General features: G+C 37.7%; 6 protein-coding genes, 1 long non-coding RNA gene and 1 other non-coding gene across 11 annotated transcripts in view; 4 read left to right on the top strand and 4 right to left on the bottom strand.

Annotated features, from left to right (window-relative positions):
- The window catches only part of LOC141586373 (uncharacterized), a 4,244-nt gene extending 4,147 nt beyond the window's left edge, over positions 1-97 (top strand). The window contains exon 5 of the mRNA XM_074407579.1: positions 1-97. This exon is cut by the window's left edge and continues 455 nt beyond it. The gene's annotated coding sequence lies outside the window, so the exon portion shown is untranslated.
- A 443-nt stretch (positions 98-540) lies between these two features.
- On the bottom strand, positions 541-2,354 carry LOC141586372 (uncharacterized). Its single transcript, XM_074407578.1, has 3 exons — positions 2,036-2,354; positions 1,110-1,387; positions 541-1,016 (listed from the first exon to the last, which is right to left on the bottom strand). Exons 1-3 carry the CDS (start codon positions 2,292-2,294, stop codon positions 708-710), a joined length of 846 nt encoding a protein of 281 aa, XP_074263679.1. The 5' UTR covers positions 2,295-2,354; the 3' UTR covers positions 541-707.
- Positions 2,355-6,129: 3,775 nt separating this feature from the next.
- Positions 6,130-10,340, top strand: LOC141586371 (chlorophyllide a oxygenase, chloroplastic). Its single transcript, XM_074407577.1, has 9 exons — positions 6,130-6,511; positions 7,325-7,558; positions 7,885-7,989; positions 8,087-8,359; positions 8,453-8,600; positions 8,806-8,990; positions 9,094-9,206; positions 9,440-9,734; positions 9,819-10,340. Exons 1-9 carry the CDS (start codon positions 6,428-6,430, stop codon positions 9,981-9,983), a joined length of 1,602 nt encoding a protein of 533 aa, XP_074263678.1. The 5' UTR covers positions 6,130-6,427; the 3' UTR covers positions 9,984-10,340.
- A 9,477-nt stretch (positions 10,341-19,817) lies between these two features.
- Positions 19,818-22,073, bottom strand: LOC141587520 (uncharacterized). Its single transcript, XM_074409001.1, has one exon. It carries the CDS (start codon positions 22,071-22,073, stop codon positions 19,818-19,820), a length of 2,256 nt encoding a protein of 751 aa, XP_074265102.1.
- Positions 22,074-35,376: 13,303 nt separating this feature from the next.
- LOC141586370 (kinesin-like protein KIN-4C) lies at positions 35,377-43,524 on the top strand. 4 transcript variants are annotated; one of them, XM_074407575.1, is made up of 27 exons: positions 35,377-35,750; positions 35,851-35,997; positions 36,089-36,241; positions 36,341-36,594; positions 36,944-37,119; positions 37,240-37,364; positions 37,477-37,513; positions 37,619-37,710; positions 37,866-37,982; positions 38,073-38,186; positions 38,271-38,354; positions 38,445-38,637; positions 38,752-38,855; positions 38,956-39,054; positions 39,163-39,276; positions 39,347-39,463; positions 39,542-39,622; positions 40,180-40,251; positions 40,323-40,413; positions 40,520-40,539; positions 40,621-40,709; positions 41,273-41,344; positions 41,433-41,660; positions 41,900-42,041; positions 42,136-42,174; positions 42,273-42,824; positions 42,906-43,524. In XM_074407575.1, exons 1-27 carry the CDS (start codon positions 35,610-35,612, stop codon positions 43,221-43,223), a joined length of 3,771 nt encoding a protein of 1,256 aa, XP_074263676.1. In that variant the 5' UTR covers positions 35,377-35,609; the 3' UTR covers positions 43,224-43,524. The 4 variants fall into 4 exon arrangements, with proteins under 4 accessions (XP_074263676.1, XP_074263677.1, XP_074263675.1 ...); XM_074407576.1 differs by having other exon boundaries at positions 35,401-35,750; positions 40,523-40,539; XM_074407574.1 differs by having other exon boundaries at positions 35,401-35,750; positions 38,746-38,855; positions 40,523-40,539.
- Positions 43,525-53,323: 9,799 nt separating this feature from the next.
- On the bottom strand, positions 53,324-55,659 carry LOC141587519 (bidirectional sugar transporter SWEET1-like). Its single transcript, XM_074409000.1, has 5 exons — positions 55,463-55,659; positions 54,865-54,960; positions 54,317-54,605; positions 53,919-54,038; positions 53,324-53,588 (listed from the first exon to the last, which is right to left on the bottom strand). The coding sequence occupies exons 1-5, from the start codon at positions 55,657-55,659 to the stop codon at positions 53,451-53,453; spliced, it is 840 nt and encodes a 279-aa protein (XP_074265101.1). The 3' UTR covers positions 53,324-53,450.
- An 8,045-nt stretch (positions 55,660-63,704) lies between these two features.
- On the top strand, positions 63,705-65,802 carry LOC141658591 (uncharacterized). Its single transcript, XR_012549307.1, has 4 exons — positions 63,705-63,855; positions 64,005-64,098; positions 65,242-65,361; positions 65,565-65,802. It is a non-coding gene; the product is annotated as an uncharacterized LOC141658591 (long non-coding RNA).
- Positions 65,803-68,273: 2,471 nt separating this feature from the next.
- LOC141589416 (small nucleolar RNA R71) lies at positions 68,274-68,380 on the bottom strand. The gene has a single exon (XR_012520355.1). It is a non-coding gene; the product is annotated as a small nucleolar RNA R71 (small nucleolar RNA).
- Between the last annotated feature and the right edge of the window lie 2,979 nt (positions 68,381-71,359).

Raw genomic sequence — 71,359 nt, 5'->3', positions numbered from 1 at the left:
TGTAGATTTTGAGTTGCATTATCCCGTTCGTTTGAGCTATGATTCAGGACAGACTGGCTTTGGGTTGCATGATTCTATTAATTTTGTTAGCTGTGAAGATCATGTTGTATATGCAGTGCAGGTACTTGAGGGAATCATTCGTTTGCTTACAAATCTCGACTAAATGCATCTATAAACAAATGGCTTAGTTGCAGTACTTCAATCTCGACTAAATGCATCTATAAACAAATTGCTTAGTTTGAGCTATGATTTAGAGAAGACCGTGGTTGAGTTGCATGATCCTGTTAATTTTGTTAGCTGTGAAGATTTTGTTGTGTATGCAGTTACTCGAGTATTTTATTCATTTGCTTACAAATCTCGATTCAATGCATCTGTAAACAAATGCCTTAGCTGCAGTGCTTCAATGCGAAGTACCAATTTCGCAACTTCTTATAAAAAACTGTTAGGGCCAGAGAACAAAAAAGGTTCTACAGTGTAGCAGTTGCTGGTTTCCACTCTGGACTATGTTACCAGCAACTGGTTTCGACTTCGGGTAGGACCTTTTTATAAGAGAAAAACAACCTTCCATATCTTAGCTCTGGTTCTATGAAGACTCGAAGTTTCACAGGCTGACATGATGTTACAAATGTTACATGCCACATCTGCTCTTAAAATCAAGCTGGCAACAATCTACGAAATAATACAGATGACAAACTTGTACTGAATGGTCAGTCACTTCGATGATTATGTGGAGGACTGCTCTCCTTCTTGTAAGCACTTAAGAGGTCGATTCCTAGCCCGATGTTGAGAGCATTCATGCCAATCATCCCAAATAAGGCAAGAGGAAGTTCTATACCCTTGTCGAACTTGGAGGCGTCTCTTACAAGTTTGATCAGTATCAGTGCATGAGGTATTAGTCGAGCAAAAATGAAGGTGAACCAGTTCAGAACCCATTCTACCTTCACTATTCCACTCTCAGCATTTCGAATCCCAGCCATCCGTCTTAATTTTCTCACGTGCAGAAACACGGAATGCAACTGTTTTGAACATGTAAGAAAACAACAAATGTTATATTAGGTTTTCAGATGAAATGCAGACACAAATTGGTGCTGGATGAACAAAAACGATACCTCACAGATGAGCGTAAGAATGAGATAATTGATAGTGACATTACGATAGAGAGCGAGTGAGAAGCAAAGTAGAAGAATGAAATGATGAGCAAGGATCGAAGGGAAGGGACCGGTGTAGAGGCGATAGTACAGCATATCCCACTGATCATATGCAAAATAACCAGAAGATACACAGAGGGCAGTGTATGCCCATGGCCAAGTATTTCGAACAAGTTGGTCATGCTCAAATAACTCTGAAGCCGGGTTTGCACGCCACCGGCTTAACAAAATGAACAGAACTACAGCACAACAAAAAAAATGAACAAACAATTGGAACGAGAAATTACGATACAGTAAAGGTATAAACCGTCTATCCCATTTATATTGTCCTAATTTCTATTTTTTTTTTTAATGTTTATGACTAGTTATTTAACTAAGGCAATACTGAATATCCGCTTTTTTTAACAAATAAATAAATGGAAATTTTTCATGGTACCCTTAATTTTGTCAGATTTTCCATGGTAATCCTGTTTTTAAGAATCTACCTATAATACTTTTGAGGTTCCATTTCTGTGCTGATGGTACCCTAATTTAACGACTGTTAAATGGCCATTAAATTTTGATGATGTGGCAATGAATTAGTAATTAAAAATTATTAATAAATATGAAATAAAAATGAAAAGCAGAGGTATCATGGGAAATCTGACAAAATTAAGGGGTATCACAGAAAATTTTCGTAATTTTTAATTACTAATTTATTGCCACATCATCAAAACCTAACCTCCATTTAACGACCGTTATATTAGGGGTAGGGCACAAAAATGGAACCTCAAAGATATCATAGGCAGATTCTTAAAGACAGGGTACTATTAAAAATCTGACAAAATTATGGAGTACCACCGGAAATTTCCGATAAATAAATAAACGGGACGAAGGGAGTAGTATACCAAAAGAAGAGGAAAGAGCGGAGTGGAGAAGGGAGACAGCGGTATTGACAACGACAGAGTCACGGGAGACGGACAAGCGGATTAGCAGGTTTGCGAGTTGAAAGAATAGGAAAGCGGAGAGTATTGTGATAAAATGGCTTCTTTTATTGACGATTATCTCGAACAATAGCCACATTATCCAGAGCAGCAGCGTGACCATATAAACCGCACCTATCGCTCCATTGTCTTTTTTACTCTCTGCTTTTCCTCCTTTTGCCATCCTTTCCTTTCAAGTTTCAACCAGCTCGTTGTTTCAAGTATAATCAAGTGTAACTTAAATTTACCGGCGGAAAACACGACACGACAACCCTCTCTACCGAACCCCTTAACTGTCTTTCTTCCATCAACTTTTCAAGCATTTAATATTCGAATATTCAATTACTCATCATTCAATTTTATTTCTAGTCGTATAAAATTGTCCTTTTTGACCTTTTTTTCAAAATAGTGAACATTCAATGTCAAATTAGACCCGGCACACGGGTTATATGGGCCCGGGTTAAAAGGGTCTATTTGGGTCAAGGTTAATTCCGATGGCTGGTTGGAGTTATGTTGGGTCGGGTCATTTCTATAGTTTTGGAACGGGTTATTACTTATCGGACATTTTTTTTGTTTGGAATTAAGGGTGAAGGTACTTTTTTTTTATGCGGAGTAATTACATATTTAAAAATTAGGTTTGATAATTAATTTTTTATATTAATATAATGGTAAGTGTTATTTCAATTAGTCGATTTGAGTTATCAGTGATCGGATTAATTTTATACTGAGTGGTTTTGGATTGGATTATTTGGGCTGTACAATTACGAATCAACAAAACTTGAGTCATGCATGTTCCGCTTTGATCGGGTCAATTAAGATTTCGGGTCACATTGGGGGTTAAATAATTCACTTCAATTTGGAATCTTAGGTTGGCCTTTTCGGATTGGGCTAACTGGACCAGGTTGATTTTATTAGGTCTATACATAGATACGTATCATTCTTTGCTTAGAGTAACACACTCTTTTTTTAAATGAAAAATATAAGTGATATCCCTGGATTTGCCACTTTGCACAATCTATATATTTTATTCACATAACTTTTAGTGACCATTACCGTGTTCGACTGTGAATGGAGTTGCTCATCCTCTATTAACTAAGAGAATAAGCGAGGCTAAGAATTTTCCCGCTCAAATCATTTAACATACAAATTGAGTCTAACATATTTTATTATTATGAGGACTTGGTATTTTTATGTTGGTCCTAATATATACGGTGTAATTCTTATGTGTTAATCTTTGTATATAAACATAATTGTCCAAAATATTTTAGACAACCATATATATTATTTGATAAATACAAACTTCTCCTATACATTAATATCTAAAAAACCGTGCATTTGTACGGGATCTACACTAATTGATTTATAAATTATATTGCATTTTTCTCTATTTCTACAATGATGTTACATGTGACAAACCATTAGGTTAGACTTAGGGTATGATTATTGGTCAGACTCATCTATGTTTTAAGAGTAGGTCTTGCTTAAGACGGGTCGAATCTTAAAACGGGTAGTTACACTCACAAAATGAATATGGGGGACAAGGTGGGGACACCCCCATGTGCCTTCCACTATCCTCTATTTGGGCATTTTGTCTCACAAAATGGTATCCGTCTACAACTTAAGACGGATAGTGCCCGTCTTAAGTAAGAATTTGTGATGTTTTAAGACTCTGACACGCTAGCTTTCCACTAACTTTTATTATTTCTCTATTGTTCAGACTTGCCTCAAATTCACCTCAAACTCTATATATTATCTGTCAGATTTGCCTCAAACTCTACTTTTTCCACTTCACTTGGAAAATGCGAGGTTTTTTAAAAAATAACAAAAATAAATAACATATGAGATCCATTTATTGGATGATTCCCCTTCAAAATTCTGTAATGACCCTACAAGAGTCATCAAGACTCAATTTAAGACTTTGTCAAAACTATGGTAAATTATTGGGAGTCTTGAATCTTAAAGGGGTGTTGGTTCACACAAAAAAGGTATGAGGTATGAGTTTGGAATGAGTCAAACCCTTACCAAGTGTTTGTTTCACAAATTCAAGGGTTTCATACTCATACCTCAAAGAGTCAAACCAATGAGGTATGGGTTTCTCATACCCAAGGAGAGGGGTGAGTATGAGATTGATACTCATGGTATCAAACTAAAATGAACAAAAATAAGAGAAAATAAACTATAGCATATTGTAAATCCAATTTTTTATATACTTATTTGATTAAATAATCATTTTCATGATTTTATAATACTAAAAATTATTATTTACAATATTTTAATTTACGCATTTTAACTTTAATTGAATTTAAAACCCATACCACTTAAAATTGAAACAAACGCAAGGTATGAGGAATCAAGTTCCAAACCAATACCACATAGGTATGATTCCTGAATCTAAACCCATACCCTTACATGAAACAAACGCGCCCTAAGTGAGTCTTGTCTACTCATGTGATCTTGTCTCAAACTCACCAATAATCTAACCCTATTTTCAGGTGTTTAGTTCACCTAATTTATTTTTTGGGTTATCGTTTGGTCCAATATTGGATAGTTGGCTCGACGCCCTATGCACAAAACGTGATTCGACGATTAATGGAGCCTAAATCAGGTAAATAAGAAGAACAACACAAGTAAACATGAAAAAAACTGTCAGACGCGTTTATAATTTGCAAACCAAATCCAATCTGATCTAAATTTTGACACTTATTCCTAAATAAATGGTTACAGGGGCGGATTTAGGGCTAGGCTACTCGGGCTGAGTAGTTTTTGGGGGAAAACATATGTACTATATCTTGTATTAGAATATCAGTGTTATTTAGGTGGTGTGGTGGTTAGATTTTCACTTTTTGCACAGACAATCCGTGCTCGAATCCCATGAGCGAACAAAATATTTGCCTTTTTTAATCTGTTTATTCCTACTTGTTATAAGAAGTAAAGATTTTTTTGTGGAATTTCTTTCTTTTATTAGCCGAAGCTATTTATCTTTTTATTTTCATTACTTTTTTTTTTCTTCCCCATCCATCATCAATCATCAATATATGAAATTTTTTTTATGGAGTACTGTACTTCCAAGTTCCAACGTCTTCCATCATTACAATAATTTATATATGTTTTTTAAAATTTTCCTCGTATGATTTTGATAAATGTGTACATTATTTTCAAATTGGAGTATGAGTGTGCATCAATTTAAATTAATTTTTTTAGAACAATTATAAATTAGTTCCATTCAACATAAATAGTACAATATCACTATAAATTAATGAAGTGTGCTTAAGAGCTTTTTTTGCTCAAAGATTATGAAAGTGACCGTGAATATCTGTTAAAAACATTTAGAAATTATCAGTTTACCATGCCTCATATTTTACTTTGGCGCTGTTTGGTAAACAGCATATTGGCCAAATTTTAGCACATTCAAGGCTTTTAGCATGTTTGACCAATCAATATGCTAATTTTAGTGTTTGGTAAACAGCATATTGAAACAACATATTTGGGGTCAATATGTTGTTTTACAATATCTTTAACCCCAAAGATATTGGTTAGATATTGTAAAATAGGAAACTTTTCTCCATTTTACAAAGAAAACTAACAATCTACTAATCGTGAATCCGCCAATTACCAATCACTCAAATCAATTCGCTAATTATAATATCGCTACCAAACCTTCGATAAAATCGCCATTTATAATCTGCTAATCGCTTATCTTTGAAATTAATCCGTTGTTTACCAAACAGGGCCAAATTATATTGCAAATCTGAATTTTTTTTCTATTATCCCATAAAAAATTTAAAATCTAGCCTCAAGTAGTTTGAATTCCTGGATCCGCCCCTGAATGGTTAACAACTGATTTAAACTCTAAATGACTTGCTCTAATCATTCTAATCCGAATTTAAACAAATCGAAATAATTATATGAGAGTTGCCCATATCCAAGCCGATTGACCTAGACGGTTTTTGTACTTTGTAATAGAGATTGGGGGGTTGGGGAAAATGAAAGAAATATACTTTTGGTTGGAAGATAGATGAGGAGGAAATCTGAAAAAATCAAACAAGGGTAAGATAACAAGATAGAAAGAGGGGCCAAGAAGAGTAGTAGGACAGCGTGGAAGGAAGTATGAATCAAGTCTCATGTGGTTCAAGTTTAATTTCAAAAATCCAGGTGGCATTCAACATTAGGCCTACTCAGATCGCGCCCATTTTCCACCACTTGATCATTTCTTCCTTCTCTAAACCACTACACTAGACTCCTTGTCTCAATTCTCATCCTTACACAGTTCCACCATTTCTCCTTTCCTCCGTCTTCTTCTCTTCTGTCTAACCGGTCATGACCGCCTTTGCCGCCGCTTCCGCCTCCGCTTTGTTTCTCCCTTTCTCTCTTTCCCGCCCTTCTAAACTTTTTCCCAAAAAGGTACGCCCTTTTCTTTTCTTTGCCTTGTCTAGTTAGTTAGTCTGGGGCGAACTAGTAATGCAATAACCTACTGTTTGAATTCCATCACTTCTTACGTGACGCAAATTTCATCACAATATTTTTATTTATGATATTTTTTCCGATCGTAAATATTTTCCGAGACAATATTTAATTTTTTCAAATATAAAACATCCTCCTCCACCCATATCCGTCTCGCCAAAGTTCAATTCTAATTCCAATTCCATGGGTTTCCCAAACGCAATTTTGGAATTGAATTCAAACATTTAAGTTTCTACACTTAAAATCATGAAAATGAAATCAATTCCGTATTTCATTGGAATTCATTTCAGAATTTGAATTCCCAATGGTGTTTGAGCAACTATTGAATTGGAATTGGAATTAGAATTTGGCAGGGCGGGTGGACGTCACCAATTTATCCTTTGAACAAAAATTGATTAGCAAAAAATATATTGTGACTTAGGGAAAAAAAACAAAAAATCGTAAAGAAAATATTGGGATGAAATTTATGTCACAAAAAATGTCTATTAGAGGTGATCGGATAGTGAGAATTAAAATGACTATTATCGGGTAGAGATTTGAAAGCTCCAAATTGTAAGTAGGTTGAGATTAATAAAGAATTGAGCCCAATTCCAAATTATAAGGTTCATGAATGCTTAAAATGTTTCAATTCTTAGTCACCAAACATAGAATTTTTTTTAAAAAAATTGAAAATTAGTCTTTTGGCTCCTAGCTAAAAAGCCTGGTTCTGTTACTTGTGTTAATCATTGACTAATGCTACTGAGTTTTTAACAGGTAAGAGCAAGTATTGGTGTGTTTGCTTTGCTTGGAGAGGATAGTGGTGGGTCTATTGATAAAAAAACATGGGGTGCTCTATTTGATGTTGAGGATCCTAGACCAAAAGCACTTGTATCTAAAGGCAAGATTTTGGATGTCAATCAAGCTTTAGAAGTTGCTAGGTATGATATCCAATATTTGGATTGGCGAGCTCGGCAAGATCTTCTTACTATTATGATCCTCCATGAAAAGGTCTCTTCTTTGCCTTCCCCTTGTTTTCATTCGTAATACTCCCCCGTCCCAATCATTTGTTTATCTTGTGATTAGAATATGCTTGCAATCATTTGTTTACTTTTTGAGTACTTTGTTTGACAAAGTTGTCTCTTCCTTGTGCATTTCATCCTCAATTCATTATTACATGCTACTTGACTGGTTAATATGATAAGGGTTGGCTGTCTGTCAATACTGTTTCGTAGCTTTGTAACCCTATATTGATTTCTAGTTAAAGATTAGCCTACAATGGTTTACAAACGCTAAAGCCAGTTGAGGTTCCTGATATTCAGCTCATTTGAATTTAGGTTGTTGATGTTCTAAACCCGCTTGCCCGTGATTATAAGTCTATCGGCACATTGAAAAAGGATCTAGCAGGATTGCAAGATGAGCTTTCACAAGCTCATAAACAGGTACTGTAACAGTTTATAAGACTTAAAACCTGACTCTGGTATAGCAGGTACTTTAGGGAGTGTAAAACGAACCTAATTCTCAACTCGATCACAACAGGTTCATATTTCAGAAGCAAGGGTCTCGGCTGCTCTAGATAAACTAGCTTATATGGAACAACTGGTTCATGATCGGTTGTTACAAGACAGGACGGCCGATTCTGATCAAACGCAGGCTTCAGCTAGCACTTCCGCACAATCTTTGGAATCTGTTGAGAGAAAAGTCCCTCAGAAAAGATTAAATGTATCTGGTCCAGTCAAGTCTTACAATCCCAAATTGAAGAACTACTGGTATCCTGTTGCCTTTACTACAGACTTGAAGGATGATACCATGGTAATTAAAGTTATGCTTTGATTTTGCATGTTTTTTTTTCTTCCTACATGCTTGTCTAGGAATCCAAAATGATGGACGATTTCTCCTTTTCAGATCCCAATTGATTGTTTTGACGAATCATGGGTCATATTCCGTGGGCAAGATGGCAAGCCGGGGTGTGTCAAGAACACTTGTGCACATAGAGCATGCCCTCTTGACCTAGGTTCTGTCAACGAGGGTCGCATCCAATGTCCTTATCACGGTAAGGTCTTTATACCAAGAGATTAGATCCTCTTAGTTTTTCCTTGATGGTTGTTTAGGCCTCCCGTAGTTATCAGGAACACTGATCTAGTAGGAATTGTCTTGTGCTCTTGTTCGGATGACATGAATTTGACAGAACATTCATTGTGTTTGCACTTAAATTTGAAGTTAGCGATTTAACTGGACTGCTGAATGTTATTATATAGGATGGGAGTACTCAACAGACGGAAAATGTGAGAAAATGCCATCGACAAGGTTAGTGGATGTCAGAATAAAAGCATTGCCTTGCTTTGAGCAGGAAGGAATGATCTGGATTTGGCCAGGAAATGAGCCCCCAGCTGCCACCATTCCGTCTCTAGAACCTCCCGAGGGGTTTATAATTCACGCGGAGGTACATTTGAAGTACTTGCATAAGATACTGCTGTAAAAATGTAATGTTTGAATGAATAATGAAAGTATGAAACCATCTGAATCGGACTTCTTGGAAAATGCAGATAGTGATGGAACTTCCAATAGAACACGGGCTTCTACTAGATAACCTACTTGACCTAGCACATGCTCCATTCACCCATACTTCCACATTTGCCAAAGGATGGAGTGTCCCAAGGTTGGTGCTTGCTTGACTGACTTAAACATTTCACGTATTCATCTTTGGTTTTCGCAAAGCAAATGAAGAATATATCTCATGATGCATGCTTGTCAATCATTTCTGTTCTTCTGTTTGTACCTTTCCTCGTTCCTATGGTACATAAGTAGAGCTGTTTTAGACTCGTAGATGATTAATCATATGATATATGTGCAGTAGAGGACAGACAAGTAATGTTTGGAATTGATGTGCAGCTTAGTGAAATTCCTGACTCCCGTATCTGGACTTGAAGGATACTGGGACCCCTATCCGATAGATATGGAGTTCAAACCACCATGTATGGTGCTGTCGACGATAGGAATCTCAAAACCAGGAAAACTAGAGGGACAAAGTACTAAGCAGTGTTCTACCCATCTTCACCAACTTCATGTTTGTTTACCATCATCAAAAAACAAAACGAGGCTGCTTTACAGAATGTCATTGGATTTCGCTCCAATATTGAAGCACGTTCCCTTCATGCACTACTTGTGGAGGCATTTTGCTGAGAAGGTATAATTTGTTGGAATTTAATTTCAAAGTTTCAAGTATATGAGTGTTGAACCAGTGACTAAAAAGGATTGGTGACTGTAACAGGTGCTAAATGAGGATCTGAGACTAGTCCTAGGGCAGCAAGAACGGATGCTGAAAGGGGAAAACGTGTGGAACTGGCCTGTGGCATATGATAAACTAGGGGTCAGGTATAGGCAATGGAGGGAAGCGGTGGAGCGAGGTGACAAACGCATTCCTTTTACCAAATGAATGTGGAGAGTACTGTATAACTTACTGACAGCCTTGACTCTGGAAGCAGCTACGGCCTAATTAAACCATAGGCCAATCCTTGTCCACCGACCACCATACAATGAACTCTTTCTGAAACCTGGAAGCCTGGTTTCAACACAGTGGTACATCGCCTACTGTTTTTTGGGATCATACTGTGAGAATTCGGAAGAGCGGCTTTGATAGATATCGAGTGAGGCAAATTCCCATTTATGATTGCTTAGCCTCCTTGTAAATTTATGGTGGCTAATATGCAAACTTTCTGCTTGTTCTTGTGTACAGTTCTGAATCCATTTTTTCTTCATTTTATATACTACGTAAATGGAGTACATTTTACAAGTTTTTGGTCTCCTGTCTTCATTTTAGCTCATTCAGCATTAAGCATAATAGATGGATAGCATTGGTGTGTATCCTGTATCCTCAGTAGGGATATTGGTTTTCATGCTTTTTGAATTCAAATTTTTGTCAGATTTAGGGATGTGAAACTGTCAATTTTCTTCACCTGATCGAAATCTGATCTAATCCACCCTAAAAATTGGATGAAAATCAGACTTGTATGAAATTATGGATGATGATGGTTACAGATGGATGGTACGAACCTAATCCATTACCGTCTCTACAGAACTTAAAAAGATAGCTAACTTGAGTTTTTTTAGGGAACTACTACAAAATTTCTCAATTTATTAGCTTGTATTGTTGATTTAATCACCCAATTCATCAGTTTTATACACAAATGATGAATAAATGGTGTTCCGGGTGTAATTTCGGAGCAGGATTGTGACCACTTGAGCTTGTAGAATGATGTCGTTGCTCGTCTCTTCCTTTCACTCTTTCCTGTAAAGATGAACAAACGAGGCTCGAGCAGGGCCGAAGCGTCAGAATAACACCCCATACTCCAAGTCCTTACCAGACCACTCGTATGAGGATGTCACCATCTCGGTTATCCGAGGCATGATAATCATAAGACAATGAAGAAACATACTTTATTAAATAAGTTTAAGTGATCACATTACAAAACCAACTCAAAGCAAAATACAAATCGTCCTCAAACTATAAACCAACCGAAAGGAATCTGTCCTAACAAACACAAATGGAAGACTAAAGACTCGATATGTGATGACTCCATCCCCACTAGATCCCACGCGAATCCAAGATATACCGCTAAGACCGCTCACCACCCCGAATGGATCACCACAATTTTTAAAACATTTAAACGGCCAAGATTAATCACACAATCAATATAGATAACAATAATAAGATAAACAGATAAAAATCACACACACACACACACACCACCAACCAATTCCCATCATCTCAATATCGATCCGCCCACCGACTACCGCAGCCGGGGGGACCGCACTGCTCCCACCTAAGCCCCGCTCATCATACCGAGCGATAACCCCGTCCCATTAATGTGCACATCCCCTTCCGTGGCGGGTTCCACGAAGGGCGAAACTAGGGCGTGAAGCCACTCCCGCAAGTGACCCCACTCAGCCGAGGACACGCCTCGAGAAGCATAGACAACAATCACAATCACAATCACAATCACAACCGTCACAATTCAATTACTATATCAAACAATCAATCTCAACACATCAACAATCATCCCATTATGGGACTAATACGAGTAGAAATCCTACCCTGAAAAGCACAACAAGCGAGACGGTATCTACAAACAGTATCAAAAAGCCTCTTCTACGAACCCTCCTCCTATCATATAACACATAGAGACTACACATCACATACTACACACAAAACCCCAAATCTCTAAATTAGGGTTTAACCAAACTTAACAAAACACTATAAAAATTATATTAAAAGCTTACCCTCGACGCAAGGAACTCAACGATACGAATAACGACAAGAACCGACCGTCCGAACTCCGGAATTGCTAAGAATGCGATTAGGAAGATGAACTGTTGCTTTCTCTCTTTAACGGGTTTTAGGTTTTGCAAAAGTGATTTAAAACAATGACGATTATGTTTAAATACCTTAATCGCATAATTAACAAAACCCGACAAAACGGCCCCCTCAGAAATCGGCTACTCGATCGAGTAGCTAAGGTACTCGATCGAGTGCCCCCTTACTCGATCGAGTACCCTAGTTACTCGATCGAGTACCTAATGTCGAAACTATTTTATTTCGCAAAACTCCTTACTCGACGAGTAAGGCCTACTCGATAGAGTACCCAAAGACTCATAAATACGGAGTATTACGGTCTTCCCTCCTTAAAAAGAACTTCGTCCCCGAAGTTCAACCCATACATAAAAACAAACATACTAACTCGATCAAGACACAACAACGTGACTAAGAACTCAAAACAAAACTCCAACCCAAACATGAACTCGTAACACCAACTCCACTAACTATTCCTACCTCCACAACATGGCTCACGATATCGTATCAACTCCATTATATCTCTCTCAACACTAACTCCATACACTACCAAAATACTCATAACATCAAACGGAATGTTACATTCTACCACCCTTAAAAGGAACTTCGTCCTCGAAGTTTACTCACACTCATAAACATCCTCATCCAACTCGCCAAGACTATCGAACTCATAACCATCATCATCCAACTCACAACACTATCCAAATATTCTCACACTCCTAAACATCGAACTACTACCAGTACGGTCATGACCTTTAACAAAATTAACCACAACACGAATCAACCTTTTATTCGACATCAAGACTCAAACTTCCAAATATATTACCATATGCACACCCATCAAAATCTCTTTTATCACATCCTACTCCTCTTAAGATAAATGTTACGTCCTCGTAACCCACTAATACTAAATCCTAGATACATCTCATTACCCTCTTTACCACCACATGTGCAAGATAACCGTTTATAAACCAAACACTCACTATTCTTATATTCAAGGCTCCCATACATAAACATTTCTCATTCCTCAACTCATTCGGCATAGCACCTAACCTATACCATAAACTCGTAGCAAAATCACCATACTAACTCTCCATTATTACTGCAAAACAACATACCTCTCTATGTAAAGCACCTACCTCCCAAACGCATAACTCACGATCCCCACTCGTTACGTACACTAACACTAGATCCTCAAGTTCTTTCACTCATTACCGCAAGACTCATACATAACTTAACACGACACTTATTATTCAACACCCTACACTCACTGTCTCAACAAAGGATTATGAACCACCTGCATATATCAGATCGTTACCACACATGTTCTACGAATCACTTGCCATTACCATGTCTACTAAAGCCTTATCTAGAACAAGATCAAAATTACTGTAACAACCACTCACAACCGTGTCCCATCAATAGAACATCACTATACCATGACAACAACGAAAACATATACGACTCTATTTCATATCATACTATACCCTCATTCCCAACTTAACCTGGTAAAGAAAACATCAATAAACAAGACAACTGTCTATCTGCAGAAATCGAAACTCGCAGGAGCAACATCAAACAAAACAACAAACTATGAATAACTGGTATGCACTTTCGAAACTCGAATCATAATCATCCCGCCTACTCCACCACAACCGGTGACGGCATCACAACACCGCCACCAACAGCCACACCGTAGTGCGAAAATACCCGCATCACAACATTATGTACCGTGCCCGGATCACCACCCGAGGCACCACAACCACACCGATAGACATCACAACTGCATACGATTCCCATAAACACTGACTGAGCATAACTTCTCAGACAAGAAAAACTTACTCAAATCCACTTTATTAAATCACCACGCAACATATTATATGGATAAACAGATAAGCATCTCATGAACATCATCTCTACCATTTCACGGAATACACATGTGTTATTAATACACATAAAATTATAACTAGCCATGTCAAATTAATCAAGTTATTACCTTTTTGGATATTATTCAATTAAATTACCGTGTCCAACCTATATATTACAGAACATTCATAAAACAACCTTATAATTATCACACCATACCACTTCTTGTGAGGTCAGAACCTCACACAAACATTTACACATGTCATAGACCCGTAATCACAACCAACTAGTCAATCCTGATCACGTAAGTTACCACTCAACATAGGTTACCTGTCGCCCGAGCTTAACTCGTATACACCTCATAACATATTCTCCCTTTCGCATATCCATCACCCTCTGCCAAATGTAGCCACACCATTAATACTCAACTACTAACAACCGCCTCATATAACCACATCTTATACTCTTTCATAACTGTACTTATCAACCTGGTCTCTGCAAAATCAACCTCTTTAGAATTGTTACCTTTCTAATATACCATTACCCTTAACCACTAGTCACAAACCATAACACTACCGCTGTCCGGGCATCAAACCTCTTACACTCATCTCTAAACATCACGATTTGTTTCCTATCTTTGGTTGACATCCCAAATAACGAACATCCAATCCATTAACAAAATTACCTAAACATTCTTCCCAATACTATCCTTAATTGTATCATCATCTAACTCCCCACCAAAAATCTCGTATCGTGCAAACACTCCACCAACTTCATACTCCCTTAATTCCTCGAAACTCATGATTAATCATGTTGTCCTGAAACTTCTGTATAACTATTAACTTACTTACCCTTGATAGTATCATACATCTCGACGATTCCTTACTTTATGTCACATAACTCCGGTGAACTTTTCTCAACTTACTTTTATCCTTCTTTTCTCGTTATACTCAAAAATACCATTAATAGCTCAGCTCCTTATTACTTCTATCTAACTCTTTAGTGCTCCGATTATCTTTTCATTGCTCCAAAACTCAAATCCCATTATTTCATATCGATATCATCTCACTCTTTCTTACCATAAATATTATCTTATTATGCCATTAATCACCCTTGCCTCTAGTTTATCCATAAAATCAACGTTCACTGTTCTAACAATTTCATCTCCTTTGTACCTCTCTAGAAATCAGAATTCCTTTTGTACCATTAATTGCCCAAGGAAATCACACAGTAGTTTCATCTCTTAATAAACCAAATCTCCCAAATCCACCTCGCGACATGTCTCCACAAAATTCACTATATACTACTCTTCTCAACTCCTTTAAAACGCACTTTCACTACATATATCCTTACTCAACTCTATTTCTAACCATCTCCCTCCATAATTCTTTAACACCTCAAGCTGCCACTATCCGCATCCTTACTTTTCAATCTTTTTATTCTCACGTTCATTATACTCACATCATCCCTTGCCCATATTCTCTTACTTTTACATTACTCAACACACAATCATATCACTCATCCCGTCTCACACAACATGCTCTATGCCTCAATTAAGTCTTACCAATCCCAACACATATAAATCATGTCCTCCCCACCGAACTCATACTCATCATAGGTGCCACTCTTTACACCACAAAATTGGGTAACTTACGCGTCAAGACCAACATACATGTAAAACAATGCATAAATAAGCAAAATAACGCCTTTGAATTAAACATAATATGCAACGAAGTCAAAAGATAAGCATATGACCCAAAACAAGGGTCACTAGATCGAGTACAGGACACTCGATCGAGTAAGGGACTTACTCGATCGAGTAGGTGAAGATCAGAAGCACGTAAAACAAATCACCAGGGCTACTCGATCGAGTAACTAACGTACTCGATCGAGTGCCCCCTTACTCGATCGAGTACCAAGGATACTCGATCGAGTACCCCAATTCTCAGCACTGTCCAGTTTTCGTAAAACAGTCATAACTCACTCATTTCTTGGTCGTTTTTGGCGTGTGACCTATCGTTAGAATCGTAAAAGAACAAGCTATCACCTCCAATTGGAATCACATCAAAATCATTTATGCATCTCAAGTTATAACAGTTTAAAGACAACCTCTTTATAATCGAAAAACACAACTACTTGATTTTACTTCCAAACAACTTAAACAACAACCAAGCAAACAAAACCAGTCCAAAACTCATAAAATCAGTATTCATAATCATATGTTACTATTTTCAAAAGCCAAACAACAACATTCATCATGCACATAATTTATATAACTTGCCAATTATGACTTACCCACATGTTTTTATTCTATCACTTTTCGTAAACAAAATCACAAATACACGACATCAAGTCCCCTATTCACATGTTACTAGCATAACAACATTATAAAATAACTTCCATTATATAACATGCTTAATCAGGAACCATGTTATCACACCAGGATGATTCATCTTTTCCCACTAATTCATCCATCATACCACATATTTACCCACCATATCCGTTCAACACATTCACCCAGCACCTGTTCAATTCACACTCCCAACCTTTTGTACTTTTACTCAACACGACAACAACAACATGTATACTTACACATCGCTTTATATATATATATAGACAAAACACTTTTCCTTACATAACTATAACATGCCAAATTACATGTATCCATCATTATACTTTCATGCTTTACAATCAACCAACATATAATTCACGTCATCATCATCAATTCATGCAACATACTACTACATAGATACACACAGTACACAATATGCACATAACGATCCCGACACATATCCCATGGTGACCGGTTCAAAATTGTAGGGCGACCCCTGCGACTTTAGGACGTCTCCCAAGCCTTTGCACTAGCTCCTACAACTTTTACCCCGGGTTCATTTTAATTGACTCCCTAGATTCATTAGATTCATTGGTTACAGGTTTCAGGATCGTCGCTCTGATACCATTTGTAACACCCCCATACTCCAAGTGCCTTACCAGGACCACTCAGGTATGAGGATGTCACCATCTCGGTTACCCGAGGCATGATAATCATAAGACAATGAAGAAACATACTTTATTAAATAAGTTTAAGTGATCACATTACAAAACCAACTGTAAGCAAAATACAACTGTCCTCAAACTATAAACCAACTGAAAGGAACTGTCCTAACAAACACAGCGGAAGACTAAAGACTCTGATATGTGATGACTCCATCCCCAGCTAGATCCCACGCGAATCCAAGATATACCTGCCAAGCACTGCTCACCACCCCCGAATGGATCACCACAGTTTTTAAAACATTTAAACGGGGTCAGTACTAATCACACAATCAATATAGATAACAATAATAAGATAAACAGACAAATTTTAATCACACACACACACACACCACCAACCAATTCCCATCATCTCAATACGACCGTCCCACCGGACCCGCCACGCCGATGGGGGACCGCAGCCGTTCCCACCTAAGCCCCGCTCATCATACCGAGCGATAACCCTGTCCCATTAATGTGCACATCCCCTTCCGTGGCGGGTTCCACGAAGGGCGAAACTAGGGCGTGAAGCCACTCCCGCAAGTGACCCCACTCAGCCGAGGACACGCCTCGAGAAGCATAGACAACAATCACAATCACAATCACAATCACAATCACAATCACAACCGTCACAATTCAATTACTATATCAAACAATCAATCTCAACACATCAACAATCATCCCATTATGGGACTAATACTGAGTAGGAAATCCTACCTGGAAAGCACAACAAGCGAGATTTGGTATCTACAAACCGTATCAAAAGCCTCTTCTACGAACCCTCCTCCTATCATATAACACATAGAGACTACACATCACATACTACACACAAAACCCCAAATCTCTAAATTAGGGTTTAACCAAACTTAACAAAACACTATAAAAATTATATTAAAAGCTTACCCTCGACGCAAGGAACTCAACGATACGAATAACGACAAGAACCGACCGTCTGAACTCCGGGAATTGCTAAGAATGCGATTAGGAAGATGAACTGGTTGCTTTCTCTCTTAAACAGGGTTTTAGGTTTTGCAAAAGTGATTTAAAACAATGACGATTATGTTTAAATACCTTAATCGCATAATTAACAAAACCCGACAAAACAGCCCCCGTAAACCGGCTACTCGATCGAGTAGCTAAGGTACTCGATCGAGTGCCCCCTTACTCGATCGAGTACCCTAGTTACTCGATCGAGTACCCAACAGGTCAGAAACTATTTTATTTCGCAAAACTCCCTTACTCGACAGAGTAAGGCCTACTCGATAGAGTACCCCAAGACTCATAAATACGGAGTATTACAGTCTTCCCTCCTTAAAAAGAACTTCGTCCCCGAAGTTCAACCCATACATAAAAACAAACATACTAACTCGATCAAGACACAACAACGTGACTAAGAACTCAAAACAAAACTCCAACCCAAACATGAACTCGTAACACCAGATTTTGTATGTTTAACTTAGCAAAGTATATTGTAGAGAGATAAGGGAGTTTTATACCAGATTTTCCAGTGGATTTCTCAATGAGAGATGTGGAGTATTTTTAGACTTTCACCTTTTGTCACGTAGTGGCCAAGTGGCGTAGCAGGTGGAAAGACTGTCTTACCCTTGGCCGAGGGACCCATGACAGGCCGGCAGGCCTGGTTGACTCCATGCCGAGGGGACTGGATGCGAGTATACGGATATGCCTCTCGGCCGGCTAGTTGCCGAGCCGAGACCCATGTAACAGGCCGACAGGCTTTGTCGGTTAGGCCGTTTTTCTTTTGACTTGTTGTCTTTTAGCTTTGACCTTGGTCAATATGTTGACTTGGTCAGCGGGTGCAGAATATGCCCCATCAATTTGCCCCCAGCGTAGTCTATGCCGTGGTATGGACCTTCGATGCGTGTTGAGCGTATTCTGCGCATGTCGAACTTCTTCCTCGGCTTGGTCCTGTTCAGGCCGTACCATATCCCCCCTCCACATTGTTGTGTAATGGACATCGAATGTGAAAAAGGAAATTGCGCTGGCCGAGACCAAGGTTGGGAGTGTCGTGTACTTTTGATTGCCCCCGGCCGGTGCTGCCAAGCTTGGTTGATCAGCTGGCCGTTGGCAAGTAGATACCAACAAAAAGTTTGTACTTTGTAGTAATTTTCTAGATTTACTCCAAGTTTGTGATTTCAAGTTTTATTTTGTGATGTTCAAATGAAGGATATGGGCAAGGTACCAGTTGCCTATATATTTGGAGCCTTCATTCCGGCATTGATGGTGGCAGGACTGTACTTCTTTGACCATAGTGTTGCTTCACAACTTGCACAGCAAAAGGAGTTCCATTTGAAAAAGCCTTCTGCTTACCATTATGATATCTTGTTGCTTGGATTCATGGTATGTAATGGACCTACTTTACTTTCCTTAACCGCCTCATTACAAAGGGCGGCAAAATGACAAAAAATGAGACCAAGACACGACCAATCTGTTACTATCGAGGTGGCTAATCGATTTCAAAGAATGAATACCAAAGATATTGAAGCAAAATGACAAAGAAATGGATTAATAGCATTCACTGATTGACAGGCCTGATATGATTATTTCAGAGTTGAGTGCCTAGACTCAAGAAGAGGTTTATCAAAACTGGATGCTACACTGCAGAATGCCTGCATTTATACTATCTAATCATGGGCAGATGCATCAATCGAATCAAATTAGCCTAAGTTACTCAGATCAGGAATTTATATATACTATCTATTCATAGGCAGATTGGAGAATTGCTTATTGAGACCAGACTTGCTTGTTACTCAGATCAAGAATTTAGTCATGGGCAGATGCATAAATCAAATCAAATTACCCTAAGTTAACCTTAGTCTGTAGTGTAGCATGGCTAGACAGAATTAGAGGCGGAATTATACCTTCATAATTTTCCAAGAAAGCGGTTTTGCGTCGAACCCGGCAAGTGGATCAATAGAGTTTCTTTTCTCGAATGCTCTGTATTTCAATTAACTAAAATAAGTACTTACATCAAACATAATTCAAACCACAATAACTAGTGTCTCAACCATTTTCTAACCTAGTAATTTCGAATTGGCAAAGAGAAGTGACAATCAGATTTTGCAATTCATCTAACTCTGCAGAATCAATAACTTTGTTGCATATGGCATTGAAGAAGAAACAGAACCTAGTTATGGCATATCGAACCTTTTTAGGTAAAATGGAACGAATGGCCACTGCTAGTAACTGTTGCATCAAAACATGACAGTCGTGAGACTTTAGACCATTAAGCCTGAGATCTCGCATTGACACGAGGCTACTAATATTTGAAGAATATCCCTCAGGCACTTTAACACCATGCAAACACTCACAAAACTCTATTTTTTCCTTTTTAGAGAGTGTATGGGCAGCAGAAGGCAAATAAATCCGTACTCCCTCCTCTTGCGGGGCCAACTCCGGTCGAATTTTCATATCCATCATATCCTTCCTAGCCGTCGTGTTGTATTTTGACTTATTTGGGACATTCAAAAGAGTGTTGATAATATTGTCACAAACATTTTTTTCAATATGCATAACTTCCAAACAATGTCTTATGGAGAGTTCCCGCCAATATGGGAGTCGCTCAAAAAAAGGAGACATTTTCTTGTATCCACGAGATGCTAATTTAGAACCCTTCTTCCCATATGTAATTTTAATATCTTTCACCCTTTCATATACATCATGACGACTTAATATCTTAGGACATGGACGATGTTCAGGTTTTCCATTGAACGGTTTTTGTTGCCTACGATAAAAATGATCTTCATCCAAAAATCTACGGTATCCTACGAAAGCTTGCTTTTTAGAAAACTTCAAATAGCAAGAATCTACATCTTCCCCACACAAGGGGCATGCCTCTTTGCCATGAACAGTATGACCACAAAGATTACCGTATGCAGGAAAATCAGATATAGTGCATAATAACATAGCTTTCAAATTGAAAACACTATTTTGGTAGGCATCAAATACTTCTACCCCTTCATCCCACAATGTTCTCAAATCATCAATTAGAGGCGCCAAGTAAACATCTAAATCATTACCCGGCTCCTTAGGACCGGAAATCAATAAGGACAACATCAAATATTTTCTTTTCATGCACACATATGGAGGTAAATTGTAAATAGCTAAGAGTACAGGCCAAGTGCTATGTTGACTACTTAAATTCCCATAAGGATTCATCCCGTCAGTAGAGAGTGCAAGTCGAAGATTTCTGGGTTCTTTCCCGAATTCGGGATACTTGGCATCAATGTGTTTCCACTCTAAACCATCAGCGGGGTGTCTCAATTTGCCATCATTAGCTTTTGTAGAATTATGCCATGTTAACAACTTTGCATCTTCCTTATTCGCAAAGAGTCTTCGCAACCTAGGTATTATTGGAAAATACCACAAAACTTTTACTGGGATCCCCTCCTTCTTTTTATATCGCCATTCATTACAAACTGGACAATGAGACAAATTCTCATATTCCTTGCGATATAATATACAATCATTAGGACATGCATGAATCTTCACATATTTCATACCAATTCCTCTAAGTATCTTCTTTGCCGCATAGGTACGATTAGGAAGAACATTATCCTCTGGAATCATGTCCTTCAATAATTCGAGGAGGTCAATAAAACTTCTATCACTCCATCCATTTTTTGCTTTCAAATTATACAGCTTAACAACAGCTGACAATTTTGTATAATTCTTACAATTCTTATAGAGAGGCATTTCGGAGTCTTTTAACTTTTCTAATACAATTCTTGTGATGTCATCTAAATTAGTAACATCGGGATCTTCATCTTCACCTAGAATGTCATCTTTATCAACGAGATCTAGGTCAGGGTTATCTTCTTCTACATTGTCTTCACTTATCCTGTCTCTCAATATTGTTTCTAACTCATTATCATCAAACTCGTCAGTAGAATTCATATCACAAGAATACGTATCCCAATCCGAATGATCCAATGAGCCGATACCGTTTTCCATAGGAAGAGTTTCCCAATCAATCTCAATCGCTCTTGACTGAACATCAATTTCTTCTTCCACTCTTTGTATCACTGTAGACTCCCCATGAAACCTCCAACGTCTATACTTTGGATTAAAATTATTCTTTTCTAAATGTATTTTAACTTCCGAGAAACTCATATATTTAATATTCAGACACATATCACAAGGACATGGCATATTAGACGTGTCTTTCACATTCTTTCTAACGAATTCATAAAATTCAGCTAAACTAGCATCATATGTAGGATCACCTCTTTTCCCATCCATCATCCACGTACGATCCATATTAATCTATATAGTAGAAGAAAGTAATAAATATTACAACAAATTTTTTTTTAAATGTACTCGGCCTTAAAAATACTGTGAAAAAAATAATCACTATTAGAAAATAACGACATATTTATTAATTAAAATAATAACTATATTGTTATAATTTGTTAAAAATCAACATTTAGTTACTCAATCCTACAAAAAAATAATATAATTAACCAGCAAACATTATCAATATAGTATAATGACCTCAAATGTAATTTTTGATTTCATGCAGATTTCTGAAAACTTTATATGAAAATAAGTAAAGTGAAAACATGGAAGTGAAAATTAGGCTGATGGAAGAGAAAATAGCAAATAAAGTTACTTCTACTGTCTTTCTGAGGTAATGGAAAGGAGACATTATCTAGCTAATTAAAGTCACTACATTAGAGTTTACACTACAGTTATAGCCACATCTCCGTCTACGAGGACTGTTCCTAATATTTTTCTAAGAACAAAGCATACAACTGACGTCAATGAAACTATCCTGAAGAACGGAAGATGGCACAAGGCAAGTTGCCTAGAACTAACAGCGGAAAAAAACTATAACTAAAGCTAGGACCTGTTAACTTGGTTAAAACAGAGGATGCACTATAATTGAAATACAGTTGATTACTGATTAGCAGGACAATAATATTGACCAAACTTGACCTTTTAAGACGGGATGCACTACTAACTATTGAAATACAGTTAGTCTCTTCTAAGACAGAAAATATCCATTCTAATATTTAGACAGATTAAATAGCACCCACTTAAACAGATGGGACGGACTTATTATACTCGAGAAATCAGTTCAAATTGGGAAAATTAGTGTACTATATTTGTATGAATTACAACAAAATAGGAAAGGAATACTCATTCAACTCATAAAGACGGAATTGATACTACTAGCAATCATAATCAAATTAAGTACAATCATATCCGCATACAGGGACATCCAATGGCCTAAACGAACAGCAGGGCTCGCTTTCAATAGCGGCAGTGTAACAACTAGCAATCATAATCCACTTAAGTACAATCATATCATCACCAAACACTAAAAGAATCACATCATCATACATTAAACTAACATTATTGTAGTATTATCATAAAAACTTAACATAATTGTAATTTTGTAAAAAACAAAAGGGCATACCATTAGCAACAATAATCAGCAACGATGAAAGCAAGCGGGCAAGGTGGTCGACGGTGAAGAGCGAACGCGGAATTGGCCAAATATAAGGAAGAAATTGAGAGTGACGATTGGATTGGAATGACGGGAAGAAGAGCGAGGTTTTTTCTTTTGTTCAGGGAGGGGTTTTTCTTTTTTTGAGGGCAAGACAGACAGCAGCCTACGGGCCTTTCTTTTACATCTAGTCCGGTTTTGTCATTGGGCCGTTCTCTTTGTTGTATCAATGAGAATGGTTTCATGACTTAACCGTTCTCTTTATAATATTAAGACGGTTCGTCAAACTAACCGTTCTCGTTGTTAATCTACCAGCACGGTTGGAATCAATCACCGTTCTCTTGTGAAGTCATATTTGCGCGCCCATAACAAAAATAAGCAAGAGAACGGTTCCGTTATCGACTGTTCTTTAAGTGGCGTTCTTATAGCTTAGAATTGTAGTAGTGCCATAGTCCAAAAAGATAAGGAGGTCGTCAAGTTGACGAGGACCTCACCGTTCTAGAGGGTCCTCCTCCTTCACATAAGAGGAAAGAAACAACGTCTGCTGCTGCTGTTACCGAGGCAGGGAAAGAGAAGGGGTCAGCCGGCCCTCCACCCAAGAAGGCTAGGACTGGTACGGATCTAACCCATGGCTCGGATTTAGCAGGTTCCTTATGCATTCCTGACGAAAGGCTTTCTGATATGTCGATGAATGTTGACATGGACGCTTTGTCTGGGTTTTTTCTAGATCAGCCGTCGCCAGCTGTTGCTTTCACCGAACGGCAATTGGAGAAGCAGCCTGTGCAGATGGGCGACAAAAATATCTCCGCCGACACCTCGTCCAAGAAGGCTTCCTTCGTTCAGCTCAGGGAGGACGGCATGAGGTTGGCCAAAAGGCTGGTGAAGTGGGCTGACGTTGTCGGCACTCATCTTATCGAGCAAGAAAAGCTCGTGGCTAAATCTGCCCCTACGCTCAAACGGCTTAGGCTTGAGTTTGTTTCTCTCCTCCCGCAACTTAGCGGCATTAGCCAAAGCGGACTCAACCTTAGCTCTCTCGGCCAGGACCACCTTCTCAGCGTCCTCCTTAAGCTTTCGCTCAGCGAGGAAGTCCTGCTTCGCCTTCTCGGCCTCCGGGCGGTTATAAGGCCATGGTTGAGCAGAGGGAAAGATGGAAGACCCTGCATTTGGCCGAGGCGAAGGAACATAAGGGCACAAAGGCTATCCTTGCTTAGAGGGAGAAGGATATTGAGCTGCTGAAAACCGTCATCATCCCTGAAATGTGTGCCCGGTACCGGGACCAAACTTAAGATGCTAAAAGGGATGCGATTAAGGAGCTCCTTCCTGAAGGCACTTTTCCGTGGCAAGATTTTGACAAACTTCTGGATGAGAAGGCGGCTGCTGAGGAGGCCAAGGCCGCGGCCGAGGCGAAGGCGGCGAAAGCTGCTCAGGAAGCTGCGGCCAAGGCGGCCCATGATGCTAAGGTGAAGGAGGCTAGAGAGGAGGCTGATAAGGCAAAGGCACGTGAAGCTGCCAAGTCGTCCTCTGGGTCGTCCACCGACGGTGATGCTTCTTCTTGCTTGCCGGTGGCGGGCAGCAACAAGCATAGGGAGACGGGCGGTCGTCACCGGACTCACTGCCCTTCGGACGGCCTTCCACTGTCGGGGCCAACTTTTGAGCCTTTCCTCCCTGCCATCCTTTTGGCGCTTCATGTCTTAATGTTGTAATTTTTGTTGTTCCTTCTTTTTTGTTAAACTTTGGTAGGTTGAGCTTAGGCTATCCCTATGGGGACGGCCGTCGACTTTATTTTGTCTCACTTGTAAACATTTTCAATGAAGTTTGTTTATTTGCCTTCGGCTTGGCCGAGGCTTTGATCTCATCCTCCATTCAGTTGTCTTCTTACGTTTTTAGACATATTGAGCGCTTTTTTCGTTTTACCTTCGGCTTGGCCGAGGCAATTAGATTGCGTATCTCAACTGTACTTAAACGTTTTTAGCATATTGGTCGTGCCCTCTGCTGCACCTGAACAGGCCGAGGTAGCAAGATTCACGTTTCCCAATTTGCTCAGCAACATGTTGGCATGCCGGTCGCTTCCTCCTCCACTCTCGGTCTGGCGAGGCGGTCAGATTTGCGCTTCCCAACTGCTGTTGTAAACATGTTAGCATATCGATCGTTTCCCCCGTCACTCCCGGCTTTGGCCGAGGCAATCGAGGTTACGGCTCGACTGCATTCGTATCTATAGACATATTGATCGCTTCCTCTGCCACTCCCGGATTGACCGAGGCAGTCAGATTTGTGTTTCTCAACTGTATTTATACGTTCTTAAGCATGTTGGTCGCTTTCGCGAGTATCAACTGCATTTGTAGTGACTGTCCGGCTTTGGCCGTGGCCTCTACTTTGGTACGACTACGGAGGGGACAAGCATTTCGATTAAAAACTTGGATCACTCTTCATAAGATATAATCACGCGTTGGGGTGCCCACAACAGTCTCGGACACCTACGCCGCTATACGAAATATTTCCTAAGGTTGTCTGTGTTCCAATGGCTCATTAGAGGCACACCCTCCATGTCCGTCGTAGGTATGTCCCCGCCCCATTTTTTCAACCACCCCGTAGGTCCCTCCCGATTGGCCGTCATCTTACCATGGATGTTTCCTTTGTTGGTTGCGGCCGACTTTCTCAGGACTAGATCTCCTACTCTCAAGTCCCTTTTGTGGACCCTACGGTTGTAGGCTCTTCTCATTCGGTTTTGATATACTGCCAAGTTGAGCCGTGCCGTATCTCGACTTTCTTCGACCAGGTCTAGGGAGGCTCTCAGGCCTTCTTCATTTTCGACTGGGTTAAAGGTTTGCGTTCTGAACGTCGGCACCGCTGCTTCAATTGGTAGGACGGCCTCAGACCCATAGACTAGGTGGAATGGACTGTACCTTGTTGCTTCTTTCGCCGTGGTTCGAAGGGACCACAGGACGCCGGGTAGTTCATCATCCCATCTTCCCTTTAGATCTTCAACCTTCTTCTTCAACCCGTTCAGTATTGTTTTATTAGCTGCCTCCGCTTGCCCGTTGCTCTGAGGGTGGCAGACGGAGGAGTATGCAAATTTGATACCGAGCTCTTCCAACCAATTCATCACCATGTCGCTCCAAAACTCTCGGCCGTGGTCAAATACAATGACTTGGGGTAACCAAAACGAGTTATGATGTTCTCCCAAATCACCTTTCTTACGGCTGCCGTGGTCTTGGCAGGTACCGCGACAGCCTCGACCCATTTGGTGAAGTAGTCAACGGCGACAATCAGGTACTTCCTTCCTCCGGAGGCCGTCGGAAATGGTCCTATTAAATCCATCCCCCACTGTGCAAATGGTAGGGGATTAAGTACTGGTTGCAGGCAATGTTCTTAGGATCGGGATCCTACTTTGGATCGATGAGCTTACTAGGATCGAATCGATTGGATCGAATCGTAGAATTGTAAGATTCTACAAATTAACTAAAATATATAATTATGGTCTCAAAATATGATAAAGATGCCGTGTTTAAATCTCAAAACACTATTTTCTTATCATTGGCCCACCTATTGTTCTATTTTATAGAATTTGCTATCTTAAAGTCGTATATAGACGTTTAGTAACCGGAAAAATTGACATGTGATACGAGTTGGGATATGGGTCAATGAAGGGAACGAGTTCATTGAAAGTCGAAAATCAGTTTAATCATTCTCAAGAATAATTAAATGCATTTTGAGCTTTCATTGAACGTATGAGCCTTCATTCGATTATACGAGATTATTAGCTGCTCGGAATATGGTCCGAAATTACCAATAATGGCTGCTCGGAATTACAACAATCCGACTTCAATTTCCTATTATTAAATCACGGCTGCTCATTTCTTTTTTTTATATCCAGCTTTTTATCATTTTGTGATTATTTAATAAGTAGCTATTAAGTAGGCTTTAAATGTGGGGTTGTTCTTTTGACTTCTCCTTGATGGCATACGACTATATATAGCCTTGTAACAATGTTTTTAATAAGTAGCTATTAAAGTATTAAGTAGGCTTTAAATGTGGGGCTGTCCTTTTGACTTCTCCTTAATGGTTGTATTAGGTGAAAGAGTTATTACAACTCTTCGTATGGCTGGTGGTTTAAATTCCTTGGCTAGTATATAAAGCCTTGAACTTCAATAATAAGAGAAAATGAAGAAATTTAGAAAAAACTTGTTTTGAGTTGAAAATGGCTGCGGCCAATCCTTTGTTATTGTTTGACGCGTTTCAAGCATTAACCCGAGTTATAATCAATAGGTCTTGATTATAGTTCACCATTGTTTGAGTTATAGGTCTAGCTCAAGCAAATATCCCATTGGTTCGATTTATTCACATATTTCGAAACAAATATCTTTATTTCTTGTTTCTTTCACAATATCAAAAAACACATAAACATTACTTTTCAATTTCCGCTGCCAATTCGCATCATATGTGGTATAATGTTTATGTGTTTTTTGATATTGTGAAAGAAACAAGAAATAAAGATATTTGTTTCGAAATATGTGAATAAATCGAACCAATGGGATATTTGCTTGAGCTAGACCTATAACTCAAACAATGGTGAACTATAATCAAGACCTATTGATTATAACTCGGGTTAATGCTTGAAACGCGTCAAACAATAACAAAGGATTGGCCGCAGCCATTTTCAACTCAAAACAAGTTTTTTCTAAATTTCTTCATTTTCTCTTATTATTGAAGTTCAAGGCTTTATATACTAGCCAAGGAATTTAAACCACCAGCCATACGAAGAGTTGTAATAACTCTTTCACCTAATACAACCATTAAGGAGAAGTCAAAAGGACAGCCCCACATTTAAAGCCTACTTAATACTTTAATAGCTACTTATTAAAAACATTGTTACAAGGCTATATATAGTCGTATGCCATCAAGGAGAAGTCAAAAGAACAACCCCACATTTAAAGCCTACTTAATAGCTACTTATTAAATAATCACAAAATGATAAAAAGCTGGATATAAAAAAAAGAAATGAGCAGCCGTGATTTAATAATAGGAAATTGAAGTCGGATTGTTGTAATTCCGAGCAGCCATTATTGGTAATTTCGGACCATATTCCGAGCAGCTAATAATCTCGTATAATCGAATGAAGGCTCATACGTTCAATGAAAGCTCAAAATGCATTTAATTATTCTTGAGAATGATTAAACTGATTTTCGACTTTCAATGAACTCGTTCCCTTCATTGACCCATATCCCAACTCGTATCAACATGTTAATAATGTAGGATCGGATCGTATAATCGTAGGATCGTAGAATCGGGTTAAGATTCTACTTTTAAAAAATTTGAGACAAGTTGAATCGTAAGATCCTACAAAATTAAGATCCTACCTAGGATCAGGATCGGTCGGCACTTTTTGGATCGTAGAATCGTGAGATCCTACGATCCGGATCGGGAGTTTAACAACAATGGTTGCAGGTCTCAGGAAGGTGCATGTATTACCGGAGCATGCATCTGACAATTCTTGCACTTCTTGGTTTTTGCCCTGGAATCTTTTAGCATGGTAGGCCAGAAGTAGCCGGCTCGGAGAGCTTTGTGGGCTAGCGTTCTCGCCCCCATGTGATGTCCGTAGATGCCTTCGTGAATCTCTGTCAGTATAAGCTCCGCGTCGGCTGGGCCGACACATTTCAAGAGTGGTCTTATTACGGACCTTCTGTACAATTCTCCTTCGAACACTAAGTACCTTGCAGCGATCCTTCTTATCTTCTGAGATAGACTGCGGTCCTCCGGCAACTCTTTTGTCAGCTTGTATTTCATTATCGGAGTCATCCACGTCGTCTCGGCTTCGATGTTGCCCACCATGCCGACGGTCTCAGTGATGCTTTTAGCATTTCTGATATCCACCAAAGACGGTTCGACCGGGCATTTTTGATGCTTGAACTGGCAAGTTTTTAGAGAGCGTCGGCTCGGTTGTTCTCAGACCTGGGGATGCACTGTATTTGGAAAGATTTCAATTTTGAGGTGTCAGCTTTTACCCTCTCCAGGTACCTTACCATCCCATCGTCTCGAGTCTCATACTCTACTCGAATTTGATTAGTCACTAAGAGCGAGTCTGTTTTTAACACAATATGCTCTGCCCCGGCAGCTCTAGCTAACTCGACTCCAGTTATCACCGCCTCATATTCGGATTCGTTATTTAAGGTCGAGAAGGTAAACTTCAAGGCGTACTCAAACTCGTTTCCGTTAGGGCTGATGATAAGGATGCCGGCTCCTGAGCTGTTCGCCGTGGAGGACTCGTCGGTATACACTTCCCACACGCCGGGATGTGATTCTTCTTGATACGTGCACTCGGCCAGGAAGTCTGCAAGCGCTTGCCCCTTTATCGAAGGCCTCGGCTTGTACTGAATGCAAAAGCCGGAGAGCTCCACTGCCCATTTGATAAGTCTGCCGGATTTTTCGAATTTTTCTAATGCTTTCTCCAATGGCTGGTCGGTTAATGATGCGAGTTGGGATACGGATCAATGGAAAGACGGATTCAATGAATGTCGGATATCAGTTTAATGCATTCCGATGATTTTTTGGGGTTGGTTTAATGAATCTCGGGATGATTAAATGAATCTCGACTTTATTGAATATGGTCCAAATATGTATCACACACGCATGCCAAGGAAAGGACGGACCAACATTACTTTTTTATTAGCATTTTTCAGATTATGTTTGTAATTAAGGGAAGAGGAATTATCACCTCTTCACCTTACTAGCTTTACCTCTTCACCTTCTAGGCTTTACCTCTTCTTAGCTTTACCTTTTCACTTTCTAGGCTTTAACTCTTCACCTTCTTGGCTGGTTGTTTAAGTTCCTTGGCTATTATATAAAGCCTTGAAGCTTATGAATAAAAGGGAATGAAGAAATTTAGAAAAAACTTGTTTTGAGTTGAAAATGGTTGCGGCCAATCCTTTGTTATTGTTTGACGCGTTTCAAGCATTAACCCGAGTTATAATCAATAGGTCTTGATTATAGTTCACCATTGTTTGAGTTATAGGTCTAGCTCAAGCAAATATCCCATTGGTTCGATTTATTCACATATTTCGAAACAAATATCCTTATTTCTTGTTTCTTTCACAATATCAAAAAAACACATAAACATTACTTTTCAATTTCCGCTGCCAATTCGCATCATATGGTATCAGAGCTTCGGCTCTTGATTTTCCATAATCGAGACGGTCTTAGGCGTGTCAAAGCCAACTTTTTAGTTGAATTTCCGATTGCGATTGGAGTTCAAAGGTTAAACTTGAACAGGTAGTTCGAGGGTTAATCGGTTTTGCATCTCGGGAACAAGTTTCTAGTAATTTGTTATTCAAGGAGCGACGGAGACAAAAAAAAAAAAAAAAAAAAAAAAAAAGTTACTGTTCACAACCGTGTTACTGTTCATCCGTGAGAAAAAAAAAAGAAATTTGTCCCAAACGGTCTTAAGGTGTGTCGAAGTCAAGATGTTGGTTGAATTTCCGGTTGCGATTGGAATTCAAAGGTTAAACTCGAGCGAGGTAGTTCGAGGGTTGATCGACTTTGATAACCCATATTATAGGTTCAAGAATCGGGACGATTCTTTTTGAAGAAAGGGCGGATGATACGAGTACGGATACGGTCCAAGGAGAGGCTCGGCCTTAGCTCGTCACACACGGCCCAAATATGTTTCGCACACATTCCAAAGGAGCTGCAAGTGACGGTCCAAAATACTACAAGTTAATAATATGTTCTTATTTTACTTATTGCTAATAAAAGTTGGAATAAGACATGTAATAAGTGTAGGCTTTACCTCTTCATCTTCCTTAGCTTTACCTCTTCACCTTCCTTAGCTTTACCTTTTCACTTTCTAAGCTTTAACTCTTCAACTTCTTAGCTGGTTGTTTAAGTTCCTTGGCTACTATATAAAGCCTTGAAGCTTATGAATAAAAGGAATGAAGAAATTTAGAAAAAACTTGTTTTGAGTTGAAAATGGTTGCGGCCAATCCTTTGTTATTGTTTGACGCGTTTCAAGCATTAACCCGAGTTATAATCAATAGGTCTTGATTATAGTTCACCATTGTTTGAGTTATAGGTCTAGCTCAAGCAAATATCCCATTGGTTCGATTTATTCACATATTTCGAAACAAATATCTTTATTTCTTGTTTCTTTCACAATATCAAAAAAACACATAAACATTACTTTTCAATTTCCGCTGCCAATTCGCATCAATCAACAACTCGAGAATTTTGATTAGAATCGCGTTCTAACTAAAATTAGTTTTGTTTCTAAGCAAGAAACGATTTTGTAGACACAAGTTTTTAGCAAATTTCTGGATGGCTTTTATTCAGAAACTTCAAGGCTTTATATAGCAGCCAAGAATTCAAACAACCAGCTAAGAAGTTGAAGAGTTAAAGCTTAGAAAGTGAAAAGGTAAAGCTAAGGAAGGTGAAGAGGTAAAGCTAAGGAAGATGAAGAGGTAAAGCCTACACTTATTACATGTCTTATTCCAACTTTTATTAGCAATAAGTAAAATAAGAACATATTATTAACTTGTAGTATTTTGGACCGTCACTTGCAGCTCCTTTGGAATGTGTGCGAAACATATTTGGGCCGTGTGTGACGAGCTAAGGCCGAGCCTCTCCTTGGACCGTATCCGTACTCGTATCATAATCAATAGGTCTTGATTATAGTTCACCATTGTTTGAGTTATAGGACCGTCTCGATTATGGAAAATCAATTTCCGCTGCTTTTATCAATTTCGACAATCAGACAGTCATCAGCACTGTTCGATTCAATAAATTCCGCTTCCGCATTCACATCATATAAACTCCGCTGCCCAATTCGCATCATATGGTATCAGAGCCGAAGCTCTTGATTTTCCATAATCGAGACGGTCCTAGGCGTGTCAAAGCCAACTTTTTAGTTGAATTTCCGGTTGCGATTGGAATTCAAAGGTTAAACTCGAGCGAGGTAGTTCGAGGGTTAATCGGTTTTGCATCTCGGGAACAAGTTTCTAGTTATTTGTTATTCAAGGAGCGACGGAGACAAAAAAAAAAAAAAAAAAAAAAAAAAAAAAAAAAAAAAAAAAAAAAAAATACTGTTCACAGCCGTGTTACTGTTCATCCGTGAGAAAAAAAAAAAAAAAAATTGAAGTCCCAAACGGTCTCAAGGCATGTCAAAGTCAAGATGTTGGTTGAATTTCCGGTTGCGATTGGAATTCAAAGGTTAAACTCGAGCGAGGTAGTTCGAGGGTTGATCGACTTTTGATAACCATGACGGAGAGGAAAAAAAAAAAAAAAAAAAAAAAAAAAAAATACTGTTCACATCCGTGTTACTGTTCATCCGTGAGGAAAAAAAAAAAAAAAAAATTGTCCCAAACGGTCTTAAGGTGTATCGAAGTCAAGATGTTTGTTGAATTTCCGGTTGCGATTGGAATTCAAAGGTTAAACTCGAGCGAGGTAGTTCGAGGGTTGATCGACTTTGATAACCCATATCATAGGTTCAAGAATCGGGACGATTCTTTTTGAAGAAAGGGCGGATGATGCGAGTTGGGATACGGATCAATGGAAAGACGGATTCAATGAATGTCGGATATCAGTTTAATGCATTCCGATGATTTTTTGGGGTTGGTTTAATGAATCTCGGGATGATTAAATGAATCTCGACTTTATTGAATATGGTCCAAATATGTATCACAAACGCATGCCAAGGAAAGGACGGACCAACATTACATTTTTATTAGCATTTTTCAGATTATGTTTGTAATTAATGGAAGAGGAATGATCACCTCTTCACCTTACTAGCTTTACCTCTTCATTTACTAGCTTTACCTCTTCACCTTCTTAGCTTTACCTTTTCACTTTCTAAGCTTTAACTCTTCAACTTCTTAGCTGGTTGTTTAAGTTCCTTGGCTACTATATAAAGCCTTGAAGCTTATGAATAAAATGAATGAAGAAATTTAGAAAAAACTTGTTTTGAGTTGAAAATGGTTGCGGCCAATCCTTTGTTATTGTTTGACGCGTTTCAAGCATTAACCCGAGTTATAATCAATAGGTCTTGATTATAGTTCACCATTGTTTGAGTTATAGGTCTAGCTCAAGCAAATATCCCATTGGTTCGATTTATTCACATATTTCGAAACAAATATCTTTATTTTTTGTTTCTTTCACAATATCAAAAAAACACATAAACATTACTTTTCAATTTCCGCTGCCAATTCGCATCAGTTAAGACCGTCACGGGATGTGCGTTGAAGTAGGGTTTCAGCTTCTTTGCGGCAACGACGACGGCGAGGGCTGCCTTTTCGATTAGTGGGTAATTTCATTCGGCGGCCAGCAGTGTATGGCTGATAAAGTAAATTGGGTATTGCTGCTTATTTTCTTCCCTGACGATTACGACACCGACCGTGGCCGAGGTAATCGCTAAGTATAGATATAGCGTCTCCCCAAATGGCGTCGGCACAGACGGGGTCGGCGGTGTCGAAGGTAGGCTTTCGGTTGCACGAAAGTCGTGCTCTGTTCCTCCCCCCGACTAAAGTTTTTATTCCCCTTCAGCACTCTAAAGAACGGAGTGCTCTTGTCGGCCGACCGAGAGATGAAGCGGGCGAGAGCCGCCATCCTTCCGGTCAGCGTCATAACCTCTTTTCGATTTCTCGGCTCCGGTAGGTCTAGTATTGCTTTGACTTTCTCCGGATTGGCATCAATTCCCCTGACGCTGACAAGCACGCCGACGAACTTGCTGGCCCGGACACCAAAGTTACATTTCTTTGAGTTAAGCTTCATTTTATATTTCCTTAGTGAACAAAATGTCTCGCCTAAATCGGCTAAGTGCTCGCTGTCAGACTTGCTTTTTACAATAGCATCGTCGACGTAAGCCTCGATGTTTCGCCCTTTTTGATTTTGGAACACTTTGTGCACCAACCTAGTGTAAGTTGCGCCAGCGTTCTTCAAACCGAACGACATCATTTTATACATGAATGTGCCGTGACTGGTGATGAATGCGCATTTAGGCATATCTTCCTCGGCCATAAATACATGATGATACCCTGAGAAGGCGTCTAGAAGGCTTAGCATAGTGTAGCCTGCCGTGACGTCAATTAAGCCATCTATTCGAGGCAAGGGATAACAATCTTTAGGGCACGCTTTATTAAGATTGGTAAAATCAACACACAACCTCCACTCCCCTGACAATTTCCTCACCATTACAACATTTGCTAGCCACTCAGGGTAAGTACAAGGCATGATAAAGCCCGCCGCTAATAATTTGTCTATTTCAGCTTTGATGGCCTCATCCTTCTCGGCCGAGGAGTTCCTCATCTTCTGCTTGACCGGCCGAGCGATGGAGAGTACGTTCAGCTTGTGAACGATCACCTCCCGGCTCACGCTTGGCATCTCGGCAGCTGAGTATGCGAAGACATCTTTGTTCTTCCTCAGTAGGTCTAAGAGATCAGCCCTGAATTTTGGCTCCAGGTTGACACCGACAGTTACGGTGCGCCCTGGGTCAATTTCCACTTCCTCGGTCTCGGCTCCTTCGACCATGCCGACATTAGTATTCATCGGTTCGCCCTCCTGCTGCAAGGATGGGCTCTTCCCTTTCTCCGATTTTTTCGCCACTTTGAGGGATTGCATGTTGCACCCCCTGGCAGACACTTGGATATTGACTATTTCATCTTTCTCGTCCTTTGAGACGAGCTTTTGTGCTTCCCCCGGTCCGAGACGTACATCAATGTCGGGGCCCGATGGACATCATCGCATCGGCCTTGCTCAAAGTGACCCGGCCTATGAGAACATTGTAGGCAGACGAACCATCGATAACCACGAACTCAGATAAAACATTTTTAGCCGCATCCGCTTGGCCGAACATCACCGACAGTCTGATTGACCCCAGGGGTACCAGGGCGGCCCCAGAGAAGCTGTATAGCGGGTTAATGCAGGGGCTCAGGTCTCCAATCTTCAGACCGAGATTAAGAAAGCACTCCCAAAAAAAAGTATAATTTGGAGTAACGCCATTAAATGACCAAGCCCAAAATCACGTTCAATCCAATCCTTCTCACACACATGACACAACTAGAAGCAAACGGAACCCCACATGATTTGAATTTCAGCTTTTATCCCTCCTCCCGCTATTCAAACAAAAATACAAACAAATAATTAAATTAAATTAAATCAACCGTTTCTCTCCTCAATACCGTATAACATTTTTCTCTCCATTATTTTCAATTTCAAACCAACAACGGCTTTCATTCATTCATTCATCCATTCTCTCTCTCTTTCCCCTTCTCCCTCCTCTCCAACGTTCTCCTCCGTTTCATTTTTCCGCAATCGCCATCCTTCATTTTAATTTAATTATTCTCAATAATTAATTTTCAAAGATGGTGGAAATCGACGGTAAGGTCGGATCTTCAAGCGACAAGGAATCGGTCCGTGTCGCGGTAAATATCCGTCCGTTAATCACTCCCGAGCTCCTCCTTGGTTGCACACATTGTATCACCATTCCCCCCGGTGAACCGCAGGTAATTTATCAACATTTCCGTTTATTATTTCTCCTTTTAAACATTTACGCTGTTTTTTGCCTTTTTGGTTTAATTAGGTTTCGGTAATGAAATAAAACAGGTTCAAATTGGATCGCATGCCTTCACCTTTGATTATGTATTCGGAAATGGCGCATTTCCGTCATGTCGAATCTTTGATGATTGTGTTGCCCCTTTGATTGATGGCTTATTTAAAGGTTATAATGGCACTGTTTTGGCTTATGGACAGGTTAGTTTCTGCAAAAGTCGTTTACTTTGTTTCGTATTTTGACGGTTTATTGTTTACAATTGATTGATTGTTGTGTTTTAATTGATTGAAGACGGGTTCTGGAAAGACGTATACAATGGGAACTAATTACAGTGGAGACGGAAATAGCGATGGAATTATTCCCAAAGTGATGCACACCATTTTTTCTAGGGTTCAGTCTTTGAAAGCCTCAACCGAATTTCTCATTCGCGTATCCTTTATTGAGGTTCTCCTCTTGTTTGTTTACAGTTTATGCATTGTTTTATTTTGCAGCAATTCTGTATTTATGAATTTGATCTGATTGTTATGATTGGAATGTTGCTAGATATTTAAGGAGGAGGTGTTTGATTTGCTTGATCCGACTCCTCCACCGGTGTCTAAAGGCGAAGGGATGCCTGTAGCAAAAGCTTCTGGATTAGCTAGGGTTCCAATTCAGATTAGAGAGACGGTGAATGGCGGTATCACCTTAGCTGGTGTCACAGAGCCCGAGGTTCTCTCTCAAGAAGAGATGGCCTCTTTCCTCACTCGAGGATCTATTGCTCGTGCAACGGGAAGCACAAACATGAACAGTCAATCGAGGTACATTGTTTGTTTACTCGGATTATCTACGAGCTACAAGCTTCTTTGTCTAAATTGTTAAAACTTAAAAGTCATGATCTTGTGAGCTGAATACAGTAAGAATGAAGAAGGGCATGTATCGATTTTGTATGCTTGTCACCCATAATTGTAGACTTGTAGTACGGAATATCCTGCTTAGTAGGTTGCCTTTAATAGATGGCTGCTGTTCTAGCTATTTTTTGTGATGTATATATGATTGAATCCAGTTGATAATATGTGCTATTCTAATAGCTTTTGAATTTGTTGTTTATTTGATCGTGCTTTCTGCCAGTATTTATCCCAACTTAATGTTTTTTGGGTTGTGTTTCAGTCGATCACACGCCATCTTCACCATATCTATGGAGCAAAAGAGGAAAGCTCGATGTCCAACAGGGTCAGATGACGATATTGGTGATGATATATTGAGTGCCAAGCTCCACCTTGTTGACCTTGCTGGATCTGAAAGAGCCAAGCGGACAGGAGCCGATGGAATGCGTCTAAAAGAAGGTATGACTACCGTCTAATAAGTTTACTTCGGATTTTTATCAGAAAAAAGGGCAGAATAAACAGCTTGTTCTAGGACTCATTTGCTTCTTTCTCTTTTGTGTGTTGTTTTTTCCGCCCCAGGAATTCATATCAACAAAGGGCTATTAGCTCTTGGAAATGTAATTAGCGCACTCGGAGATGAAAAGAAAAGAAAAGAAGGGGGTCATGTTCCCTATCGAGATAGTAAGCTCACACGCTTACTACAGGTAAACCTTTAATTTTCACTCTTGAATCATAAGTTTATGTCAAGTTGTTCGTTTGTGTGTTATCTTTCGTTCCACAAATTGTTAGTTTTGATTTAAACTTTTCAATTGGTAGGATTCTTTGGGAGGTAACTGCAAAACTGTGATGATTGGTACGTTCGATCCCCTAGTCATATGTCTCCTGCATTTTATACTGTACATAATATCACGTTGAGGCAAAAATAGCTCCTAACATTTTATCCATGCCTTTGTCGTAGCTTGTGTTAGCCCAGCAGACACAAATGCAGAGGAAACTCTCAACACTCTGAAGTATGCAAATCGTGCTCGTAACATTCAAAACAAGGCTGTTGTAAGTTCCCGTTGTATCATTTGATAAGGAAAAATGTTCTCGCTGTATCATTTCTGCTACATGTTTTCTTTTCTCTATAGCTGTAATGCTACTTGGCTTGTCAATATATCTTGGCTTATAATGTTGACTTTGTCTCAAAATCTGTTACTCTGTAGATCAATCGCGATCCTGTTGCTGCTCAGTTGCAACAAATGCGCGGTCAGATAGAGCAACTTCAGGCAGAGCTTCTCTATTACCGTGGTGACTCAAGTGTTTCGTTTGAGGAACTTCAGGTATCTTGCTTAGTTGCTTCAAGGAAAGAATTAGTTTGCCACTTTTTATAATTTACGCTGATAGCTTCAATGTAATCTGGTTTATAACAGATTCTTAAGCACAAGATATCTTTGCTAGAGGCAAGTAATGCAGAGCTGCAACGGGAACTAAGAGAACGTAACATAAATTGTGAGCTTTTATCTCGTCGTGCTCTTGAGGCGCAGGTATGTGTTTTCTGTAAACCGTATCCACATCAACTTCCCTTTCTCAATGTTGTCACTATTAATATTCTGTAACTCCACTTTCAGGTTGAAAAGGACAAATTAATAATGAAAATTGAAGCTGCTAAGAACGGCAAATCCTGGGATGAGATAGAGTCTGATGGAGATCAGGCATGGCACTTTGGTTTTACTTTATCTGATTCACAAGGTTATTATTGTCAAAATATGGAACCTCTAAAGGAAATGTACATTAATTTACAGGAATTCAGCTTGGTTCAATCTTACGTGTCAAAAATTCAAGAATTAGAGGGAGAGTTGGTACGACTACAAAATGTAAATGCCTTGAAGCACAATGGTTCCCCTGATACTTTTGACTCAGATGATGAAGTTCTGCCATCAAAAAGTAGCTACTTTTCTGAGCTTTCTTCTGTTTCTGACGATAAAGAGACAACAGGTTAGTGCAAAATTGCATCAGTGTCTATTAATAACGATCACCATGTCTGCCTGCTACTTGTAATTGGACATGCTGTTTTGTCTTAGAGACTCACATATGTAGAACAAGTTTCAGGTGATGAAAAGGAGCTTGAAGAAAAGGAGCTTGAGCATTCGTCTCTACAAGAAACACTAGATAGGGAACTGAAAGAATTAGATAAGAAGCTTCAGCAGAAGGAGGTAACTGTGCTGTTTGTTGCGTGTACATTTATGAAATATCACTACACAAGTTAATGCTTCTACCTAGATTTCCTCTAATGGTAGCTCTTCTCTAAACTAGGCTGAAATGAAGCGTTTTGCTGGTGGTGAAACCACTGTTATTAAACAACATTATGAGAAAAAAGTTCTGGAGTTGGAACATGAAAAGAAGGTCTTGCAGGTGAGAAGTTAATATAATATGTACTTTGGCCTTGGCCCAAACTCAATTCAGTCTTGGTCTTGATCGGAAAAACTGACTTATCTTCGTCTGTCTCTCACCAACTGACAGAAAGAAATTGAGGATTTAAGGCACAAGCTTGGTAACATTTCATCAACCTCTGATGATGGTGCTCAAAAACTCAAGGAAGACTACCTACAAAAGCTGAATCTTCTTGAATCACAGGTCAATATTCTAAACAAAATCTTGTTGAGATTTAAACAGTTCTCTTTTATTGAAGTACATCGGACTGCAGGTTTCAGCTTTGAAAAAGAAACAAGAAGCTCAAGCTCAGCTTTTAAGACAAAAACAGAAAAGTGACGAGGCTGCCAAAAGGTTGCAGGATGAGATACAGCGTATCAAGTCCCAAAAGGTTTGATGCAGGCTTCTATAGCTTCCTAAAGTTATATGGAGATAAGATATTCTTTGCTTACCAAGGTAATTGTAATAGGTTCAACTCCAAAACAAGATAAAGCAAGAGTCTGAACAATTTAGGATGTGGAAGGCCTCCAGGGAAAAGGAAGTGTTACAGGTAGGCGAATAGTGTTTCTTGGATCATGTTTTGGCATAAAGCATTTGCCATATAATTTTAAAGTGCGTGAGAGATATGTGCATCTCTTGATGCAATGGCACAATGAAACGCCTCTATTTATCAACCCTTAGCATTACATTTCCCTGCTTTTGAATCAATGAAATAACTAGAATGCTATATTTCTAATTGAGCTATTGCTAAGCTTAGTTTAAAATGCGTGCCTTGGATGTGATTAAGCCCAAGGCTTATTGAGGCGGACCACTATATAATTTTTAGTTTTTACACTATCTTTTCTCCTAATTCTTGTACTATGCCCTGCTCATTATCACATTATCCCTTGCCGTCTTTAAAATCTAGATAAGGGTCTTGTTACACAAATTTTTTTTTGAGAATATTCTTTTTCCAAAAGTACTTGTTGCCTCCTTTTATAATTAAGCTAGCTGGATTGCGACAATGCTTTAGTAGTTTGTTACATTTCATTTCCTTTTGAGGTGACATGATGCAAGATTCATAAACCAAAATATTTATGATATTTTCTGAACTTGTTTGGCTAACAGCTAAAGAAAGAGGGACGCAGGAACGAATATGAGATGCACAAACTATTGGCATTAAATCAGAGGCAAAAAATGGTAAAACTGACCCTGTCTCACTCTTGTATATTTAGGGAACTGCAATACTTAAGCTCACATTTATGTACCAGGTCCTACAACGGAAAACCGAAGAGGCAGCTACAGCTACAAAAAGACTAAAAGAGCTTCTTGAATCGCGGAAAGCTGCATCTCGTGAATCAGGTAAGCTTTGATGCATGATTTATATGGTTGTGAATTGCGAGAAATAAAATCTATTTGTAACTGCATCTAATTTATTTTTCTCTTTTCCTTTCTTCCCCCTTAACAGCAGGAAGTGCTGGAGCACAAGTAAGTTTTAAGTTGATTTTGTAAAAAAATTAATATCTTAACCAATTGATTTTTGCTGATTTGTGGTACTTTGCTTTGAAGAGGGCACTAAAGGAAGGAATTGAGCATGAGCTTGAAGTCACTGTGCATGTACATGAAGTTCGCTCCCAGTATGAACGTCAAATGGAAGAGTGAGTTTTTAGCTCTGTGATAGAGGTTTATATATGAACTATGTTAGGAACTACACTGGAACTGCACGCCAAAAAAATAATTTTTGTAATCTCCTACATCATGGAGATTATTTTGTATCTGACATTGAAGTCTGTATTGGCTTCTGTATTTGGATTTTATTTTCATCAGTTAGCACTAGCTTATACTATGATTAATACTATATTAACAATGGGATGCCCACCTCTACGTGATCCCTTAAATCTCATCCGCGAAAATTCTAAATGTGAGCTTAGGGCATTTCAAATAATGCCATTTGTGTAGCTGACGAATCTCAATATAATGATGATGAAAATAAAATCCAAATACTAAATGATGATGATGATGTGGTCCTATGCTACCTTGAATATACTGCATATATAAAAAATACTAAAATAGTGAATAAAAGGTCCTTCAAAATGTTGCTTCAGCTCCCTGTTGCATTTATCCTTTAGACTTTCAAGGGGTTTTGGTTAGTGATGCAAACAAATACAATCATCTTCGATAAATTTCTCACAATCAGTCCAATCTTATGCTGATGTTGCAGGAGAACCAAGATGGCACAAGAGATAGCAAGGCTGAAGGAAGAAGCAGAGATGCTAAAGCAGAATAATATGAGGTGGGAAATAGTATTGTTTGTCATTGAAGTTAATAATACTCGTTAGTTTCTTGTTTCTTAAAAGCTTCTGTTGAATGGTTTGCTGCAGTGGATGCCCTGAAACAATGTCTCCTGGTGCAAGAAACTCAAGGATTTTTGCGCTTGAAAATATGCTTGCCACTTCTTCTAGCGCTTTAGTCTCGATGGCTTCACAACTATCTGAAGCAGAAGAACGTGAACGTGTCTTTAATGGCAAGGGACGTTGGAACCAAGTTCGATCTCTAGCTGAATTAAAAACTATGATGAACTATTTATTCAATATTGCTTCTTCCGCCAGGTACCAACTTCTAATATAATTGTTTGTTTTTATCAGTTGAATGTATGAAGTTTGGAAAGTTGCATTTGTTACGCCTGAAATATTTCCATCTTAAAACTCGAATTAGATTTTATGAAATATGGAGATTTTTTGTCTGAATTTATCAGACGCAATTAAATCGGTTTGTTGTTTTTAAAGTCAAAATAGAAATGATCATGCTAAATTAGTTCAAAAGCTAACCTTTGTGCTTTGTTGACTAGGTGCACGGTGAGGGATAGAGAAATTGACTGTAGGGAGAAAGACTTGGAAATAAAAGAGTTGAAAGAGAAAGTGGTCAAGCTAAATGGCTTTGTTAGACAATTGGAAAAGCAAAATGTTGAACTTGTTCACCAAATGCAGCAGGTTTGCTTCTGCTCCATTCTTTTTACATAGTTCTACAAGCCATGTGATGCTGATATGAACGCAAATCATATTTCTTAATTGTTTGTTGATGCAGGCACAAAACAATGCCGGCCGTATTTATGACTTGCGGCAGGTACAAATAACTCCCGTGTTAATGTCATTTTTCTATTTAAATACTTTCTGGCATTCTCTGCTCACCATGTTCTTTGTCTTTGATATGACTGAATGTAGGGTCCCAGAGCCTCGGGATTTTTTAAGTTTGGTGGCAATGCAGCAGAGCTGTTGGAGGACATGGATACATCAGATTCTGACCACAATTCTGATGAGGATTCGGGCGATGATGAATGGGTGAACTCTATGTTTTTAGTAAGGAAAAGGAACTCGAGGATGAATGGCCGGTCAGGGTCTCAGTCATTGGACAATGACAGTGGTGGAAGTTTGAACATGGACGATTTACCCGACACTTCAGCAACAGCAAAAGAGAAATCAATAGCCGTCGTGTGTTGCTCTTGCAGCAAACAGTCATTTTGCAAGACCATGAAATGTGCGTGTCGTGCTTCTGGAGGAAGCTGCTCTGCATCCTGTGGCTGTTCTTTGAAGAAATGCATCAATAGAGAAGGCGGCATAGTTAAAGAGGTTGATGATGCTGACCAGAAGGTTAAAGAGGTTGATGATGCTGACCTTGTTGCTCAAGGTGCCGCCTTGCTTCAAAGTGCACTTGGTGACCAAACTGAAGAAAATGCAAACCGTCGGACGCCTTTGGCAGACATTGGGAATACACATGTACGTCTTTTGACCTAGTATCCATCTTAAACTAATTGTTTTATGATATGAAACCCCTTCTAATATCCATTTTTGCTGCAGGGAAAATCAAATGCCACCACTCGGAAAAAATGGAGGAAATCTGTGATTCAGCTTGTTCCCGCAGCCCCACCTACTAAACCAGCAGCTGAGGATGCAGAAGAAACAACAACACGGCCAGAACATAATAACATTCCATTAAGGTTACCAAGGGCAATGCGGTCAGCAGGCGCAAACATGAATCTTCTAAGAGACAGGAACTCAGAACAAGGAGAAGAATGTGGTGTCCAAAAGGAGTCTGGTGAACCTGCGAGAAATAGAACTAGTCCAGCTCGAAGACCGAAACCCAAGTCAGAGGAAAAGGAGAATCTTGGTCTGTAAGACTGTAACTCCCTTTCCTAACACCCTTACGGGGGTAACGTCGTCCTCAACAACCTTGCTTCCAGGATAGAGTTTGACATAGGATAGATCCCACCTCTGATTTGGTTGCATCAGTACAAAAATTAGTCTTCATTGGATTTTCTACTGGTCATCGGGTGTAAGCTGGTTGTAATTTAGTGTTTGTTATGGAGTTGAGTTGTTGTAACCAATTCAAGTTACAAGAAAAGTAACTTAGAGCAACAATGTCTACCTGATGTTCAATTTATTTGATCACTTTATATAAGGTATCTACGGTTTCATTTGGCCGATAAAACTTCAGCCCTAGGTAGAACTTACAGGTACGCAACCCATTTTGCTAGGTTTAACTGAAGACAACCCCTCCCAAGTTTGGCTTTTTTTATTGACGAGAGTTGGTGAAAAATGTTATTATGCTTTTTTTTTTTTTTTTTTTTTTTTTTAAATCTTTTTTTTATCTTTAATCTTATCTCTCACTTAAAATAAGTTGGTCAAAATATAAGGGAATAACCCGCTGGTCTAAAGTTCAAACCTTGGTGAGGGTTAAATTAGAGTAAAATCCGTACGTGAAAAAGTATAACCCAAAGTTATTGTGAAAGTAATTCTTATAATTAATTTCCTTCAATTCAGAGGTGTTGAATTGTGAAACAGGTTAGGTTAAGAGGAGCCTAAAACATACCGCTAGCTTATATAGGAAATAAAGGTAGAAACAGCAACATAAATATGATCAAATTAGCAAAAAGAATATAGTATAGATTTATAATAAATCTTAGATAGCAATTATGAGGTCACTCAAATTACAAAAGCACTATATCATGATATCAATCACCGTGAACCTATCTTTGCAAACATCAAGCATCGAGTCAGTCAGGCGAAAGCCGAGGTAAAAGAATGGAAGACGCGGCGCAAATAATAGAACAGGTCATAGAAGTCGCGGCGCACACGATGAAACAGTAAACTGAAGTGGTGACGCAGGCGATAGGACAGTAGATTGCGAAAGTCCATGGTCGCTATCATTCCCACTCCAACTTTTCTCACGAACACAGTCAATCGCCTCATCGGAGGCATGAATGCCATCACCGGCGTCGCCAATAACGTAAAAGTCAGTAAGACCTCCACCGCAAACAACATTGCCACTCTGGATCTCTTTGTGTGTTTTGGAATAGAACAAGTAACGATCAAAAGAATTACACTGTTACACGATTATGATATTATGATATGACAACCTTTACAGGTAATCAATATATATAGGGTTCTTTTCGAGAGTGTCCAACTTTTATAAAACCCTTATTTAAAGATAATTAATTTTTCTTTTTTCTACTAGTAGTCCGATGATGTACTTTGTAGAGTTTGTTTACAAAACCACTTGATTTTTAAATAATAATCAATCAAATTAGGATGTGCGAACTAAATTAAGGTGCGAACCGTACAAACTGACTCAAATAATAATAATACCCTATACGAATACTCAACCCTCAACCTCATCCACATAGTCTCTAATTCATACCCAGGCCCACGACCCCCGATCATCGGCGTCGGACAATCAGTGGTAGTCGGAAACTCCGGCAACTCAATCGATCAGCTATAACTAAGTCGATGATGCTCTTCAGCTACCTTTCCTATAATTAATTCAATTTTAAAACGAAATTGAATTTAGAAGTAATCGCAACCAACAACAATGGCATACTCAGAAGATTAGGATTTGTGCTTGTCTTCTGTTTTTATTAAATTGAGATGTTGAATGAGTGGTTTGAGCTCGGTTTCGGGTTCGACAATGGCGGCTCATCTGGTGGTGTTGCGTGTGTACGGTGGTGCTCGAGAATGTCGTGCTGAATTGACGCCGTTGTCACTGTGTTTGGTCCTTTAGTACTCAATAGTGAAATTTACATCAACTTGAACAATTAATTTTATTATGTATGGAATATGGATCTATAAATTTGGAACACTATGCCTTCAGAAGGAAGATTGATTCTTACGTGAAAAAATACGACCCAAAGTTATCACAAAATCTCATTGAAGACGGCACGTATCCGTCACTTTGGAGTGACGGATACCATTTCCTCTCACAAATGACCCAAATAAAGGAGAGAGGGAAGCACATGGGGGTGCCCCACCTTGTCCCTCCTATCCGTTTTATGAGTGGCATTATCCGTCACTTGCTCCGACCCGTCTTCAGCAAGACTAACTGCAAAGTTATTGTGAACGTAATTCTTATAATTATTTTCCTTCAATTCGTAGGTGTGGAATTATGAAACAGGTTAGGTTAAAAGGAGCCTAAAACATATACGGAGTAGTTTATATAGGAAATGAATGTAGAAACAACAATAATTTCTTACTCATTCTTACAAGTGAAAATAATGACGTGCACCCATTTTTGGTACGCCCTATTTTGTTAAATAGTTTGGGTTTGAACCCTAATTAAGCAAAAACTTCGATTTTTATCTCTATATTAAAACTCGTCTATACCGTTTATAGTATACAAAGACGTTATTTCGAAATTGCCTGTTAATAGAAGATTGTTGAATTCATGGTTGGAAAATTATCAACTAATCTAATTTCGAGGTATGGTCAATAATTCGATATTGATCTTTACACACAATTATCCATAAAGCATCTTTCCAGTTGCAAAGTTTAGGGTATTCGATATTGATCTCTACACACAATTACCCCTTGCATGCCAAACACAAACACCACCGCTTTACTTAGTAAGATTACTAGTTTGGATGCCCGTGCGTTGCAACGGGGTAATTAACTTAGCAAAAAAAATTGGTTATAAGGTCTTAATATTTACATTTTATGTCTAATTATTTATTTAGATATGATCAAAAGTCAAAATATCTTATTTAAGAGACGCAAAAGATGTTAGGTTGATACCTAAGTTCCAAGGATGCCTCATATTTATAATCATAAGACCGCTACATCTTATGTTAATCTTTCGATGTGGGACAATTCTATTATTTTTATATAATCCTACATTATTTTTCAATGTGGACATATAACTTACTAAGAAATACACAATTTTATATATGTACAAATTATATGAAATCTATAAGCTAGTGATATCATTTTTACCACGAATCAAATTATGTTATTTTCATAATTTTCTTAACGATATTTTTTTGCCAAATGAAATGTAAATTTTTTTATATAAAAATTAGAAACATCACTTGAATATAATATAGAAAATAAATATTATAATAATTAAAAGATTCTCCACTTTAGTTTTTACATCAAAAAATATTATTTATGATACTTTCCTAAATTAATTTTTAAGATCACCCACCTTATGATAATTTTCTGATGTGGGACAATTCAACTATTTATATGTAGTATATTTACCACTCCTCCATTATTTTTCAATGTGGGACAAATAACACACGAAAAAGTACACCATCTTTTTTGCACCTATTTCGATATCCAACCCGATTTAATAATGAGAAATATTATACTATCTATTTATATTCGTATGTTTTTTTTCCATTTTTTGTCATAATTAAAATATGTACAAATGATATGATTTAAATTACATTTTTTTTCTAACACGACTTTTAAGATGTAATTGAGGGAGCAATCAAATGTATAAACAAATGCAAAATATTTTTTTTTTCTGGTGCGATTTTGATTAATAGTTAAAAATTATGATGTGTTTAGTTACTCAAATATAATGAGGCATAATAATTACCTATATTTGAAAGTTAAAAAGATTTAATTCTACTATTTATCAAAGTAAAAAATCTTATTATTGATTTGTTTCTGGATTCAAGATCTTTTTATGCAACACTTGATTGTATTATAATTCATAAATTTTTTATTTTATTGCCGAGATTATCATTATATGACACATTAATAACCAATTTATGTATATTTAGCACCATTTTATTTTTTAATTATGATTTTGTCTTAAATAAAGTTATTATACTATCGATTGTCTTAAAATAAACATTATAATATCACTAATATAGTAATATATAATCGCTTTTATAAATATCTACGTGGTTAATATTTGTATAGTATTGTTGTAACTAAGGTTTAATTTGCCGCTAATACAAACTCTTATAAGAACTCTCTAAGATAATTTTTAAGCAATTCAAAAAAATTTGGGTTGATACCCCTAAGTTTCAAATATAACTCTTATTTAGAATCATGTGATACCTCACCTCATGATAATCTTCGAATGTGGGATAATTCAACTATTTATATATAATATATTTACCACACCTACATTATTTTTCAATGTGGGATAAACAATATACATTGAAATACACCATCTTTTTCATACCTAATTCGACATCTAACCCAGTTTAATAATAATAAGCAAATACTCCCTCCGTACCAGACCAAAAGTAACACTTACTATAAACAGACGTACCACACCAAAGGTAACATTCCTTATTTGGCCCACAACATTATCAAGTTATCATTATACTCATTTGATATTTACACAAAATGCCATTACATACCCCATCTACCAACCCACAATTAAACCCACAATTACATACCCCACCTATTTTTTCCCTCTTTACCCTTACTTTTTCCACTTTTTCTTAAATACTCCAATTTTCCCTACGTTACCTTTGGTGTGGTACGGAGGGAGTACTATACTATTTATTAATATTCGTATAGTACATTTTTTTTAACTTTTTATCGTAATTAAAATACTTGCAAATAATATGATATTATATTCTAATCCTAGCATTTATTTACCACGAATCTAATTATATAATTTTTCAAAAAAAAAATATGTTACTTTAATTTGCTAAATGAGATGTATAAGTTTTTATATAAAAATTATAAACATCACATGGACATAATATAAAAAAATATATATATCATATCGTGGAGATAATGATATAAACTCTTAAGAGTTCTCCAAGACAATGTTTAAGATACTAAGAAGGTTATGGGTTTGTTTTTAGGTTCTAAGGATGTCTTCTAGTTATAATCATATGATCACCCATCTTATGCTAAACTTTCGATGTGGGACAATTCTATTATTTATATGTAATATATTCACCACACTAACATATTTTTCAATGTGGGACAAATAACATACTTAGAAATACACCATCTTTTTCGCACATAATTCGACATCTTACCCGGGTTAATAATAATGAGCAAATACTATACTCCCTCGATTCAAGACCTAATACAACATTGCTTTTTTTACACTATTTATGAACGAATAGAATCTTTACGATTACTTGCAATACGTAGGACAAAAATATGGTCATGTGGGATCTTATTTGATTCATCTATAAAGTATAATGAAAATATCAAATTTTTAAATTTTTTATAATGTAAACTTAAAGATATTTACGTTGTAATTTGTGTCTTGGCAAGTGTATAAATGACAATGTTGTATTTGGTCTTGAATGGAGGGAGTACTATTTATTAATATTCGTACGTTTGTTTTTTCTAATACTTTCTTGGCAAATGAGATGTATAAGTTTTTATATAAAGAATATAAACATCACTTGAATATAATACATAATATAGAAAAAATATGTATATATCATGCTCTGAAGATAATGATATAAACTTTTATAAGAGCTCTCCAAAACAATACTTAAGAGACTCAATAGGTTTTTGGTTGGTATATAGATTCCAATAATGACTCCTATTTATAATTATAGGATCACCCATCTTATGTTAATCTTTCGATGTGGGACATATAACATATTAAAAAAAGTACACCATCTTTAATACTCCTATGTGCAAATCATATGAAATCTATACTCTAATGAAAACATTTTTTACCACGAATCTAATTATGTTATCTTCATAATTTTTATAACAACATTTTTTTGCCAAATGAAATGTCAAAGTTTTTATATAAAAATTAGAAACTTATCATGAATATAAAATAGGAAATATAGATATTATAATAATTAAAAGATTCTCCACTTTATTTTTTATGTGGAAAATATTATTTATAAAACTTTCCTAAATAAATTTTTGATGATGTGGACGCTCTAGAATCGCTCGAAAAAACTCTCTTTTATATATATATATAGATATATAGATTGTCTATGTCTAATTGCATATTTGGATAGTTTGATTGCCATGATAGATTAATTTGCCTTTTTTTTTTTTGGTACAGAGGAGCAAAGCCCCGAATTAATTTCTCATTAATAACCAGCTTTTGTACTCATATAATAATTAGTTGAATTATTAAGATTGAAAGTTGTACGTTGTTTTTGATGGAATTTTAACACGTTCAAATTCAGGTGAGACATACTTCGATAGTTGTACGAAACAAGCAATTACGTTGACATGATTACATGAAGGTATAGGTACAACTTCGTAGTGATACGACTAGCAATGTTGTCAGGATCGAGATTCTACTTTGAATCGATGGAGACGGTAGGATCGAATCGGTAGAATCGGATCGTAGAATCGTAAGATTCTACAAATTCACTAAATATAGTTATTTATTTGGTAAAAATATATAAATGAAGATCAAAACACTTATTTATACCCAAAATAATGATAATTAATGAGTTTAGTATCATTTCATGAACATGTTTCTACAAATGACATGAAATTTGGATTTTACGATGTCGTTATATAAAAATTTATTTTAATATGTTTACTATGGAGTCGGATCGTAAGATCGTAGAATCGTATTCTGATCCTACCTCTAGAAAATTTCAAAGAAATAAGATCGTAATATTCTACAAACTTGATAGAATCGTAGGATCCGGGATCGGACAAGCATTTTTGGATCGTAAAATCGTAGAATCAAAGGATCGAATCGGGATTCTGACAACAATAGATACGCGACAATTATTCTATCCAGGGGCGGAGCCAGAAATTATAAATACCTGAGTAGGTCTTGCTTAAGACGGGTCGAATCTTAAGACGGGTAGTTACACTTACAAAACGAATATGGGGGACAAGGTGGGGGCACCCCCATGTGCCTCCCACTATCCTCTATTTGGGCATTTTGTTTCACAAAATGGTATCCGTCTACAACTTAAGACGGATAGTGCCCGTCTTAAGTAAGAATTTGTGTAAATACCTAGGGCTATATTTCAAAATTTTATAAACGATTTTTTTAGATGTGTATTACAATTAACGTTGACAAACCCAAAATTTTTTTTTCGTATACACTATACAACTTTAATCTATGTGTCATTTTTCTAACATCAGAGGCAAATATAATAGAGAGACAACAAGTCCATCGATATTATTTTTATTCACGTACTCCGTATTTTTTTAGTTAACTTATAGATATTTAATTGTTTTAGCATCAATAACCACCTGGATGGAATTCGCAAGGCAAACATATTAAATAAGTGAAAATGAGACCTAAAACTTTGTAAAATTTAAAATAAAGGGGTCGTTTGGTTACCCACTAAAAAACACAGGAAGTACAATTCATGTGAATTGCAAAATGGGTAACTTGTTTGGTTACCCCAATTCACATGAATTGGAACTTCCCATGAATTCTAATTCCTCCATAATGGAGGAAGTTGCTTACCTAGGCCCCCCTAGGTAAGTGGGAATGCCTACATGAATTGCAATTCCTATATGCAACCAAACAACATTTTCTAATTCACATGAATTCTAAATTCATGTGATCTTTCACTTCCTAGGCAATGGAAATTCCTGCATGCAACCAAACGACTCCAAAGTAAATTTAAAAGAGTGGGTCTCTTAAAAACTGTCTCATTATAGTTATGCATGAGACATATCATTAGTTACTCTAAAAACGAACCAAAAAAAAAAGAAAAAGAAAAATGTATAACACTTGGAAATTTGGTAGATATCTATTATAGGAGTATGCAGTAGGTCATACGGAATACCATTATAATAAAAAGAAGAGAAAACAATAAAAAGAAGAGAGAAGGGCAAGTTGGCGGTTTGAACCCGTGTCTATCCCCTGAAAAGTAGATATCTCACCACCAGACTCAAGCAAGATAAGTGTTATTTACTACACACCTTACATATATATTGTTTTCTAGTTCAAAAGTTACTAGGGCTATAGCCCTAGTAAATAAGGCCCAATTCCGCCCCTGATTCTATCTAACTACGTAGGTAAACCAGGAATCCTTATAGAACTTTTATTATACAATACTGCATATATATAGGAGTTCGGCCAAATATTCCAAAATGTGAGCAAGTCTTCTCAAAAACAGATTGCACTACATTATTATATGTGGAATATCCCATTAATATATTTAAAACTTACTAAAAATATATAAAAAAAAAAAAGCAAGAGATCACACGGAGTAAATGATTAGCCATCATGCAAAAGTTTTTCCGAACGATTTTTTAGTGACATTAAAGCGTCTCCCTTTAAAGAGTTACTTAAAATCAATCTATATATATCTCAAGGGTTTTTTGAATGTGTGCCCTTAGGGTACACATTAATAAACCAAATAAGAAAAGATTATATTTCTCCAAGCCATATGTGTCGTAGCTAATATAAAACCAATAATAGGTCTAAGAATCCTAATGCCTATCATGATCTATGATCTATTATACCGTATTTGTTGGGAGATTAATATAATAAGAACAATAATAGGTCTAAGACTCCTAATGTCTATCATAATTTACTATAAATATATTATCGCTAAAAAATAAGGATAAAAACTTATTCTAATCTCGATCAGAGAGTTTGTATCTGAATGAGCTACAACCTACAACTCATTAATCTAGCTATAAAAGGATGTGTTAAATTTTTATTTTCATTATTCGTCTTACATTTGATATTTGGTTATTGTTGTTGTTAATCTATCTACATAATGATATAAAAGTAATGATTTAGAGTGTTGGAGGCAATTAAATATATCCTTACGTTATAGGATAAGTAATTGCCGAGTGAGTAAAGTTTAATTTACAAAGACAATTTTATATCCTTACTAAAAGTCTATGCGCTAACCCAAACTAGAATTTGACTATTTGAGTTGTCTACACATCCACCTATGCTAATACAAACAGGAGAATTTAGTTTATACGATAAAATTTTATTTAGTGTGAGTAAACAAAATTTGCTAAATTTTATTTAGTGTCAATAATAAAGAGTCCAACTTTAATACAGTTTAAGTGTTATGGAAGGCTTCATCCTCCTTTGAAATTTAAATAATTTTTATATAATTATAAAAACAATGATAAGATACCCTAAATGCTTGATCCTCTTAGTGGTCTCGCTGAGTTGCTCGGAATATAACTATAATTTTATCTTTAAAAATATAAAGTATAAAAATAATGACGATTAGATATAAGAGCAATGATATCTAACGCAGATAAAAATAAAAGGAGTTGAGCAAACAAGATAAAATTAACTATCTTTTGTAGCTAAACGGGATAGGTCATGTTCTTTCGGCTTAATTTAAGCTCATTTCAATTCAACTCGGTTCTATTTAGTTCAATTCAGCTTCATTCGGTTCAATTCAATTTAGTTTAGTTTAGTTCAACTCATTCCTTCATAAATTAACTCTTACTTCAGCTTCATTAAGTTCTTTAGCTTCATTAAGTTCTTTAGCTTCATTAAGTTCAGCCCAGCTCCATTCGGTCAACTCCTTTCAACTGACCATAGAGCTAAATACGACGCGGAATGTATGATTTTATGAAGTACTTTGACATTATGATATAGTTCGATTATATGTATCCGATCGGCTACAGTCGAAGTTCCACCTCGAAATTCAGTGTACATGCTAAGAAGCTAATAATGATTTTGCCTATTCTTTTGTAGGAATATTACACATATATATATACACTAACTATATCGTGAGCTTCAAACAAAAAAATTGGATGATAGGTATTATTTCTAGGCCCGTGCATCGCACGGGCATTAAATCTAGTTAATAATATTCCGTAGCAATAATTTCTTACTCATTCTTACAAGCGACATATATGTTACCTTAAGACGGTGGTCGATGGCGGTGGAGACGGTGGAGCATGGTGAATATTCAAAGTGATTTTGGGGATTTTTTATTATTCATCCTCTCTCGGGTGAGTTGAAATGAATGTATAGATTTTTTAACAAAAATAAACCAAAATAACGTCACAAAAAATGCAATCAATAACTTGAAATAATTTTGCAATCGAGAAATAATAAAAGAAACAAAGACAAGATATTGTAATTTTGCCTTTATAACACAACAAATATATGTACTGTAAGTTCTGTAACTGATATTATTCCTTGGCCAGTAAAACCATATTCATCTGAAAATCAACAGCTTACAATGTTTACAACAAAGCCCATCATGAAATATCTGGCTCAGAATCACGAGCAAGGAGAGCTTCAGTCGTGGGAGACGAGGTTCCAGCATTCTTGTAATAGTAAATGGAGTGCATGATCAGCTGCGATGCTCCCACTACGCATCCAATTCCATTTGATACCTGTTGCAAACGCGGTACACTGTTAAATACCATTTTACCCCCTCTGCCAGGACTTGGTTTGACATATGCTGATGCACTCCAAAAAAAACAAGAAAATTCCGATTTCCAAGCACTTTATTTAATGAAACCGGTTCATGCTAATTGCTAGGTCCTTGTTGAATAGTTGATCACAGCATATATGAACATGTCTTAATTAACCAAGACACTTCTCTAGCATCAATGTTCCATAAACCCGTCTTTTGACCCGACTTAACTAGTCTACTTATATGTACATACATGTACAATACACTTAACTGACTTAAGGAGGTTTTACTATAGAAGTATACTTACAACAAGGAAAAGGTCGCGACCAAGTAGGCCAAAGATGAACCAGGAAGTACCACACAAGAAACAGAACAGTGACAGTAAAAAGGGCATGTACTCCATACTCCCGGTCTGGTAAGCCTTCAACTGCAATTGAATTAGAAGACGTATGTATTAATGCGTTCAATCAACATGAGGTTCACAATATCGCTTCTATCATCAGTACTTACATAAACCCGGACTGGACTGTATATCATTACGACTAAGTAAAAGGAGTTATATCAGGCATAAGCATACATTTAGCAACTTCATACTGGAAAATGCAACAATAACAAAATCTACGGAACTGATAACGGCATACTATTACAGTATTAGCATATCGAGTAGGAACTTGATTACTGATTGAATAGTATATATAAACTTACCATGTCAGGGAGCGAAGCAATATACATGATGGAGGAGGAAATACAAGCAATGATTCCACAGAAATACGTCCTCTTCTCTATCTCATTGTCAGGATAAGCATGAAGTGAATGAAAAGCGACACCACCAAAGATCACAAGAACGATAGCAAGGACGCCTACTATTGTAAGCTTCTCCTTCTTAGGAGCGAATATCAGGAAGATCACTACATAGGCAGTCTCAATTAAAGCCCCAACTCCGTTGATGATTAGTACCAAGCTGTTGTCTTCGGACACAAACGGAAACCCATACCTTTCAAATTGCACATATCGAATTATAAAGTATAATTGCCATATCGAAACTCAATTTAAAATAATTCATATATATGGAATTCAAGAAGACAGTTTGTGTTAAATATGCTTAACACAAACTACCAGTCTACAAAGCGATATCTAAACTTCTGGATAATTCAGTAAAACCATAGACAAAAGATTTACTAAGAAATCGTCATACATAAACTACAAGCATAAGTTGTAAACCAGTAAAACAGTTAATTTTCAGGGAAATTTACCAAGCAGAAAGAAGGTTGTTGAACAAAGTCGCGACATAAACCATGCCTGAGAACTGCTCGGTAGATTTGTTCTGTACAATCCTCTTAAATGTAGCACTGTCATAAAATATAACACCAACAAAACAAATTAGGAAATCAAATACTAAAGTAATCAATTAAGAGCATTAATTGAAATCAAACCACATAAAAACCTTCAAGAATTAAGCAAAATCCAGTCATTTTTATTCAAGAAAATCACAGTACAATAAAAATGAAGAACGTAGATAAAAAAAGATGACAACTTTCGTACAACCACTGAACTAATTTGAATTATCAATTGAATGAGTAAAGAAAATGACCAATTTAAACAAATTGTTGTCTTGTAAGACGGTTTTACGCAAATATTGTGTAAACGGATCCATATTTGTGAAAAATTAGTTATCAAGAAACCCGTTTTACAATATACTTGTGTAAGGTCGCAAAAGCACGGAACTTGAACAGAACATTACAACAACAAACCAATATAAGATAAGAATCCAAGAAACAATATGCATGTAATTCAAGTAAAAATGAACAACCGATTATTAAGGATTTTTACGGTGCGAAGAAAAATACATACAATGGTGCCAAGAACAGAATAAAGCGGCAAAGACTTCTCCAGCAGTTTACAACAACAAAAACCAAGAAACAGAGTAAGAATTTACACAAAAAGATCAAAACTTTGAACGAAATCGTAAAAACAAAAAACCCAATGATCAAAAGTTGATAAAAGTGAGAGAAATCACCAAAAGCTCCGAAAATGGATTGAGCATTCATTGTATTTTGTGTTTAATTGTGAAGAACAGATGAAAAATGTTGTGTGTTGTTTTGTATGAAGATGTGTAAAGATTTGAGGAATTGAAAGAAAGAAAGAAGTTGGAATCTGTGAAATTAATGAATGGTGTGGTTTATACAGAGGAAGTAAGAAGAGGGAGTAGAACTTATGAAACTAATCCATATTGATGAATATGAACTTGAAGTTTGATGATTATGCTTAAGCAAGTAATAGAGAGAGAATTAGATTGTAAAGTTGTGAATTATATTTCATTGAATTGTAAATGATCTATTACACAATGATATCCTTTTATAGGAAGAGTGAGTCGTTGGTTGAGTATAACAACCAATAACAACTTATAACTAACTTCCTTAATCTATGGAAAGTTAGTTAATTTATTTAACTAACTGTACCAGCTCATAGAACTGTAGAAAGAGAGAAATGGGGAGAAGAGAAGGGAAAGGATTTATGTGCTCAACATCAGTATTCTTACACCAAATTAAAAACCCGAGTTATTATATATCCGCACTTTTCTCTAATTCTTGTAATTAGATTTCCTAGAACAAATCATGGTCTTCATAACCAAGACGATGTTCAGGAATTTCTTGCAGCTCAAAAAATTCATTGTTGTTCGTGTTGGAGTAATGGCTTCATAAAGCACTAGCTTTTAAACTCATGCCCGCACGGGTTATCTTAGAAAATTGCATTTTAAAATTTAATAAATTATTGTATTATAATTGTTTTCATCTTATTTTTTATAAAGGGACTTGCTATTTGCTACACATATTAGCAAATCCCGCACCGTTTTCGACTTTACTTCTCTCATTTGTTATACACTAATGACAAAATAAGAAAAAAAAAACTTAACCATCACCAGCGGCGGATCTACTAACAACATTCCGGGGTGCGCGGACACCGGAAACAGAATTTTTTTTTGCGTATTTTGTCTAATTTTCAGGCTAAAAAAATAAATTTATAACTTTTTTATGTGTATATAGATTTTAAATATTAATCAGGACCCCAGGAAGAAATTTTTCTGGATTCGCTATTGACCATCACCCTTTTAACCCCGACCATCCCTCCCCGCCCCCTCCTTAACCCCGGCCCCCGCTCCCTCCCAGCGCCGACCACCACACCTCAACCCAACGGCCAAACTCCCCTCCTCCTTCATAGCCACCGTCCTATACCCTACGCAACATCTACCATCCCTCTTAATCCGCCGCCACACGCACCTTCCCCATGCGACATGCCACTTCTTCGACCACCCAACCCCGGCACTTCAAGGACCACCCAAAACCACTCTCTTCAAGTCTACGTACGTAATAATATATTTTTGATCAGTAGTAGAATTTTATTTCATTCAACCGACCATTTTATTCTAAAAAGAAGCATCACAATACATCATACTTATGGTTTCTTAATATCTTTTGTAATTTTTACATGAAATAATCATTTATGTATTAATGGCTAGTATTAATAGTAAACAATAATTTGTATATGTTTAATTGATTCTCATTTGATCCTCCTTTATAGCTCATCAAGTTTATTTTGCATCTTTTCCGAGCACAAGTAATGATAGACAACAAAAGCAATGGTGGGCGGTTTTTAAAACAAAGGCACGATCAGAAGTTGATACATCTTTTTTCCAGGAAGAGGTTGTATCAGAAACAGTTTTGTCTCCAGTTGATCATGATGAAATTATTTATGCAAATGAGATAGAAGCGGAGGAGGAGTTAGAAGAGGAAGAAGAAGAAGAGAATGATGAGGAGAGGGATGAGATAGAAGAGGGGGAAGAAGAACAGATTGATAAGGAGGGGGAGGAAGAAGAAGATGAGGAGGAGGAAGAAGAAGAAGAATAATATGACGATGATGATGATGATGATGATGATGATGATGATGATGATGATGAGTAAGAAAAGGTATTGAAAATATACATATTAAAATTTGGAAATAATTATTAGCGTTTTATCTTCTTTTATATCTGTTTATTAGGTTTTATTTTTTTGTATCTTATAATAATTATCCTGTAATATTTGCTATCACTTTTTCTTCAATTGTAGTGCACATGGCTCGTGGAGGAGGTAGGCAGCGGGGCGGCTCTAGTGGGGGAGGTAGTAGCTCCTGAGAGCAGGAGGAGGACGTTGACCGTTCTACTACGGAGTTGAGTGAGGAGGAGGAGGTCGCTATACCCCGCCATACTGACGGCAAGATGATCCTTGATCTGACCGGTCTTTGGTAATTTTTTATTCATCCTAGTTTGTAATTTTTTATTTAGTAATAAATGACTTTTTTTAAGACATATGTTATATATTATTTTTTTCCCATATAATTATGTTTTTAACATGTTTGATTTCAGGTTTAAGAGTTAAACAGTTGTTCGTGGAGTGACTGCTAACACCCAAGAGAACATGACGCACGGCGTCACTTGTTGGAGTAACGTTAGTGATGAAGATAAGGAGATGTGGTTCAACAACTTCCGGGTATCTATTTATAAAATATATATTATTAGATATAATTTATTTATTCTAATTTTCTTATTATTGATTTGTTTCTCATGAGTTTGTTTACTTTTTTGTAGCGTGTGTTCTATTGGCCAACCGACCTTGAGCGCCTAGTTTGGCAAAGGTATAATGACATTGGCAAGAAGAGGCTAAGAGACAACATGTATAAGGTGTCTAGGAGGAAGAAGGCGCCATCTTTCATAAAAGGTATTTAGTTCCTTTTAATACCCGTAGTTAGTTAAAATTCATTACATATTTTGAAACTATATTAATAGTTGATATTTTATTGATTATAGGTACGTCATATGATGAATTTACCAAGTACCGCAACAATCCTGAGTTCAAGGAAGCATCGGCCTGGAACAAAATCAACAAGAGAGGAAGAGAAAAGGACGCGGAAGTTGAGCCTACTCATTACGGAGGGTCTCAATCTTTCTATGATCGAGTGTTGTCAAGTGTAAGTTATTAGTCTTAGGCTCTTAGCTTTTAATTTAATAATCTTCTAATTTAGTCTTATTAGTTATCATGTTTGAGTAACACTTCCTTGTTTTTTTTTTCCGGAAGGCCAAGAAGAATAAGGGCAAGATGCCCACGCACGATTGTAGATCTCTTTGTTGACACTCACGCAAAGAGGACAAGCAAGGGCAAGTTGATCTTCACGAAGGCAAAAGATCAAGACTTATATGTAAGTGTCAAAAAAAACATTTCTTAATGTGTTAAGTATATGTTTTATCAATTTTTTAGACAAGTAACCTCTAACCATTAACGTTTTATCAATTTTGTAGGATCGATTCCTTGTCCGAAAGAAGAACAACCCGGACATTGACGACAACGAGCTATGGTTTGATCTTGTTGTGGGGTTCCAAAGAGGAGATGTGTACGGAGTCGGGACGGCAAAAGAGCTTTACTACGATCCTCCAACAAGAAGAGGGTCAATTTCCTCCCAACAACAACCTTATACCCCGGGTATCGTAAGTGTGCTCCAAGCTCAATTAGCCGCCAAGGAGAAGCGGGATACCGAGAGAGATGAAGAAATAAGGAGGATGAAGGAGGAAATGGATAGGATGAACTCTTTTTTCGCCAATTGCAACAGTGCGTGGCGCCCGCAAGAAAAAGATCCTAGAGATCCTAATTATGGAGGTGGTAGTGGAGCGGGAGCAAGTTTCCCGGTTATGTAGTTTTTTAGAGAAAATGTTATTGCCGGATGATGTTAGAGCACCAAAACGCGTACTTGTGTGTATGAAACATGATTTTCTTTATAAAATTTGGTCGTGTTTGGCTTCCCATGTGTTCTCTGTTGGTGGTGTTGGTTTATTTGCAGGTTTTTACGTATTTGGCTAGGCCAAAAACGATTTTTAGGCTAAAAAACATGTACAATTGGCGACTGAAACTGGGAAATGGCGACGGAAAACTGTCGCCAACCTTCTGATGTAAAATTAAAAATGGCGACAGATACCCGTCGCCAAATTGGCGACTGAAGCCCGTTGCCAATTGCCCCCATATGGAGGTGACGTGGCCTGTAATTGGCGACTAATGACAGTCGCCAAATTGGCGACCGAAGAGTAAAATCAGTCGCCAATTTGGTGACGGGTATCTGTCGACCGCTTTTAAAAAATCAGTCGCCAAATTTGGCGACTATGACCCGTCGCCAAAGGCGACTAAAGCTAGCTACCAAGTGCGGGCGATGGTTCTTAGTCGCTGTACTTATAATGGCGACTGAGAACAGTCGCCTTATATGGTCGCCTTTGTCCTTATTTGTTGTAGTGTATACTTCTCCAGTACCCAGAAACTAAGCACATAGTTCATACAAAGGATTAGACAAACATTAGAGCATCGATTTGCTCTCTTGTTTGTGTTTTCTCGCGTTTTGGACTGCTTCTGTTCACGTGCACTTCTCGTCTTTTTACAATCATTTTTGGTCGATTATTTTTGTTAAAAATCAAATCTTTGGAGTCTAAGGATTCCATAACATCTTTCAAATTTAAATTTGAGTAAGAAACGAAGTCACAATCTTCATTTGAAAATCGCTGCACGAAGTTCCCTTTTACGCGAGAAATTGTTTTTGTTTCCGAAATTAATTTTGTTAAATTGTTTCGATATTTTTTTTACAATCGTCGACGACGCGCCTTCTAAGTTTGAAAATCGCTCCACGAAGTGCCCTTTTACGCGAGAAATTGTTTTTGTTTTCGGAATTGATTTTGTTAAATTGTTTCGATATTTGTTTTACAATCGTCGACGACGCGCCTTTTAAGCAACACTTGCATACGGGATCCCGAGTGGTGTCCAAGTCTACATGTAAGTTGAGGATGCACAAAATTCCGACTGAATTTCTCTCCTTTTGCTCGTGTGGTACACGGCCTAAGGCCTTTTATTTGCTTTTCTTTTATCCCGTCATTTAATTACCGTTTCATTTGTTAATGTTTCGTGATTATTATGCTAATGGTGGTTTAATTGCCGTTTAGGATTAGTTAATCCCATGCTTATTATTTCAATTTATGACTTCAACATGTTTAATCATGTTTTAATTATAAAATGAATTAATATAAAATGAATTAACTTGCTTTTAAATTGATTTAAATGAAATTTTAATTAGTTTATTTGTATTCACATGTTTAATGGCTTGTTTTAATTTTAATTATGAATAGTTAAGATTAAATCACATGTTCAATTTGATAGTTGATTTATGATGCATGTATGTTTATTTGTATCGTTATCATTATTAAATCTCGTTTGGCCTAGTTAACAAGTAGAAAGCATGTTAATTGAATTAGACATTCAATAGGTCATACAAAACCCGACATAGGATTTTAAATGAAGTTTTTAAAGAATTTAATGAATTCATCTCTTCTTATGACAATTTCTCGCTAGTTGAATTGTGCATGCTTAGCATCCAATTCATGGCATTCGATGACTAGAATAGTCAATATTGACCTCTCTTAGGGCCGTGTGTTTGGCTGTGTGTTCGACTTCTATATATATATATAAAGTGTAAAATTTTTATAAGTTTAGTTCGACTTCTATATATAAGTTCAGCTCATATAACTTCAGTTCAGTTCCTATAAGTTCAGTTCAGTTCAGCAAATAGAAGTCCAAAAGAACAGAGCCAATAGTCATTCAAGTCTTTTCAGTTCAATAAGAGTTCTATTTTGTCGAGTTATTTTCGGGTTTAGTGATTTTGGGTTGGGTTAGTTGCGGATCGGGTCTCGGGTCGAGTCAATTGGGTCGGGTTGCTTTTGCCCGACCTACCTTTAGTACACAAATTATGGATTAAGACGGTCTCATATCATGAGACTGTCCAATTTTGTAGAATAATTAGGGAATAATTATTCAATTAATTGTTAATAAATGAGTTATCTTTTTACATTATGAGAGACTGTACCGTTTTACGCAATAATTATTATTATTTTTATTTTTGTGACTTATATCCAACCACTAAAATGAATCAAATAGAATAATCGCGAGAATTTAATCATTACTAACAAACCACTAGAAATTTTGTCGATTGATATCGAAATATAAGTGATTTTAATAACGGAAACAAGATTATATGAAGGTGAGTTGGTTTATAGTCTTTCAAACTTGTGTCCTTACTAGTTAGGTCTTGTTCTCTTGGACTTAAAGTCACTTAATTTAAGTTTATTTCAGATCTTATAGGTTTAGTTTATTTCAGATCAGATCTTATAAGTTCAATTCAGATCTTATAAGTTCAGTTCAGTTCAGATCCTATAAGTTCAGTTAAAACTGAACTGAACTATAAGATGAAACTGAACTTATAGGAGCCGACTTTGAATCGAACAAGAGTTTGTCATTTTTCAGGCATTCTTGCTTTTGGTCTCATCTATTTTCTTAACCCGTTTTTATTTAAACAAGAATACGTGTTAATACAATCATTATATATATTAAAGAATCTTGTAAAACCGCTGACGTGGCGCAATCTCCTTTGAGAATTAAGGTAATGCACCCCTCACATTCAACCTCACAAAATCAGTTTTGTTTGAGCCAATCACGGTTTTGCAATATGGCCATATCAGCACAAAAAAAAAAGTCCAATTAAATCTGATTTAACGTACCCTTTGTCATTCTCTATGTTACTTGAGAATGACAATGAACAATTTTCCAGAAAAGCATGCTTTACAATTCCAAAAAAAAAAAAAAAAAAAAAAAAAAAACTCTCAAACTTCCGTCTTCCACCCACCATCTCACCATCATTATCTCAACTAATCAATTCTTTCCCAAAAACAAAATTTCAATTTACAACCATCTCTACTCTCCAACTTTTAGATCCCAACAATCTCAATTTTCAGATGAAGAACTCCAATAAAAGAAATCTGTCAAATTCACCTGATATTCTACCTGGTTTCTTTGACATTAGAAATCGCTCTCTTTAGTTCACCGAAAACTAATTGAGAAAACTAATTAAATTCTCAATTAGTTTTCTAATTATTATTTTGATTTTGATTTGTTTGGGTTTTGTGATGTACAACAGCAACAAAGTGGTCACATGTATGGGAGTTTAGGGAGTTGTTTGAGTCTTCGTCATCAACTCCCATGCCGAAGCAGCCATATTTGGAGCGACTTCTGTTGAATTTTAAAGGTCGGTTGGTTCGATTCACTGCTAATTTGTGATGAATTGTTTTATTTTGCGATAAAAAACTGGGTTCATCGACTTACGTTAGTTTAGGGCTTGACATTAATGTAATTGTGTTTATGCAGAGTAAAATATTATTGTTTAAAGGTTTTTTTTTGTTAATTATTTGGTCCCTTTTCCCCAGACGTGTTTTCTCTAAACTTTAAGGCAGTTGTTTTGCTGAATCTTGGCAATCTTATGTTGATTACAGACAATAACAATTTCATTGATGTACTGAGGGATCAAGTATTTAAGCCTTCTTTGTCTACAATTTTATCTGAGCATTCAAAGTAGGTAATATCTCTTCTGTTTGGAAGTTTCTTTTTGGCATATTATGCCTTTATGTTAATTTAATCTAATGCACTGAAGTCGCTTTCTCGGGCTCATAACAAGATATCACCAATCGACACAGTTTATCAGAAAAAGAAAATGCTTGAATATCAGTTGAGCTGTGCTATTGTGGCTGTAGAAAATAGACCAAAGGGGAACTTAACGTAAGTATCTATAATAATGGTAGCCATCGCTATTCAGTTTTCAGTATGATGTTTCTTTGCTATTAAATGAACATGTGCTAGGTTTCATGTGATGAATTGTTTTATTTTGCGATAAATTTAGTGCCAACTTAATAGCCGAACAATATCACCGATTTGATTATCATCTCTGTGAATGCGGATTTATGCAATTATGGAATAAACGCTCATTGGTTCAAAAGAGAATGATGCCGGATTAGAGACTTAAAGTGGTTGACGGTGTGAGATTGTGAGGTAATAATCAATTTTAAAGATTAACTCGCATATTGAATAGTCCGTATCATTTTCTAGCAAGATCAATTTTTGGTTGGTGAACCTTCATCGTACAAGAATTCGCTTTTTAGTTAGTTTCATTTTTCCTTCATGCAGAGCTAGGCGGTGTGATTAATTCGAGTTTCGGTACAAATACGAAGAATTCGACGTCAAAGTTAACTCGAAGATAAAAGATTAAGATTGTGATTAGTCTATATGAATATGAGTATAACATTAAGATTGGTTTATTTAATTTCTAGGGTTCCGCTATCTCTCAATCGCCTCACTGTAAGTATCTCATTTTTTCGTTTTTTTTGCTACTTCCATTTAATTTACTTTATTACTATAGTTTTATCTACTTTATAACTATAGTTTTTTTCTTAAATTTATAGGTCTTACTCAATTAATTTATTTTATGGGTATATGAATTGAATCAGTGAAGGAAGCAACAATGGCGTCATGGCAGTACCAAAGTTTGACAAGGAGATTGTGACGAAGCGCGTGAAGCAGTTCGAGAGGCATCACTGTTGAGTTTGTGATTCTCTATCTTATATTAGTAATAAATATGTCGTGATTTTCTTCTTTCGGTATAATTTGTACAATTAAATTTTAGGATAAAAAATGGTGGATTTGTTTTTGGGAAGGCTTAATATTCACTTGCATTTCACTTAAGGTCAGCCTTCTTGATTTTAATTTCCCACATAGTTGTTTATTGACATAATCCATCATAATCAAGCTAGGATTTATTGTCTACCGATTGTTTACTGTATTTGGTGAATTCAACGACGATATTACATTCTATCCTTGCCACGGTTTTTTTCCTATGTCTCCAACTCCTATTATGTGTTATACAGAGTACTATTCTTTGTGGTTTAGCATTAATTAATTCATGTTTTTTTAATATTTTTGTCCTTATGTTATTGATTGGATGATTAGTGGGAGTGCATTGGTCTAAGTTATATCGATTACCGAGTTTCAAAAGACGACGTTGAGTTTCCACTCACTTTTATCGTCCTGACTATGCTAACTTATTCCGGTGCACTATTGTGTTCTGAGCCTTTCTTTGTAAAAAGGGTGTATTTGTTGTTAAGCTTAATGTCGCGCACACACGAATTGCAATAGGTTTAGCAGTTGACTTCAGTTCTTATATAATGGAATACGAAAAGTTGGTTACTGTCACAATTTCAAAGTTTTGTTGAGTGATTAGTTGTTGCGTGAAAAGTCTTTATATTTAAGAACTCCGGAAAAACGGTCACCAAGCGTAAACCACAAGCCGAAAGTCTTATCAACAGTGAAGATTTGATTCACAAAGCCCATAAAACATTTCTTCCGGTTGAATAATAATAATAATGAACTAACCCATAATAATCACCAGAGCATATTTTTCAAACCCCGACAACTCCGTCCATGCTGACTTTCACATAAGATTGTCTCTCTTTGCGTTGGACTGCCTCCGTGTCTTCACCATAATCTTCGGGATTTGTTCTTGAGCATATTTTTTGGAATATATATCTCACTTATCCTATATTTTTTTTCATAGGTTTAACACATACGAGTATTATAGTATTGAATTTCAGGCATGTGAAATAAATAGCCTGTAGCGATCAATATTTTGCATCTTGGTCATTCTATCATAAACATAAAACATATGAATGTTATTGTTATAACATGCAGGGCTTGGAGGATGCGGCTTAATACTCGCGTGATGTTGATGGTTTCTTTTTACACGAAAACTGGAATAAAGACCTAAGGCTCTTTCGTGATGGTGGGGATGGTGGGCTACAGATACTTCAGGTAGCTTTGTCTCTCACTCCTTCATATTCGTAACACATTCTAAAAATTTAAGACAAGATGCACATTCTAAAAGTTTAAATTACTATAGTAATATACTACTATTTCTGTAACCATCCTTAAGAAGCTGCTTACATCTATTCATATTACGAGCTTATTACGAGCTTTAGGGCAGATCCGGTGATAATCTTGCAAATGACCTCCAGTGTGTACAGGTTTTTGAAGTAAAGCTATGTTGTTTGTTTGGTGCCATAAAAATGGCACATGTTCATATGTGGAGGCTCCTACTGACGGGATAAGGTAATATGATGGTCCTGATTTCCTGAGAGTCGACATTGATTCCATAACCTCATGGTTTTATGCAGTCCGCCTCGCCATAACAAGGTTTATGATTAGGCATGGACTAAAAGGGAATCTTAGGGTGTTTGGCTCTAAGAAGTTTGTGATGGTGATATGTGAATTATTTACACCTTATTTCCCTCTTTCTTCGACGCATTCCGGCTCATAACGAGTCGATTTCGTGTGCTTTTCCTTGCATTTGTGCCCGATCCCCGTACTTGTCATTTTGTGTGTCCTTTTGTAGGAACCGAGTCGAGTATGAAGGAATTGGGGCAAGAAAAGGCATTCTAATGCCTTTACATGAAGAAAGGGGGGATGAAAGATTTTTTTGAAGATGAAATCCTCTGGGCGGAAATTAAGCCGAGCCGCCCACCGGCGGGAGGTATGGCTACGAGGAGAAAAAGGAAGAAACAAGTCAAGAGATGTTCTCTGCTAAGAGCCGGCAAGGCTGCCCACCGGCAGGAACACAATCCCCATACTTAGTCAAATTTTGAAGAAGTTTTTGGCCAAAGTTAATTCAACGCGCTACCTCGCAAGCACGGCTTGGCAGAATGACGCCCGCCCGCCGTAAGGCACTGGCATGAAGAATTGGAAGAAAATCCCAAGAAGAGAAATCCTCTGGCAGGCGGCAGCCGCCCACCGGCAGGGGATTACCCAACCTTCATTTTCCTCGCTTTTTGAAAGAACGCCGCTGCGAGAGGAGGCCGGCAGGCCGACCGCCCGCCGACAGAGCACTTTACACGAGTTGGGCTTTTTCATTCTTTCTTCCCTTAATCCAATGATAGCCTATAAATACCCCCCTCCTTAAACCCTTTTGCACACAACCCTAGATCTGAAAAACATTCCATATTTATTGTAATATCTCCTTAATCACGTTCTAATCTTTCAATAATTATTATTAATATTTAGTAAGAATTAGTTAGTTCTAGTAATAGTCAATTGTTTACACTTGTTTGTTGAAGTTTGTATTGGGGATTTTGAAGGGTTTTCCTTCCTATTAATCAATCAAGCTTCCATCTTTTCTTTTGTTGGTATAATTTCTCTCCTTTCTTTTACTTGTTTATCATTTGTTTACATTTTCCTTGTCTTTTGATTTTGTTACAATCTTCATTATGTCTCCTTCTTGTGTTGTTTGCTTTTCTTCTCTATTTAGCATAATTTCCATTAACATGAGTGAGTAGATCCCTTCTAGGGTTTAGGGTGATTCTTTATGGGATTTATGGGCATGATTCTTTGAATATTTTGGTCTTTGGTGAAATTGTTTAACTTTCCTATTCATTGCACTCAAGGTGTTTGTTGATTTGCTCAAGTGAAAGCTTTTGCCTTTCTTCATTTCTTGCTTAATTCTCCCTTAGAATGAAAGTTTTTGGGAGTCTTGATGTATGTTAGGAGAGGAGGGATACTTAATGAAAATTAGTAGCCACCCTTAAGATACCCAAGACATTGGTTCTTCATCTTAGGTTAATCTCTCACCATTGACCCTTTTTGATCTTCATGTTTGCCCCTAGACCATATTGATGACCCCGAAAGCCCTAGCTTTTAATTAACCGTATTCATTATCATCATCTTGTTTGTCTTTTGCTCTAGTGATTATAACCAAAACCTTTACTCTTAACTTTGATTGAACTTGACTCTCAATAGAACTTTGTAGCAACCCCCGCCGTCCTTGAGTTCGACCCCGACTAAATACTACGCTTTTTCGGGTTTTACAAATAGTTTTGGTATAGGGAGTAGACGACAAATTTCCTATTATCAAATGGCGCCGTTGCCGGGGATGGCGTTAGGTTATGCTTAGTTTCATTTAGAGTCTTTGCTTTAATCTTGTCTCAATTGTCATTTTGCTTTAGTAGTTGATTGTTGTTTGTAGAGTGTGTGTGATTTTTACCTTTCCCTAGTGTGTAAAAACACTAGGAGACTCACAATTTGCCAAGTGTATGCCTAGGAGGAATCATCAAGCTCTCCAATTCAACTCCGACCCCGAGAGGCTTTTTAGGACCTTGAGGACTAGGACTCTTGAAAGAGTGAGGAACAATTCCACCCAAGCAAACATTGATCAACCAAACTCACACATCCCACAAAATTTTGATACAACAACTACGGTTCAACCAAATACCACAATTGAGACTTTAGTAGAGAACCCCTTTCATAACTTCCTTAATTACAATAGTCCACCTCAAACACCACCACATCAAGAACCAAACCACCCACCACAAATGGCTCTTAGAGATCACAACCGGCCTAACCATAATGATTCATGTAATCCCATCAACTTTGGCACCTTGGCCCCAAACAACTTTGAAATGCATCCCGCCCAAGTCGGGTTAGTTGAGAAGGACTTGTTTGGAGGTCATATTGAGGAAGATGCCCATGCCCATCTCCGGAAATTTAAAAGGAAAGTTTCAATGATGAAGAAGAATGGGGTGTCCGAAGACACCTTGAGAATGATGTTGTTTCCGTTTTCATTGACGGGCAAAGCGGACCGGTGGTTGAACATTCACCCACCGGATACTTTCACTACTTGGGATGACTTGGCTCAAGCATTTATGGCAAAGTACTACCCTTCCTCAAAGACCGCGATGCTCCGCAACGAGATCCATACGTTCCAACAAGAGGATGGGGAGTCCTTAGGTGAGGCTTGGGACCGTTATCAAGATTTGATAGCAAGTTGCCCCCACCATGGAATACCGGAATGGTACATTACTCAAACATTCTTCCAAACTCTACTACCAAGAACTAAGGAGATGGTAAATGCCTCCGCGGGGGGAGGTTTTGACCACTTGAATGATGAAGAGGGCACGGCATTGATCAAAAAAATGGTAGACTCGGAGGCAAACTATGGCTCTAGAGGGAACATGCTACGAAGAAACGGGAAATTCCCTAAGGAAAATGCCTCCAACTCCGATACAAATGCCAAGCTCGACTTGCTCACAAAGCAATTTGAGAAGTTTTCAAGGAATCAAGTGAACCAAGCCGGGACCTCATTTGGGCCCCCCATGGAAGAAGTTGCTCAAGTCTCGAGTTGTGAACTTTGTGGAGGAAGTGGTCATACATATGACTTGTGTGGCAACAATTACAATGGTGCCTATGAAGAGAATGCTCAAGAGGTGAACGCCTTTCAAAGCTACAACAACAATCCTAGGCCACCAAGGCCTCCTTACAACAACCCAAATGTCTACAATCCAAATACCAATTTCTACCACCCCGGGTTAAGGAACCACCCCAACTTTAGTTACAAAAGCACCAATGTTCAAAACCCCCAACATCTCCAACCACAAACCCAAACCAATCCACCCGGTTTTGCTCAACCAAGGGGAATTCTCCCAAACCCAAGAAATAACTTTGGAAATCAAAACCAATGGTCAAGCAACAACCCACCCCAAAACTATGGCAACCAACAACAAGGGCACCAAGAGTTTGGTGGAAACCAAAGCAACCAAGGGTTTTACCAAGGCAATCAAGTAAATCAAGCAAATCAAGGATTTGGACAAGGGTATGTTCAAGGGTCTCAAGAACAAGGTCAAGGATCAAACTTCAACAACTATGGTCCGAGAGGTAACTCCAAAGTGGGGCAAAACAACAACCAAGGTCCCAATGCTAGATATGACTATGGGTTCCCTTTACCCATAGCCAACCAACCTCATCAAGAACCCCAAGGTGAGCTCTCTCAAGTGGAGCTTTTGAAGATGATTAAGAACATGCAACTTCAACATAGCCAAGAGATAGCTAATTTTGCAAAAGCTACTCAACAAGAACAAGCAAACTTGAGAGCTACATTTCTTAAGGACATGAGGGAAATGGAATCTAGGATGGCTTCTCATGCTATGGCTAACCCTCAAAGGCCGCCCGGTGGCTTGTTGGCTCAAGGACAAAGCTCCAAAGATGCCTCAAATAGCCACCATGCTCATGCGGTAGTACTAAGGAGTGGTTTAGAGCTTGAGGACCCTTACAAAGACCTTGAGTTGGAAGTTGATGAAGATCCCAAGGGGAATGAGGTAGAAGTGGATGATGAAGAGGAAAGCTCACCCATTGAGGCTTCGGGTAAAGCTAATGATGACAAGAAAGGAAGGAAAGCTTGTGAAGATTTGACTAGAAGAGGAATTCAAGTGGACAAGGATGTTGATGGATATGTGGAAGACCTCCCTTATGAGGAGGAAGCTAATGAAGAAATACCTTTGCAACATTCTAAAAAGGTAACAAAAAGTTCGGCTCCTCCAAAGGTATCTTCCAATTCCCAACTTGTCTCTAAAATTCCTTACCCTTCAAGAGCCATAAAGAGTAGGGAGAACCTCAAGTATGCCAAATTTTGTGATATGCTTGAGAAACTTGAGGTTACCCTACCCTTTACGGAGGTAATAATGAACATGCCAACCTACTCAAAATTTTTAAAAGACATTTTGACAAAGAAAAGAGTCTTGGGTGACCAAGAAATAGTGGCTATGGAAGAAGCATGTAGTGCTCATATCCTTAACAAATTGCCCACTAAACTTGGTGACCCGGGAAGCTTTTCCATTCCTTGCGTAGTTGGCGGTGTTCCTATCTCTAGAGCTCTTTGTGACTTGGGAGCAAGTGTTAGTGTTATTCCTTTGAAAGTTGCAAGAAGGATTGGCATTCAAAACTTGGCTCCCACTACCATGACTCTCCAATTGGCGGATAGGTCCGTCAAACGCCCTATGGGGGTGCTTGAGGACGTGCCCGTCAAGGTTGGAAAGTTTTTGATTCCCACCGATTTTGTTGTCCTTGATATTCCGGAGGATAGCCACACTCTCATCATCCTAGGTAGGCCATTTTTGGCTACCGGAGGAGTTCTCATTGATGTGAAGAATGGGCGGCTAACCTTCCAAATTGAGGGCAACAAAATCGAATTTAACTTGCCAAATTTGATGAAAGGTCCAAGTGTAGAAAGATTGAGCACAATCGAGGTAATTGATGAAGTAGTGCACGAAGTAGCCCGTGAAGAGGCGGAGATGGAAGAGGTTTTTCAAATCTCTTTGCATGATGAGGCAATGAAAGAGGATCATGAGGTCGATGAAGAGCTATTAAAGAAAGTGGAGGGCTTTCTCCCTCCAAAGGTACAACTCAAACCCTTGCCTCCCTCACTCAAGTATGCTTTCCTTGATGAGGGAGAGGCCTACCCGGTGATCGTCAATGCTAACCTAAGTGAGTCCCAAGAAAAGAAGCTTTTGGAAATTTTGAAAACTCATAGGAGGGCACTTGGGTATAGCATTGATGACATCAAGGGCTTAAGTCCGAGTTTGTGCATGCATAGGATAGTTTTGGAGGAGGGGAGTCAACCCAAGGTTGACGGTCTTAGAAGGATTAACCCAAAGATGGCCGAGGTGGTGAAAAACGAAGTGTTGAAACTCCTAGAGGCCGGTATTATATACCAAATTACCGATAGCAAATGGGTTAGTCCGGTTCATGTGGTACCCAAAAAGGGGGGATACAAATGGTTGAACAAGAGGATGGCACCACCCTACCCACTAGACCCGTGACCGGGTGACGAATGTGTATTGACTACCGCAAGCTCAATGCCGCCACCCTCAAAGACCACTTCCCAATTCCCTTCATTGACCAAATGCTAGAAAGGCTCGCGGGCCATGCGTATTATTGCTTCTTAGACGGTTATTCCGGGTTTTTCCAAATTCCCATCCACCCGGATGAC

Source organism: Silene latifolia, chromosome 6, assembly GCF_048544455.1.
Source record: "Silene latifolia isolate original U9 population chromosome 6, ASM4854445v1, whole genome shotgun sequence".
NCBI classification, from domain to species: Eukaryota; Viridiplantae; Streptophyta; class Magnoliopsida; order Caryophyllales; family Caryophyllaceae; genus Silene; species Silene latifolia.
Note: the sequence above shows the minus strand (reverse complement) of the source record. Positions and strands in the feature narration are given on the sequence as shown.

What these genes read in the sequence shown, in the direction of transcription:
- LOC141586371 (XM_074407577.1), top strand. Translation starts at nt 6,428, where the DNA reads ATGACCGCCTTTGCCGCCGCTTCCGCCTCCGCTTTGTTTCTCCCTTTC. An exon ending in CTAAACTTTTTCCCAAAAAG is followed by an intron (nt 6,512 to 7,324) that starts GTACGCCCTTTT and finishes AGTTTTTAACAG; the next exon opens with GTAAGAGCAAGTATTGGTGT. An exon ending in TTATGATCCTCCATGAAAAG is followed by an intron (nt 7,559 to 7,884) that starts GTCTCTTCTTTG and finishes ATTTGAATTTAG; the next exon opens with GTTGTTGATGTTCTAAACCC.
- LOC141587519 (XM_074409000.1), bottom strand. Translation starts at nt 55,659, where the DNA reads ATGAATGCTCAATCCATTTTCGGAGCTTTTGGTGATTTCTCTCACTTT. An exon ending in AACAACCTTCTTTCTGCTTG is followed by an intron (nt 54,606 to 54,864) that starts GTAAATTTCCCT and finishes GCAATTTGAAAG; the next exon opens with GTATGGGTTTCCGTTTGTGT. An exon ending in GTCGCGACCTTTTCCTTGTT is followed by an intron (nt 53,589 to 53,918) that starts GTAAGTATACTT and finishes CGTTTGCAACAG; the next exon opens with GTATCAAATGGAATTGGATG.
- LOC141586372 (XM_074407578.1), bottom strand. Translation starts at nt 2,294, where the DNA reads ATGGCAAAAGGAGGAAAAGCAGAGAGTAAAAAAGACAATGGAGCGATA. An exon ending in CGCTCTTTCCTCTTCTTTTG is followed by an intron (nt 1,388 to 2,035) that starts GTATACTACTCC and finishes GTTGTGCTGTAG; the next exon opens with TTCTGTTCATTTTGTTAAGC. An exon ending in TTCTTACGCTCATCTGTGAG is followed by an intron (nt 1,017 to 1,109) that starts GTATCGTTTTTG and finishes TGTTCAAAACAG; the next exon opens with TTGCATTCCGTGTTTCTGCA.
- LOC141586370 (XM_074407573.1), top strand. Translation starts at nt 35,610, where the DNA reads ATGGTGGAAATCGACGGTAAGGTCGGATCTTCAAGCGACAAGGAATCG. An exon ending in GTCGTGCTCTTGAGGCGCAG is followed by an intron (nt 38,187 to 38,270) that starts GTATGTGTTTTC and finishes CTCCACTTTCAG; the next exon opens with GTTGAAAAGGACAAATTAAT. An exon ending in TAAATCAGAGGCAAAAAATG is followed by an intron (nt 40,252 to 40,322) that starts GTAAAACTGACC and finishes TTTATGTACCAG; the next exon opens with GTCCTACAACGGAAAACCGA.
- LOC141587520 (XM_074409001.1), bottom strand. Translation starts at nt 22,073, where the DNA reads ATGGATCGTACGTGGATGATGGATGGGAAAAGAGGTGATCCTACATAT.